We start from the raw sequence: 72,089 nt of genomic DNA on the forward strand, positions 1-72,089 counted from the left end.
GAAATAGAACCTCACCTGCCTCGTTTTCTGGTCACCGTTTCCCCAACAGGATAACAAACTGTCCTGATTTCTGATACTTTAGGGTCATTTCCGTGTTATTGAATTAATACAAATGGAATCACATATTAGGTCGTATTTTGTGTCTGGCGTCCTCTGATCAAAATGATGTCTGTGCGGTCCACCCATATTGCTGCACAGGTGTGGCCTCTCCATCCACACTGCTATAACACAGCCTTCCGTAGAGTAAAGGTACCTCGGTGGTTTATCCATGTTGCTACTGATGGGCAGTTGCCAGTTTTTCCGTATTACAGATACATGATTCTTCAGTTTTAGGCAGTTTTCAGTTTTTCCTTATTACAAATATGTGACTCTAAATAGTTCCGTATGTACCATTTGGTGCATGGATGTATACATTTCTATAGGATATAGATCCGGCAGTGGGATTGCTGGGTTGTAGGATATGCGCATGTCTGGTTCTGACAGATGCTGCCAGTTTTCCCAAGTGGTTGTACTGCTTCATGCCACCATGGGAGTTGCATTGCCAGTCTTTTCCATGTTAGCCATTCTGGCAGATGAATAGTGAGATTGTACTGTAATTTTGATGTGCATCTCTTTGATTCATGGGGTTGAGGGCTTTGCCGTATGTTTATACATGTCACACATGAAGTGTCTATTGTATTTTTGCTCATTTAAAAAAGTATCTTTTTTTCTAATAGCTTCCTGGCATGGAGACAGGGGCCTGTCCTTTCTTGATTAACCTGACTTTCTCCCTGGGGGTTCCGGCCTAGCAACTGCTGCTGAAGTTTTCAGTCCGTGTCACCTTCTGGGTGTCACATTTCTGAGGGACTCAGGACACATTTTCACCTGAATCTTTTTTCCCCTAACATTTTCTCTACCTGGCATCGGAGCCTCTATTGCATTTTTGTGTCTGGTTCAAATGCCTTTGACCTTGATCCACGGTATTTTCTCTCTTTTACAATTGATTCCGGGGTAGAACTAGCAGGGAAAACATCAAGCACTTGGAATTTAAAGTTTGAGATGTCATATTCTCCATAGTAATGCCATTGCTTTCTTTCTTTCTTTTTTTTTTTTTCTGAGACAGAGTCTCACTCTGTCCTGCAGGCTGGAGTGCAGTGGTACAATCTGGGCTCACTGCTACCTCCGCCTCCTGGATTCAAGCGAGTCTCCTGCCTCAGCCTCCCGAGTAGCTGGGATTACAGGTGCCTGCCACCACACCCGGCTATTTTTTTTTTTTTTTTTTTTAGTGGAGACGGGGTTTCACTCTGTTAACCAGGATGGTCTCGATCTCCTGACCTCGTGATCAGTCCACCTTGGCCTCCCAAAGTGCTGGGATTACAGGCATGAGCTACAGAACCTGGCCTTGCTTTCATTTACATAGGTTTATTTTTCTAGGTGAAGCACACCAAATTCTATAAAAGAACTATGGAAACCTCAAATGCTTTTCCTATAAAAAGTGCATTTTTGAAATGATAATATGTAATCATTTCAAATACATGAGAAATACAGTATTATGAGAAATACATTAGTTCTGGGGACTCTGGAGACGTTGAACCTAAATACTCCACAATTCAATTTCTCAAGCATTTTATGTATATTTGCATGGATTTTACACACACACACACACACACACACACACGATGGTACCACCAAGCCCCTACACTAGCCCTAGGCCTTCTGTCCCCAGGCTTCTTGTTATGCCAGATTATCTTGTTTTGGAATCACTGCTCACCTGCCATCCTTGCAGCCAACTGCATTCTTGGTTAAAAATGACTGCAAAATAATACACAGGGCAGCAGATGGTTGTTGCATACATACATTCAGAGCATATACGGCACTCACTTAGCTATGCCATTACATTATTTTCCTGAGTGACTGAGCTTAACCTTGGAGAAATCTCATAATTCTGAGGGGTAGAATATGAGGCCTTGACCCAGTCTCATGGTTTCACTCCATTTTTATTCAGATGAGCATTAGTCACTGCTTCATGGGCCTCAAAGAATGTAGTTTGCTTCCTCCTGGAAGATCTAGATAAAAGGGACAGTTAGGGGCAAAAATAAGAAAGTTACTATTTTCCTAATACTTGTCATGAATGAGGGGATGGTAGTCTTGCGGGACAGTGAAAAGATGGGATAAGATTAAATGAGACAAAAATAAGGTTAGAACGTTAGATACAGATGCAATGTCTTTCTTTGGCTCAAGAGTCAGAACTCAGTCATTTATTGATGAAGGGGCAGTGATGTTCCTATTTGGGATGAGGATAAGAAATGAAAATGAACATGTAAAAGTCATCAGAGGAAGGCATGATTTAGGTGTTGAGAAATACTCTACTAGATAGAAATCTTAGCTATCCTCTTGCCTATGTGGGGGCCAAATGTTGGTGGGGCGACACTACCTATGGTAGCCATGGGCCGAGTCAGTGTTTATTTTCTTTCTTATTTTAATTAGTCTTTCGAACCAATTCCAAACTGCAACCACCAGTTGGGCCTGCACTTGGCGGGTGTAGCAGGTTTTTCCTGCCTGAGGAGGCTGTTCTTGCCTTGTGGTTATGGCTAGGTCTTCAGGTCTTCAGACAGCTCTTCCCAAGTTGGTGATGGCCACTCAAGGTTGTCACACATAGTCAGCATCAGGGCTGTGGTTCCTGCCAGTCAGCATGGCTGGGGGAAGCTTGGTGATAGTGAGGTCAACCTTGTTCATGGCACTGACCATGGAAGAGACACAAGAGATTATTTTGGAAATTTGTTTTTTTTTTTTTTGAGATGGAGTCTTGCTCTGTTCCCCAGGCTAGAGTACAGTGGCACAGTCTCGGCTCACTGCAAGCTCTGCCTCCCAGGTTCACGCCATTCTCCTGCCTCAGCCTCCCAAGTAGCCCACCACCACGCCCGGCTAATTTTTTGTATTTTTAGTAGAAACAGAGTTTCACTATGTTAGCCAGGATGGTCTCGATCTCCTGACCTCGTGATCCGCCCGCCTCGGCCTCCCAAAGTGCTGGGATTACAGGCATGAGCCACCACGCCCGGCCAGAAAATGGTTTTCAGTTAGTTTAAGAACAAGATCTTATGTAGAACTCCTATATGGACGTACAAAAACTAAAATGCTCTTGTTGACGGTGAGAGTGCTCGCTTGAAGGCTATTCTGATCAGAATCTCCACATCTGGACACTAGGGACCCTCAGAAAACAATCTGAAACATACTCTTGGAGTCCAACTTTACTTGTAGAGATGGTTAAACTTGGGTCCTCTTGGATAAGAGAGCCGGCTCACCCAAAGCAGTGCTCCTGGCTCCAACATTTTCCACACCCGGCTGCCTAACGTCTGGGTATGGAAGTGCACCAGTGAAGCCCAGGTTGAGCGTTGAACTGGGACACCAAGGCAACAAAGGATGCCAGGAATGGCAGGGGAGAATGAAATGGGCATTCTCGTGGGAAAGCCAACATGTGAGCATGGGAAGGAACATTTACTGGACAGAGACTGCGGTTAGGGCAAAAGTGAAGTCTTGAGTCTGGGGAAGATTTAAAATGAAGCAGTTGAGACAGGCGAGGCAGTCAGCGTTGGGGGAGTCTTGTGAGTCTGGATGACTGCTTTTAATGTCTGTGATGTTAGAAGCTCAACCTGTAGAAGAGCCTACAGGTTGTGCTGTCAGGGGTCAGGGTGCCTTGAAGAACTAGGCAGATATCACCCCCTTGCATGTGTGATATGCGCATGCAGATGGCCAACTCCTTAGGATATGATTGGGGTCTTAGCATGAATGGACTCCATGAAACCCACGCCCACTATTGGAAAATGTGGCTAAAGTGTAGAGACCACTAAACATTGGCGAGCCATATTACGTATTCTTTTTTTTTTTTTTTGAGACGGAGTCTGGCTCTGTAGCCCAGGCTAGAGTGCAGTGGCCGGATCTCAGCTCACTGCAAGCTCCACCTCCTGGGTTCACGCCATTCTCCGGCCTCAGCCTCCCGAGTAGCTGGGACTACAGGCGCCCGCCACCTCGCCCGGCTAGTTTTTTGTATTTCTTAGTAGAGACGGGGTTTCACCGTGTTAGCCAGGATGGTCTCGATCTCCTGACCTCGTGATCCACCCGTCTCGGCCTCCCAAAGTGCTGGGATTACAGGCTTGAGCCACCGCGCCCGGCCTACGTATTCTTTTAAAGAAGAGTTTTGCATTGAGGAAAATCACGGCACCTTGAGAACAGCAATATCAACCTCGTTAGAAGGAACAGGGTAGCAGAGCTCATTATGCTTTTGTCAGTTTCTTAGGACACTGTGATGAGATTTTGCTGCATTCAGGCTGCGATGCTTATTGCTGTCCGCAGGAGCATTTGATCCTTACCCCCACGCTGTGACTCCGAGGCAGGGCGGACACTATTGTCCAGTTTTGTAAGTGAGACGACAGCATTTAGCAGTGGTCACAGAGCTACTCTTGTCAGGATCAGGACTGGAATCCAGGCTGCAGGGCTGATGCTCCGTCCATGCATCAGTGCTAACTTCTGGAGGAATCAGCGCCATGGCTACAATGCAGAGAGCAGAAGTAGAGAAGTCATCCAGGGAGGGATTCGAAAACTCAGCTCATAGTTGCACCCTCTCAGTTGAGTGGAGATGACTCATGACATTAGTACGGGAATCCTCTAACCATTCCCTATAGAGCTTGGCCTCTTAAAGAGTAACGTGTGCTTTGGGGTTAAGCTGTGCTCATCTGGAGCTCGTATTGAACTATGATTAATCACTCTTTCCACATTCACAACCTACAGGATCTGAACTTGACCCATTTTTAAAGCCGTTCACCCTGCATGGACTCCATGCATATTTGCACTGCACCAGCCTGCTGCCTCTCCTCGCACCTGTCACTATCATGTCACACCATCCATCAGTTGCCTCCCCCTAGGTGCCAGTCCCCATTCCCTGCCAACATGCTACTTCTTCTTCTTTTGTTTGTTTTTGTTTCTTGTTTTTTTGAGGCAGGGTCTCACTCTGTCGCCCAGGCTAGAGTGCAGTGCAGTGGTGCTATCACGGCTCACTGCAGTCTCGGCCTCCCCGGATCTCAGGGGATCCTCCCATCTCAGCCTCTCGAGTGGCTGGGACTACAGGTGCACGCCACCATGCCTGGCTAATTTTTGTATTTTTTGTAGAGACGGGGTTTCGCCGTGTTGCCCAGGCTGGTCTCAAACTCCTGCACTGAAGTGATCTGCCCATCTCAGCCTCCCAAAGTGCTGGGATTATAGGCATAGGCCACCACGGAGGTGCTACTTCCGACCTGAGAAGTGAGTTGAGCAACTGTTGGAAATCTGGCCCAAGGAGACTTGGAGTAAGAGTCCAAAGAGTTAGCTTTCTTCCTGATCTCGGTGGTGTTTCTGGTGTCACCGCTTCCGAATAAGTCACGTGCTGAGCTACGATTTGCTGGACACACACGTCTCAGAGAATACAGGTCACTCCAAAGCACTCTGTGGCTTACATTTTTAACTGTGGATTGTTCTTTGAAACTTCAAGGGTGTAAAGATACTTGATTCACTCTGATTTCAACTTTTATTTTAAGTTCTGGGGTACCTGTGCAGGATGCGCAGGTTTGTTACATAGGTAAACGTGTGCCATGGTGCTTTGCTGTACAGATCATCCCATCGCCTGGGTATTAAGCCCAGCATCCACTAGCTCTTCTTCCTGATGCTCTCCCTCCTGCCACCCTCCACCCCCGATCCGCCGAGAGGCTCCAGCGTGAGTTGTTCCCCCCACGGGTCTGTGTGTTCTCATCACTCAGAATCGGTGATGTGTCTTGGTAGTACTGTGTCTAGTCTTAGGACAGTGCTGTCTTCTGGGCTGTGGAAGGAGAGAAATTTTGCCCAGATTCGTGGTCATGTCACATGGAGCTTTGTCCCCATCAAGACTGTTTCTGTTCGCTTTCCCAGGGGCACAGTCTGTGTGTTTTATATGCCGGAACCTTGTTCAAGGGAGAAGATGACAAGAATTAGTGAGAACAAGTCTCCACAGACTACGTGCGTCTGTTCCTTTGAATCTTTTATCTAAAAGGTTTTCATGTGTTGATACCAACTATATTAAAGTATATTTTGGTTTAAAAGTGTTTTTGAAGGAAGAGATATGGAAAAGATAATTACTAGGATAGAATGGGTTCTAGATATAATCACAATATCTATGCTTAGAAGAACCAGAGGCTTTCTGTCCATCGGGGCTCAGGGCCAAATGTCACTTCCTAATGTCTGTAGTCTTTCACAAACCAGCAATTTTTCCAAAGAATAAGAGAACAAATATGAAAATAAGTTATGAGTCTTGCCCCTCAGTAGGTGTCATCTGAAGGGAACCATGTGTCATGGTGGTGAGTATGTGAAATTGTGTTATGCCCGTCGATTTAGTTTATGTAAGTTTGAAATTTTCCAAAATAGAAAATTAAAAAAGAAAAAAATCAGAAATGCATTGTTAAAGGGAGCAGAAACACCCTTGAAAAGTTTTTTTTGTTGTTGTCTTTTGTTTTTGTTTTTGTTTTTTTGAGATAGGGTCCTGCTCTGTTACCCAGACTGCAGTGCAGTGGCGTGATCTTGGCTCACCACAGCCTCTGCCTCCCAGGCTCAAATGATCCTCCCACCTCAGCCTGCTGACTAGCTGGGTCTACAGGCACGCACCACCACACCTAGTTAATTTTTGTGCATATATGTTTTTTGTAGAGACAGGGTTTCACCACATTGCCCAGGCTAGTTTTGAACTCCTGGGCTCAAGCATTCCGCTGGCCTCCACCTCCCAAAGTGTGAGATTACAGGTGTGAGCCACCGCACCCAGCCCATCCTTGAAAACTTGGAAGCTGTGGTAGGTAGGATAGAGAGGATGAAAGAAAAATGACACCTTGAATTGGGCTCCTGCTCTGAATGGAAATCATGGGGTCCCAGAGAGGAAACAACTGTCAGAGACATGGTTGACAAAATTTATGTAATGGGCTCTAGGGAAAGAGACAATCAAAGCATTTTGATCCCAGGGTCCCAGGCGGTAGCTTGTCAATTACGGAACCTTTGGAATAGAACATATGGGCAATCTAATAAGGTGTTAACTTTAATAATAATAATAAAAATGTTTCTGGGTCTGGTGGACAGAAATTAGGCTCAAGTTGCCACAGCTGAATTTTGTTTTTTGTTTTTGTTTTTGATGGAGTTTTGCTCTTCTTGCCCAGGCTGGAGTGCAATGGCGTGATCTCTGCTCACTGCAACCTCTACCTCCCCGGCTCAAGTGATTCTTCTGCCTCAGCCTCCTGAGTAGCTGGGACTACAGGCGGACACCACCACACCTGGCTAATTTTTGTATTTTCGGTAGAGATTGGGGTTTCACCATGTTGGCCAGGCTGGTCTCGAACTCCTGATCTCAGGTGATCTGCCCGCCTCAGCCTCCCAAAGTGCTGGGATTACAGGCGTGAGCCACTGCACCCGGCCTACAGCTGAGTTTCAAAGTCCCTCATCGGACCTGCTCCTGGTCCTGGGGCCTCTTGATTGAATAGAAGGCTGGGCCCCTTTGGGGAAATTCCCTACAATGTGGCCATACCTGCAAACTACATGTCTCCCTTCAAAAGTCTTCAGGGAGACTGCTGGCCCCTTACCAGCGTGCAGGGGCAATGCACACCCCTGCAGGACGTTTAGGCACTGGCTGTGGGGAAGTTCCCTTTCTCTGGGGTCCGGTTCTGACCTCAGCTGCGGCTCAGCAGGACAGTTTCATGCACCCCACAGCGTGGCACTCCACACTCTCTCCACCCTCCTGCCTCGGGGCTTGCTCCACAGCCATGAGGACTGAGGACTTAGCCTGCACCTGCACGCAGAAGCCTCCCAGAAGCAAGGTGGTGACGCCTTGGGAGCAAACATCAACCAATGGGGTGCAGGAGCCAATAGGCGAGTGTTGTGGCCTCTTGCCCTTCAGGGATGGACTTTAGGGGGAGCACACCCAGCTTGTCCACAGTGGACACCAGCTCTCCAGTGTCTTTTTTTTTGAGATGGAGTCTCGTTCTGTCGCCCAGGCTGGAGTGCAGTGATACGATCTTGGCTCACTGCAACCTCCACCTCCCAGGTTCAAGAGATTCTCCTGCATCGGTCTCCCAAGTAGCTGAGATTACAGGCACCTGCCACCACACCTGGCTAATTTTTGTATTTTTAGTAGAGACAGGATTTCACTATATTGGCCAGGCTGGTCCTGAACTCCTGACCTTGTGATCCGCCCACCTCAGCCTCCCAAAGTGCTGGGATTACAAGCATAAGCCACCGCACGTGGCCTTCTCCAGTGTCTTTTTATTGGCTTCTCCTTCCTCACACCCACTCTCTCTGCTTCCCTGCTCCTGCTTTCAGACATCACCTCCCAAACGAACTACTTATACCCAATGTTCTGTCTCATAATTTGCTGGGGGCAGGGTGACTCAAATAAGAAACTGTATCTGCGCTAACGTGGCTCTCTGGAGCCTCTGCCTACCACCACGCTGTGCCAGTCAGAGTGGGGATTGTGGAGGTCAGGAGATAAAATCTTGGCCCAAGTCCATCCTGCTGTGGGCCCAGTGAGCACACGGACTCAAACCGTGGCTGCCCCCACCCCGCTCCTGAATGCTTGGAATAGAGATGCTTAATCAGCTGCAGAATATCCACATCAGCTCCCTCATCTGTGAAGTAAAAATTGGTGTGGAAAAGAAGGGCTAAGTAAAATCCTGTGAAACTAGCACCCCTGTAATCCCAAGGGAATTTTGGAGATTAGAGTGCAAGGGGTCAGTTCCTAAGGTATCACTATTTAAATCATCTGCTTGGCTGGCATAAAAGATGAGTGAATGGGTCTTGGGTAATCAATGTGGATTATGGTGATAGCAGCTGTCGTCCCAGATGCCTTATTTTTGGTGGAGTAAATAAACATAAACCCTGGAACCTGGTATGCAGTAATCGAGTGGGCAAAAACAAACAACAAACAGAAACAACCCACTTTGACCTTCATTTTGTTATGTCATGGCTTTGTCAATTCTTCTGCCCTCCATATTATATTGTCTTGAAGGAACTTGACATCCCAAATAATACCAGATGGTCGTTACATTGATAATGCGATTCCAACTGCACCTGCTGAGGAGGAATTAGCAAATTCAACAGAAATCCCAAAAAAATATGCCTGCTAGAAGACGGGACATGAGCCCCAAGAGATGTTTCTGGAAGGACATCTAGTAGCATGGGGTATATTAGAATATCCTCTCTAAAGTGAAAGGATACCACCTTGAAGAAAGTGGTACAACGCTTGTCCTGGAACTGGGGCTACATTTCTCTAGCCCATTTTCCAGGTAACTGTTGCACCAGGCTCCTGTTAACTTAATAGGAATGGCACCAAGTTCAAGAGGCCAAAGATGAGACCCAGAGCCAGCAAATGAGAGTTGGGGTTAGTGAGGGGAACTTACATACAGGGTGGCCCATGGTTGCAGGCAGGGAGGAGAACTGCTACTGCCCACGGAAAGCGTGCAGTTTACAGGACATTTTCACAACACCCTCTGCGAACCCCCCAATAGCTGAGATGGTCTCAGTTAATTTAGAAAGTTTATTTTGCCAAGGTTGAGTATGCCTGCCCATGACACAGCCTCAGGAGGTCCTGATGACATGTGTCCAAGGTGGCCAGGGCACAGCTTGGTTTTATACATTTTAGGGAGATGTGAGACATCAATCAATATATGTAAGAAGTACAGTGGTTCTGTCCAGAAAAGCAGGGACAACCCGAAGCAGGGAGGGGGCTTCCCGGTCACAGGTAGGTGGGAGACAAGTGGTTGCATTCTTTTGAGTTTCTGATTGACCTCTCCAAAGGAGGCCATCATGCGTCCATCTCAGTGAGCAGAGGGATGACTTTGGATAGAGTAGGAGGCAGGTTTGCCCTGAGCAGTTCCCAGCTTGACTTTTCCCTTTAGCTTAGTGATTTTGGGGCCCCAAGACTTTCCCTTCACACCTCCTTCTAGCAACCTCTACCTGGAAACCTCCATTTAACCCAAAACAAAGGGGCTTGAACCCCTGCATTGCCTGCGTTCTGTGGGACAGGTCAGGTGCTCAGATAGTCCTCATAGCCAAGGAATGAATCTCCAGATTGTCCTCGCTCACCACTCTGGACACACATTCAGGTGTGTCTGCCATATGGGGTCATTCTTAGGGTCGGCTTAAGTTACATTATTGCTATCAGATGCATCTACCCTAAGTAACTAATAGGGCTGCCAGTTTTAAGGGAAGGAGAAAAAGAGAGCTCTTCAGTAAGTCCAAATTGCAGTGAAAGCAACCTAACTAATCATTGCAAACAGGTGGATCGATCAGAAGCCAGAATCATCAAGGTGGCACGCATGGAAGCATTCAATTATTAAACAGAAATAGCCTGGGAGACTAGGCACTGAGCACATCAGAATGCTAAGCAAATGCCATGGGCAGATGACTCAGGCCCCCCTGCTGCCTGCTCCTATCACCACAGCCTCTCCCCCCACTCACACCCATTGCCTCATGGCGTTTTCACTATTGATCAGTTAATAGAAAAAAGGTGCAGCCTCTTCACTGCAGGGTCTGTGGCATGTGTTGGCACCCACTGGCAGAGGACCGTTGCTGCCTTAAGGCCCCAATTAGGTGTGATTCTGAAACACAGGAATCAATGACCATCTTCCCATGGGACAAAATTTCCAGAAGTTAATCTCTTTGCTGGCTTTGCCTGAAAGAAAAGGTAGGTGGAGGTATGGACCCACAATAGCTCCAGGGGCCCGATTGCATGAGCAGGTAGCTCAAACCCCCTCATTGCCCATCACAGTTCCACCACAGCCACTGCCCTAGTTCCTGCTACGGCGTTGTTGGAGCTCCCATATGATCAGTGAAGGAGGAGGAAGGAGAAACCTGAGCTTGGTTGATGATTCACTTGGCTCATTTTATGGGTGCAAATGCATGACAGCTGTGTTACAGTCACATTCAGGGATGCCCTTGAAAGACTGCAGATAGAAGAACTTTCCCCAATGGTTGAAGCTATTTAAGTAGGACACCTGGCATATTGTAAGACATATAAGTTCAAATGCTGCCTTGACACCTTTGGGCCTCCAGGGCTCCAAGGTCTAACCCCTGAGGTCCTCTTCTCTCCCCAGATACTCACCATCTCCACCCCCCAGTGGGAAAGACTCCTACCCAGGTAGTTCTCCCAGCAGGTGGGCGGGCTGCATCCCACCTGGCCCTCAACATAATGGGTTCCACCTTCCAGCCAACTATTGTAATTATTCAAACAGGCTGTTCACATTCTCCTCCTGGAATGAGCCACCACAATACCCTCCTTATCAACCTGCCCACCCCCTATCACTACAAAGCCTTCTTCCCCCTCCCCCGACCAGTGCACTCTGCTCCCAAGTGCGGCCTCATGTGGCACAGGGACCTCCTCCCTGGGCTGTGAGTCTATGTGACTGAGAAACTGCCATTGATCATGTCTGTCCAGGGCCAGGTGTCACGTGTTCTGCCATCTTATACTGTTTAGGGTAGACTATCACTTTCTCATCAATGGGGTGAAGAAGAGGCAACCAAAATACCTAGCAATCCACTGAGTGTGGCCTGATGTGAGGATGCGTGGATTGGTGGTCTCTGGTCACGGGGCTGGAAAGAAAAGGACTCCACTTCTGGGTCCTCATTGTACCTGGGAACAGGCAGGTGCTGCTGTCTGGGGCAGGTATGATTCCCAAGAGTCCAGACCCCTCAGGAACTGAGGTTCAACGGACACCACCAGGTAACCTGCTAAGGTGAGAGCTGAGGGTGAGGGGAATTTAGAAAGCTTTAATAACAAATGGGTGATCCTGGGTATACTAATCCTCAACATGTGTGGGCATTCTGCTTTTGGTTGTATTCAGCCACTTGAGGAGATGGCTGTGGGTCTCTCTGGGAAAGGACTAGGGGAATTGTGATGGCGTATACGAGACATGATATTGCCGGGTCCTTCCCGCTAGGACCCGACCTCCTTTTTAGTCAGTGGGTTGTAGCTCTGGAAATTGGTCTCAGTCTGCAAGGGATTGTGGCTTTTAGGTTTTCCTGATTTGGGTGGTAGAAGTCAAAGCAGCACCCTGGCTGCTGGCCGGCTTATTTTGGCCTTGGGGATGCCATGCTCTCTTAATCCTCTCCCCATATCCCAGGGGGTCAAGCCCCCTTGGCCACAGCTCCTTGGCATTATGGTCACCGTGAGCTTCTAGCTTCTGGTGACCAAGTGCCTCTGCCTGGCCCCTGCCGCTTGACACGACATCATCTGCATGGGTATTTGTGAACTCACGGTGTGTGTGATCCGTGGATATTTGTGAACTCAGGGTGTGTGTGATCCGTGGATATTTGTAATCTCAGGGTGTGTGTGATCAGCCGCTTACCATTATTCCTGGCCTCCTAGGGGATCTACCACTGAGCTTTTCACTAGTTCTTTCTTGAAGACCTCTGTGAAGGGGGCTTCCTCTGGGCGCCCCAGGAATGTAATCCTCTGAATCTTCCAGCCTTACATAATCTATCTGTCCCAGAAGCCCACTTCCCTCAGCCTTTTATTCCTTCCTCTCCCATCTGCCAAGGCAGCTCAGGATCTCCACAACTAATTACCCATCGCTTTTCCCAGGCTGCTGATAGCCACACTGGTGGTGAATGCCAAACCCCACGGTGTCCTTCCTGGTTCCGTGTCCTGAGAGAGTGCCCCCAAATCTACAAGTTCTTTCTTTTTTAGGTTTATTTATGTATTTTATTTTTCTGCAGGTTACTGGGGTACAGGTGGTATTTGGTTACATGAGTATGTTCTTTAGTAGTGATTTGTGAGATTTTGGTGCACCCATTACCCAAGCAATATATGCTGCATCCTGTTTGTAGCCTTTTATCCCTTACCCCATCCCACTCTTCCCCCCAAGTCCCCGAAGTCCATTGTATCATTCTTATGCCTTTGTGTCCTGGTAGCTTAGCTCCCACATATTAGTGAGAACATACGATGTTTGGTTTTCCATTCCTGAGTTAATTCACTTAGAGTAATGGTCTCCAGGCCAGGCGCAGTGGCTCATGCCTGCAATCCCAGCACTTCGGGAGGCTGAGGTGGGTGGATCACCTGAGATCAGGAGTTTGAAACCAGCCTGGCCAACATGCTAAAACCCTGTCTCTACTAAAAATACAAAAAATAGCCAGGAGTGGTGGCAGGTGCCTGTAATCCCAACTATTTGGGAGGCTGAGGCAGAAGAATCGCTTGAACCCAGGAGGCGGAGGGTGCAGTGAGCCGAGATCGTGCCATTGCACTCCAGCCTGGGCAACAGGAGCAAAACTCCATCTCAAACAAACACACGAAAAAAGAATAGTCTCCAATCTCATCCAGGTCACTGAGAATGCCATTAATTCATTCCTTTTTATGGGTGAGTAGTAGTTTATCATGTATATATACACCACAGTTTCTTTATCCACTCATTGATTGATGTGCATTTGGGTCGGTTCCACGATTTTGCAATTGTGAATCGTGCTGCCATAAACATGTCCTGAGAGAGTGCTTCCAAATCTACAAGTTCTTCCTCATTCAGTTTTATATCTGCTCCAGCAGATGACATTTGTCAATCTCCCTCGAAATCTCGTCCCTGGGGTCCTCCCTTCATTCTTGCTGGGATCTTGTAGACACTCCTTGCAAATCCTTCAGTTATAGACATTTTCCCCCTTATCAGGCCTAGCCAGGTAATGCTACCCCTTAACCCTGGTTTTAGTCTTGAAGCCAGGAGAAGGGGAGGGAGCAGAGCCTGAGGGAGTGGCTGTCGCCTGGGGGTGGAGTGGGGTAGAGACACCTGCCACAGCTCCCAGGCTGGAGGAAGAGCTAGGGAAGGGGTGGGAGCAACTTATGCAAGTTCTGGGCTTCAGGGTGTCCTCAAGGACCATCATTCTTTTCTTTGCAAGAAACAGCTTATGTAAAAATGTATTTCTCTGTATGGCTTTCCCTCAACAGTATAGTCAGCCATTTGAGTACTGGGGCCATCCTCCAAAAAGCCAGATGGTTCTAGTAACTGAAGACAGATTTGACCTCACAAAATGCCAGACTCGTTCTCGCTTTCACCCCACTGCCAAAGACGAGGAAATGCCTATTATAAAAGTAGCTTTCTGAAAAGTGCCTGGTAAACTGCAGATGCAGCTTATTGGCCTGGTTAAAAAGAGGCAGGGGAAAAAGGGCCTTGGTTATTCCCCAGCCCTTTCCCCACACATTGCTGTTTTCTTTCACTTTAATTCAGATACCTGAGGAATGCTAGGGGCAAAAGCAAACCAAGAATAACTGTGGTTTGTGCACCTGGTCTATGAGTAAAAGACACTTGGCTATTAACAAGAAATGTTACATATCCCACTGTTAGACACTTCCCAAGATAATAATTTAATGTTATGAATATAATGACTCTTTGAAGATTCATGTTTAGCCTCTTACATCGTGGGACATTTCTAAGTTGAGACAAATAAGAAAGTAGAGACAAATAATTTCTATTCTAGAATAAGATACTTCAAGTAATCTCATCTCAATAATTTACTCAGTTTAGGCTAGTGAGTAACTTTATCCAATAAATAGGTACAGTCATGTGTCACTTAACAATAGGGGTATGTTCTGAGAAATGCATGGTTAAGTGATTTTGTTGTTGTGCAAACATCAGAGTGTATTTATACAAATCTATACGGGATAACCTATTATACCTTAGGCTGCATGGGATAGCCTATTGCTCCTATGCCGTGAAGGTGTACAGTGTTACTATTTACATCAGCATTACAGGTGAGTAATATGTTGTGCTATTATGACTCATTAGGTGATAGGACTTTTTTTTTTTTTTTAGCTCCATCATAATCTTATGGGACCATCATTGTGTATGTAGTCTATTGTTGACTAAAACGTCATTTTGTGGCACATGCATTTTGATTTTTTTCCTCAGAAGATGAACTCTCCTAGGCTATGTATTTTATGTTTAAGCATTTGAACTTGCTGAATACTGCAATAGATGTTCAGTGTGTTTACAATCGAGACCTCAACCGATCCTTCAGGGGCTTTGAGGAGTCGCTTATCGGAACTGTCCTAGATTGAGGCAAGGAAGCTGAGAATCTGTATCCCTGCATCAGTCAGTCACTGGTTTCAGGTCACCTGCTGGGATGGGACAACATTGGCAAGGCTGTTTTATGCAGCAGAGCTCAACTCCCAATGAAGGACGTAGCTATGAGCCATCAACAGCTGATACTCAGAATCTAGGGAAGGAAGAATCTGTGCAGAGGGAGGAACCTGGACAAAATACCATAGAGTCCACTGCAGTCCACTCCTTATACTCCCAAGCCCACTTGCTTCTCACAGTGAGTTCTTCCCATCCAGGGTTCTGGTTGGTGGGATAAAGCATGACCCTCACTGTTGCAGCTGGTATCAAGTCTGACAGATACTCATCATCTCCCTTCTCTACTACCTGCCTGTGTTTTCCTGCACCTGTGCTAGCATCTCTGTTGACTTTGATGTCAGAATCATCCATGAGGTAAGACCCTCATCCCTGAGGGATCTGACCCACTGGTTACCGAGATCTTTTCATGCCAGGACTGCCACATCTATGTATTTATATTCTGGAGAATGACATGTCCACACTAATCACTTGGCTTCCAAACACATCTGACAAGGTTTGGCTGTGTCTCCACCCAAATCTCACCTTGAATTGTAGCTCCCATAATCCCCACATGTTGTGGGAGGGACCCAGTGGGAAGTTATTTCATCATGGGGGAGGTTTCTCCTGTGCTGTTCCTGTGATAGTGAGTGAGTCTCGGAAGATTTGATGGTTTTATAAGCATCTGGCATTTCCCTGCTGGCACTTCTCTCTCCTGCTGCCTTGTGATGAAGGTGTGTTTGCTTTCCCTTCTGCCGTGATTATGCATTTCCTGAGGCCTCTCCAAACATGCGGAACTGTGAATCAGTTAAACCTATTTTCTTTATAAATTATCCAGTCTCGGGTATTTCTTCATAGCAACATGAGAATGGGCTAATGCAACATCCTTCTCTACTCCCTCCATAGCTGCACCCTGCCACCTGATGATCAGTTATCCCTGTCAGGTTGATGACTCTTATCTTTGCCTGCTAGTCTCTTGGCATGAGCAGCCTAAAGTGAACAAGTTACGTTGAACTATTGCTATGGCACCTGATGGGAGCTCTGTCTCTCTAGGAACCAGAACCTCTAGACCCACAGAGCCTAAAGTTGCATAGACAAGAAGGACAACATTGCCAGGTGGTCACTGATTGTGACGGGAAGCATGATGATGTGCTTCTATTTCGTGGTTTCTAGGCCTGTCCGTATAGTCTACCTTAAGGACAACTCCATAAAATGACACTGATTTATGGTATCACTATCTGTAGAGGGATGGTGTTGCAGAGTAGTGTCCCCTAGTAGTATCTCCCTAGCATACTTGAGAGGCCATCCCCCCACTCCATCGGGCTGGCAGTTTCTGGATAAAATCGTGTATTAATTTCCCAGGGTGGCTGTAACAATGTGCCACAAACTGTGGGCTTAAAACAACAGAAATCAATTTTCCAACAGTGTGGAGGCTGCAAATCTGAAATCAAGGTGCAGCAGATAGGGCTGTGCTCCCTGAGGGCTCCAGGGAAGGGTCCTTCCTGGCCTCTCTGGTTCCTGGTGTTGCTGGCAATCCTCGGTGTTCCTTGGCATGTGGCAGCATCACTTGGCTCTGTCTTCACATGACCTTTGCTCTCTGTGTCTGAATCTTCACATCTCCCTCTCCTTATGAGGTCACTGTCATTGGATTTAGGGTCCACATTAATCCAGTACGATCTTAACTTGATTACATTAGCCAAGACCCTATTTCCAGAGAAGGTCAGATTCACGGATACCAGGGGTGAGGACTTCAACACTTCTTTTTTCTCACTTGGGGAGAAGTGCAGCTCAACTTGCAACAAGTGGTCTGTGAAGGGACCCAAGGCCATGTGCTCATTGCTGTAAAGTGGGGTCACTGGTTCACAAGGATGCTGAATGCAATCCTGTATCAGAGGATGGAAACTTACAAAGGTCCTTGGAGAGTGACCTGGCTGAGACCCTGCAGGCAGGAGAGGCAGACCCATCCCTGCCAATGAATAGCCGCCCTTCAAGGTGACTGACGATCTCCTTAGGGGATATGCCAATTTGGGGGTTCAGCACTGGTCTCCATGACTGGCAGGTTGGATGTTAGGCAGCAGTAACTAGACCATGCTTGCTGAGAGACACCATGCTGCTTCAGCCGTGCATGGCTTCCCTCCCAGCCACCATGGTTACTCCACTCAACTATTGTGCTGAACTGGGGTGGACAAGTGACAGGCTGTCACCGATGGACTGAGCCATCCTATCTCCAGTGTTCTATTCTGCAGTAGATGCTCTCTGGAGGATGTTAAAAGTAATAAAAACATCTACACTTTGTCCTTATTCCCTTTGATTCATCTACAAGCCTCTTTCACAGACCTCCTTCCTTCCAGTCATTCACCTTCCAGACCTTTAGCCACTGCTCATGAGTCTGTATCCAGTCGTCCTTCAGGCTGTTCCCCTTTCCACATAAAATGGAAGATCAGGTGCAGCACCTAGAGCTCTGCCCCTTGGAAGGGTCTCCCCTGACTGCTGTCTCCCAAGGCCACCCAGAGGAGACACGAGACAGCAGCAGTCTTCTTTCTGACTTGCACCAACACAGCAGGCTGACCCACCTGTGAATCCCCCTCGGCCCTGCTGGTGCCCCATCAGCTGGACATGCAGCCAGGGCTTTGAGCTGAGGGGTAGATGCTTGTACAGTGATGACAGGCAGCAGGGTGGCCTGGGCCACCTCTTGTGGAGCTGGCTTGCACCCTCCAGCTCTGCTCTGCACCACTTCTCTTTCATGCTGTTTTGCTGCTGAGCCCACCCAATCTTGTGGGTGGGTCTGCAAAATCCCACATCTTGATGGTTATATTTTGCTCCAGCGTCACTTAATGTCTCATACTCAGATGCTCTATTTCTGCCAGAGCCCTGGCTTACACAAACTGCTTTTCCAACAGTGTAATGTTTCCTGTTGTAGATGGGATGACTTTCCTCCAGAACCCTCGGGGTCTATACTGTGACTCTTTTACTAGTGTTTATCATAAAATCCTCATGGAGTTTTTTTTCCCATTACAGGTACTCCTAGTAACATAAGCTTTGCAAATCAGAAAGCCCAAGCAGTAGGACTGCTTTCACTGCAGCCAGGACTTCTGCTAGAGACATTTCCTACTCTTAGCCCCAACCGAACCTGGCAGCCTTTCCACATCACCAGGATGTGAATCAGAGCAGCTGCCTCTGGCATTCAAAGTGCTGACCAAGCATTAGGTTTCCTTGCCAGTAGGGGGAGGTACCAGATGCAATATGTATATTTTTATAATGAAAGGAATACCCTGTCACACTCTGGGCCACTGAAGCCCTAACATCATCAATGACGTCGTGGGCGTCTGATTTTTCAAAGACAAAATTATTTCTCACATTTTGGAGCACACGTATTTTACCGAGGACTCTAACAAACTTGAGACTTCTTTTCTTGCTTGTCTTGTCTTATTAACATCCCACATCAACACGGTGGATCAGTGTGATGTTCTGATGACAGCAATTTTCAAACGCTGTGGTCTCAGGACCCTTTCATATTCTTTAAAATTGAGTACCCGAAAGAGCTTTTGTTTACATGGGTTATACACATTAATATTTACTGGAAAATAAACTGGAGACATTTTCAACATATTTATGTATTTATTTATTAAACATAAAATAATAAACCCATTACAAGTTTATATAAATGATACCTCATTATGAAAAATGATTATTTTCCACAAAATTTTTCTGAAAGACATTGTTTAACATTTTTGCAAATCTCTTCAAGACATCTGGAACAAATGTTTCTACGTTCCATCTGTTGGGATATGTTATTTTAGTTTAAGATTGTGAAGAACATCTACTTTCATACAGATATACAGCTGAAAATAGAGTATTTTAATACTCTTTTCAGATAATTATGGATATTTTTTCTATGATGCTGTATTAAAACCCAATGAGTGGTAGTACCTTAAAGGTTTGCTGTGATGTGGGATCTGAAATTGTATCTCGCATGTTTTGTATGCTGTTAGATTAAAATTCATTGGTCTTGGCCAGGCGTGGTGGCTTAGGCCTATAATTCCAACACTTTGGGAGGCTGACAGGGGTGGATCACTTGAGGTCAGGAGTTCGAGACCAGCCTGGCCAACACGGTAAAACCCCCATCTCTACTAAAATTACAAAAAAATTAGCGGGGAATCGCTTGAACCCAGAAGACGGAAGTTGCAGTGAGCCGAGATTGTGCCACTGCACTCCAGCCTGGACGACAGAGCGAGACTCTGTCTCAAAAAACAGAAGCAACAACAACAACAACAACAAGAAAATGAGCTCCTACTTAAATGAAATAGATTCATACCTTCCCATTATGGAAAATCTAAAATAAGTATTTTTGTATATGCCAATGACATTACTTGATTACAAACCATAGGTAACCTCAATAGACAACTGATTCTGCACTCGAATGATTGCTAGATGGCTGCAAACTACATTTTGTAAAGGAAAGGTTTTAGTAGATGTCCCATGATGTGTTTATATGTCTATAATTCCCTCTGCCCCCAGTGTAGCGCCTCGTTCAGTTATGTGGTTGTATCTTTTGCTAGTATCTTTTGTCGCATGGTATGTTAGCTTGCTAGGGCTGCCATAAAAAAGGTACCACAGACTGAGTGGCTCACACTAGAAATTTATTTGCTCCTAGTTCTGGCAGCTGGAAATCCAATCCTGATATCTTCTAATCTTCCAATTCTGTCATCTTCTAGTATCTCTCTCCTTGCCTTGTAGATGGCCACCTCCTCACTTTATTCTCACAGGGTCTGTCCTGTGCACACACATCCTTAGTGTCTCTTTGCATGTCTAAATTTCCTGTTTTCATAAGGATATCACTCAGATTGAATGAGACCCTATCCTATGGCCTCATTTTAACTTAATCATCCCTTTAAAGACCTTGTTTCTAAATATAGTCACACTGTGAGGTTCTCAGGGTTAGGACTTCCATATATAAATCTGGCAGGGGGTAAGGGAGGGGGAGGGAGAGACACAATTTAACCTATATCAGGTGACAACCCAGGAACTTATATTTCCCAATACTGCCATTTCAGAGGTACCATATGGCAGATGGGAGTTTTATACCTTTTCGGATTTTTTCCTTTTCAGTGTTTTTCAAGATAAAATTGGGGCTATGCTTTAAGATGAAGCTGAAATATTATGATTTTTTATTTGTGTAGTTTTAAGAGATCAACCAGACTTTCTGAACAAGGTTTATCCCCTCTTGAAATGCTCCATTGGATCTCCTCTTTGTGGAAATATTCTGTTCAGGCCCTAATTTTATGACACTCTATTTTTCACAAATTATCCTCAGTTATCCTTGGCTTTGTTCCTATTAACTGTTCTGCTGCTCACTTAAGCTATCAATCCAGACAGCTGTGGCCTGGGGAATCAGTAGGAAATACAATCACCAGCCCACAATGCCTTTCGAGATTTGTAGAGAGAGATCCATTGAGGCCTGCCTGTGGGCAACACAGCTCATCCATTCCTCCAGGTCACAGGCCCTGAGACTAGAAGCAGAACTTTTTTCAAATAAGAGGAATCATAGTTTACATCTCATTCCCATTAGTTCCATGGCCTCAAGAAGGTGATGTGCCCTAAACAAGCACAAGCTTGCTTCTTGATTGCGGCCATGCACAGTTGCACTGCACGCAGGTAGTCACCGTCAGCTGTTTTTAAGTGGTGTTTGAAATAGCCCTGTGAATAATCCTGTATTTAATGATGTTGTCCCATCTTCTGGGATCCAGTGGAGGACTTTCTATTTTCTCAGTGCATTCGCCTGATACTTGTTTTACTCTGCAAGAAACAAAATCTTATATCAACACATGTTGCTAATCTTTAAACAGCCAAAATGTTTCTGACTAAATTTGCTTGTAAATGCACAGGATTTCACGACACTCATTTTATATACTTAAAAACAAAGTTTATTAACACCTTACTTTTTTTCTGCCATTTCTATCACATCATTTTTAAAATTTCAGCTTTTTTTATATTGCTATATCATGTGCCTATGAAGTGCTTTAAATCATAATTTCTGGTTAGAAGCTTCTGATATTTTCTCAATTTCTGTGGTTGTTTTGTGTGCATATGTGAGGGGAGAACCTCTTTCTTTTGAGTGAGATGGAGCTCTTATAATAACTTATACTCCAATTTTTCCTTCTCAGGAAGCAAATTTAGTAGGGACCACTGGAGACTACCCAGCTGCCTTATGACTCTAAGAAGAGAAAACATTCTTCAGCCATTCATGTTGGAGCTAGGTGAAGCATTCTAGCTCCAACATGACAGCCATCTCTCGGAACAGCAGCAACTGCTATCTTGCTTCTCCTCCTTTAAGGAAAACAACCCTTAAGGGAAGCAACTGAGAACTGGGTAAGAAGAAAGCAATCGTGCTGAAATCTTCCGGAGAACAAAAGTTAGTGAAACTATCTTAGACCCCTAACTCGGAACTCTTGTAGGAAGAGCAAATACTTACGGAAAGCTGAGAAAGCAGTATCTAGGGCCTCCAGACCACCCCTAGAGGGACGTGTGTGGATGGCTAGGGGAACGTTTTGAGGAAAGTTCATTGGTCAACTTGTTCCACGTGGCGAACCCATTTCAGGCAAGAGCGGCAGCACCGTGGACAGCGCCAACCCTCCTGCGCCCGGGCGGGGAGAGGCGGCAGCACCGCGGACAGCACCACAAGTGGGGGCGCGCACTGGGAGCCTCCGGGCAAGGGGAGAGCGGCAGCACCGCGGACAGCCTCAAAGCCTTGCACTCCGAGCCAGGAGGCGGGGAGAGACGGCCTTATCAGCTGATGGCTTACGTAGGGCTAGATCTCCGCTTGGATAAGGCAGGTCTCGGTGGGCGCGCCAGCATTCGCTCTCCGGAGCCGCAGCCTCAGACGGGGTGGCGGGGGCAACTGGGACAGAAGGCAGGTCCCAGAAAGCAGGTCCCCCCAAAACTGGCTTCCCTAGCACGGAGTTAAGGCTGCAGCCGGCTGCCTAGAGAGAAGGGTGGGCAGGGAGGCAACGCGGTGAGAGCGACTGCTCTGACGCACCAGCCCCTCTCCTGCACCCACACGCGGCTGGCCGCCCAGCTTCTCCCCGATCTGGGAGATGCTTGGCTCTGGGCGGCCAGACAGCCTTTTCCACCAAGGCGAGGAGCCCTGGGCTCCTGACAGCTTAGGCGGGCCCTGGCTGCAACACACAGCCCCTCGCCTCTGCTTCCTTAGCCTCTGAGGGCTTCAGACCTGCCGCGCTTGCAACCACACCATCTCCAACGGATGCTCATTAGCAGGATACTGGGGCCAAATTCACAGGCACTTTCTAGAAACTCCACCACTGGCCAGAGTTTGCAAACATCCGGATTGGCTCTGGGCACAGCGGCCACCTTAAGTTCTCCTGAACACCCCTTCTGCAAGTACCCCAGGCCGGTCTCCTGACCCAGAGATGGATTTACCTGTGAACCTAACCTCCTTTTCCCTTTCCACCCCCTCCCCTTTGGAGACCAACCGCAGCCTCGGCAAAGACGATCTGCGCCCCAGCTCGCCCCTGCTCTCGGTCTTCGGAGTGCTTATTCTCACCTTGCTGGGCTTTCTGGTGGCGGCGACGTTCGCCTGGAACCTGCTGGTGCTGGCGACCATCCTCCGTGTACGCACCTTCCACCGCGTGCCCCACAACCTGGTGGCGTCCATGGCCATCTCGGACGTCCTGGTGGCTGCGCTGGTCATGCCGCTGAGCCTGGTGCACGAGCTGTCTGGGCGCCGCTGGCAGCTGGGTCGGCGGCTGTGCCAGCTGTGGATCGCGTGCGACGTGCTCTGCTGCACGGCCAGCATCTGGAACGTGACGGCCATAGCCCTGGACCGCTACTGGTCCATCACGCGCCACCTGGAATACACGCTCCGCACCCGCAAGTGCATCTCCAACGTCATGATCGCGCTCACCTGGGCGCTCTCCGCTGTCATCTCTCTGGCACCGCTGCTTTTTGGCTGGGGAGAGACGTACTCTGAGGGCAGCGAGGAGTGCCAGGTAAGCCGCGAGCCTTCCTACGCAGTGTTCTCCACCGTAGGCGCCTTCTACCTGCCGCTCTGTGTGGTGCTCTTCGTGTACTGGAAGATCTATAAGGCTGCCAAGTTCCGCGTGGGCTCCAGGAAGACCAATAGCGTCTCACCCATATCCGAAGCTGTGGAGGTGGGTATCTCAGCAATCCTTAAAAATATTCGACTTGCATCTGTACAGGCTATATCCCCAGGCCACCTGCCCCACCCCCCACACTTGTAGAAAATGGAACTTTTTGTGTTTGGGAGTTAGGGGAGTAAACTGGGAGACTGGAAGAAAGCATCATAGATATACTTTGCTCTGACATGTTCCCTCTCACAGAGCTAATCACATCATTTTCCTTCTCTAATGAGTTATTTGCTAAACATATAGAACACGAGGAGTTCGGACTGCCTCATTCTACAGGGTCCCCTTTGGCCCCCAAATTCTATGGATCTATAACACCCTTTAGAACATCTGGATAAGCTGGTATCTGGGGTACACTGATTCAGTATACTGGAAAAAACTAGCAGGTTCCCGCACTTAGAATGGGGGTGTTCCAGGAGGAGGGGAGGCAGGGATGGGAGCACGATTTGATAAGAAGACTGCCGTGTGTCAGGCGATGCAGATTAGCACTTCATCCTAGTCTATTCTTTTTCTTTGCAAATTACAGCAACCGATTTATTAAAAATATGGTATCACCTAGGTTACTGTCATTCTGTGGCAACCTCCCATCCTGACGTAAGACTGAAGATGTTGCCTGCGTTGGTCCCAGAGCCTGCATTTGTTATCTGCTTCCACTGCCTTGGGGTGCTACTTTCTGGGTCTATCCCCCACAGCCCTATTAGGTTGTAGGTGTGACTGAAGACTACTTGTCTTCCTTCCTGAACATGAGAAAAGCTGCAGAAGGAAATTAAAAATCCAGGAAAGAGAATTCCCCAGCTCTCTATGAGAGGTGTTTATTGCATGACAACCACTTTAGCAACAGCGAGGAGCTTTTCTCATCTTCTCCCACTCCTGTTTTTTTGTTGACTGTTAATAATCTGGCCCTATGACTCATGATTCTGAAGACTGCTCCCCTTCATTACCAAGGAAGATTCCTTGAATCTAATTCACACATTTAAGTTAGAGCAGAAGTCTACACAGTCCCCATTTTCTGTTGTTGGCTCTGAAACAAGCATATGGAGTGCATACTACAGGCTTAGTGCAAGAAGAAAGATAATGATAGAGATGTTGTCTTTGCCCATGAAGAGTTTGGTCTTGGGAGGGAAATAGACATGCACCCTGAGCTCTGTATGTGCTTTCTAGAGTCAGTAGCTAATTCTAACCATCCCCAGTCAGTCAAACTCAGAGGGACCAGAGGTGTAGCTGAGGAAAAAGGACATCATCTTAGAGGAAGGAAGAAAATGAGGGGTTAGAGGCTACCTGTTCTTTTACCTATAGCAGCACTTCTCAGCGAATGGTGATATTGCCCCCCAGGAAACATTTAGGCTGTCTGGAGGCATTTCGGATGATGAAGACTTGAGGATGGGGTGCTAATGGCATGTCGTGTAGAGAGGTCAGGGATGCTGCTAAATACTGTACAATGCACAGGACAGCACCTCAACAGAGAATTGTTCAGACCAAAATGTCAAGTGTACTGAATTTGGGAAACTCTGAACTATTCGATTTCTAAGCTGAACAGGGTGCTGATGGGTAAGAACACTGAAGCTTCCATCAGACCACCTGAAGCTATGTTCCGTGCATATGAGCGTCCACTCAAATTCCAGGCCAGGAACAAGGAGACTGGTCACCTCCAAGGGTCCTCCTTTTATGAATCCTCCTCTCCCCTGATGTTTATTCAGGCAAATATGATTTACAGTCAACCCCAAACACAGCTTCAGAAGGAGAAAGTTAATTACAATTCCATCCCAAGGCTTGTTGTAAAAGGATGAAGGCACTCTCATTTCTCTGCTTTGGTGATAGCAGAAGCAAAGCATTATAACATCTTTGTGCTTTTTATATAGATACACACACACATATGTGTGTGTATATATGTGTGTATATATATGTGTATATATGTATGTGTGTGTGTGTGTGTGTGTGTGTGTGTGTGTGTATTCTCTCCTCTCTCTACCTCTCCCAGATCAGTTTTGAAAATGGGTCCCTTGACTTAGCAAAAGGACTCTAAATAATCCACTACTCTAAATATAATATGTGACTGCCTCTGTCCTTACGTTATGTTGAAGGGTTAATTACAAACCAGGCCTCCTGATTGTTCTGTGATAGTGGGAGTGGGTGTCAAAGCTTCTAAATGAGTTCTACCACCAGCTAGCTGTTCCCTAGGGACACCACAACACTTCTATCATTTCTTTATCTGCTGGGTTTTATTCAAATACATGCCATGAAATCCTAACCTAAGTCAGACATTGAGCTGGGATCTGGCAACACAAGACAGATAAGCCTTGCCCTTGTCAAAGGACAAGAAAGCCACTGCTAGAGATCTGAAATAAAATGACAAAGAAAAATACCTTCCTTACTAGAGTGAGTAGGGGCTGTGCTGTCCAGGCAGTTTGCCTGAGCAGAGCAGAATGCTGACCTAAAACAGCGCTTTTGGGAGGTATGGAGCCTCAGGGGTTGGTGGATTGTTGAGATGTGGATAGATGGCATCCTCTGTAGGAGAAGCTGTTGCTGATTGGTTGCCGTCCAATGGGTATTTACTGAAGTGAGTCCATCTCTGGTGGCCTGACTTTCACAACAGAGGGGCTAACACCGATAATCTCCACAGGTACTGTAGACATCTGCGAGGTAGAGATAGTGTGAACTATTTTACCTTCTATTAATCTAACCCTAATTGCCCTCCTATCCTTATTCATTCTATATATAATAGAGAAAGTTAATAACCCTCTGACTCTCAAAATTATAGGCCACCAATGATACTGAAACTATGCATATATTTGATTCCTATATGATCCCTGCAGCAGACCTACACCTAGAAGAGCAACCTATATAAAAAGACTATACATGTAGACAAACAACAGCAAAAGCAAAGCAAGCATCATTAGGCTACGTAGATGAATAGCATGACACCATTTGCCAAACAGTACAGCTTCATGACAAGAGGTTTGAAGTCTTTTACACAGATCTAAGACAATTACCTAATGGTAGATCTCTTAATCAAAGATCTAGTTACTCAACACAAACACCTCAGCCTTACAACCTTATACAAGAACACACTTGGTTACAAATCCTAAGATAAGAAAATTTTAAAAGAATCTTGATTGAAATGAGTTGCCCTTGATCCAGGTTACTGAATTAAGCGGTGAGCTTAAAATAAGCAATGTTCTTTGACAGGTGCTATGCTGTCACCTTAATCCACCCAGAGCATGGCCCCCCCGTATTTTCATATTTGCATGCAAAGGAATGTTCATGATAACCTAGGAAGAATCAGTCTTAACTCTTATGCATTCTACTTCAATTAAATTTTCTAGTTGTGGAGTCTCTTGTCCACAGAGATTCTAGGACCATTAGAATTTCTATAGTAATTTTTAAAATTACATGCGGTGTAGGCATTCTCACATCTAGATCAGTTATAATCTCATCATGAACAAGGGCTGCAGCACATTTTATTTGGAAGCAGATCCTACCTATTGCAGGTATGTCATAGGTTAAAGAAGTATTATTTTGATAATGATCTGAAAATATCAGTTATAAGTTGGCATACAGGATTGTTAAAGACTGTTACTACTTGAATCATTTCATTAAATAAAGTTGATTTTCTCTCAAGCTTTTGAAAAATTTACTATATGCCAGAAATTTGTCAATTTGTCATTCATTATCTTGTTTCACTACCTGGTATCACCTATAACCAATAGGTTTTTTTTTTTTTTTTTTTTTAATGGAGTCTCACTCTGTTGCCTAGACTGGAGTGCAGGGGCCTGATCTCAGCTCACTGCAATCTCTGCTTCCCAGGTTCAAATAATTCTCCGGTCTCCGCCTCCTGAGTACAGGTGTGTGCCACCGTGCCTGGCTAATTTTTGTATTTTTAGTAGAAACAGGGTGTTGGCCAGGCTGGTCTCGAACTCCTGACCCCAGGTGATCTGCCCACCTTAGCCTCCCAAAGTGCTGGGATGACAGGCGTGAACCACTGCATCCAGCCACCAATAGCTTTATTGAATTTTTTGTTTGTTTTTAATTTTTAAAAACTTGCTACAAGTCAATTTGCTTTTCTGTTTTTCAGACAACTTTAAAAATGTACATGGAATGATCTCTTGTTCTATAATAGTGGGGTTACTGGTAGTTATACTGACACCCACATAAACAAAAACATTATATAGTTGTACATCTAGTTATAGAAAATTCTCCTTGAAAGTTTAAAAAAACAAAGAAATTGTTGAGTGAAAATACCTTCCTTGGAGTGGCTTTATTAGATAGATTGTATATCGTTGTCATTTTGCTTTTTAGCCAACACGAGATGTTCATTATTTCAAGGCTCCTTCTGCTAGCAATATACTAATATGTATAGGGATCCTTATCTCAGCTCTCAAATCTTTGAGAACAGAGGCCCTTTTGGATGCCTTATCTAGAAAGCCATATCTTGTATCGATTTCTAGCATTTACTTTCTAAGTCTATCTGGAAATGTCTAAAGCCATATCTTGTATTGATTTCTAGCATTTACTTTCTAAGTCTATCTGGAAATGTCTAGCTCTACATTGGATATTTTGCAAACTGGCAATTTCACATTTCAGTTTATTTTTTCGTATTAAATTCCCAAATTCAGGTTTAAGTCCATTTATAGAAAGACATGACAAGACTATACTTCAGCTGTTGGGTATACACAAATATGCTGCTTGAAGGTTTTCTGATGTCTCTTTTCTATCTTTATTCAGCCTCCCAAGTAGATGGGACTACAAGTGTGAGCCATCACACCTGGCTATTTTTAGTATTTTTTATAGAAATGGGGTCTCACCGTGTTGCCCATGATGGTCTCAAACTCCCATGCTCAAATAATCCTCTTGCCTTGGCCTCCCAAAGTGCTGGGATTGTAAGAGTGAGCCACCATGCCCAGATTTATTTAGTTTACATTGAATCTTTATTCAACCTCTCCTTAAAAGAAAGCCTTCTAAAATTACTTTACGTAATATATTTTCTATTTAAATTTTCACAACTGGGTTATATAACTCTTCTATTTTCTATGCTTCTTCTTTTAACCATTTTTTTCTTATCTGAGAGGATTTTAGTTAATTTAACTAATTAGTACACATCTGTAGTTCAAGAAAATAAAAATTTTGTTTGATAATCTAAAAAAATTATAAATTCTATAACAAAAGTTTAGAAAATTTTTCTTTCTTTTTCTTCTTTTCCTTTCTTTTCCTTCCTTCTTTTCTTTCCTTTCATTTTTGAGACAGGGTCTTGCTCTGTCACCCAGGCTAGAGTGCAGTCACACAACCATAGCTCACTGCAGCCTTGAAACCCTGGGCTCATGCAGTTCTCACACCTCAGTCTCCCGAGTAGCTGGGACCACAGGGATATGCCTATACACCTGGCTAATTTTTACAATTTGTGTGGAGATGGGGATCTCTCTATTGCACAGGCTGGTCTCAAACTCTTGACCTCAAATGATTTTCCCACCTTGGCTTCTCAAAGTGCTGGGATTACAGGCATGAGCCCCCATGCCTGGCCTAGAAAATTTCTTAATTATAGCTCTTAACTTAGCTTTAGATGAAGGTTTTAATTTAAATTCTATAAATCTGATTTTTCTTCTGGTAATTTTATAATGTGATTGTGTTTTTCCTGAGAAAATCCTGATTGGTTTAGGAAGTCAGATAAAGCTGAATAGAAAAATACAAGATAGAGATCTGCAAAGAGGGCAGGTTTGGGAAGGTTACAACATCTTTGAGACTATTTTAGAGTTAGGATTTTGTTTTAAGGCCTCAAAATACCAATTAAAGAGGCTGACTTTTAGCCATTTGATGTTTGTCTCCTAATTTTTCTAGAGCTTCTTCTAAATATCTTATTAATTTTTCATTCATCAGATGTTTTTCTTCAAGTAAAAAAAAGTTTGGCATTTGTGAAGAAAATTGCAAGAGTTAGGATCATAATGCAATTTTAAATAGGAAATAGAAATTCTTTAAAAAGAGGATTGAAATTTGGACATAAGCAAACCATGGCACGCGAGGAAGAGGCAACTGTAGTTGATCAACAGTTCGTGCTTGTGAATAGTGTCTCAGGATCCTGGACCAAACAAATGGAGAAGGGGACACATGATTGTCCACACAACTGTCATTAAGCTGGAAAACAATAGGGCAATGTGACATATTTTCACAAGTCGACAAGTCAGGAGTGCCCTCATAAAAGTTTTGTTGGGGACCCCAAGCAAAGTTTGATCAATTGCTTTTTCATAAATTGGTCACTGGCCTAATAATGGTCTTCAAATCATTAGCCCTCAGGTCCAGCTTGAATTAGATTGGAAACTTATCAAGCCAATGCCTTATAGAATAGTTCCTTCTGTATTCAACAGAAAGAGTTCCAGGACAAAACAAAAACCCATGCAACAAGACTTTGTACATGTAGACAACACACAAGCAAAGCAAGAGGCCGTAGGATAAGTAGATTAATGGCATGACAATATTTGCCAAATGATACACCTTCATGGAAAGAGGTTTAAAGCTTTACACATAGATCTAAGACAAGTACCTAATGGTAGATCTCTCGGTCAAAGATCGAGTTACATGATACAAACACCTCAACCTTGCAACCTTATCCAAGGACATAGTTGGTCACAAATCCTAGGATAACAAAATACATTGAGCAATAAAAGCCCAGTGAAACTAGGTGGAACTCAAATCCTTATTGAGACTGATGCACTTGACTGCAGACACAAAGGGCAACTGAGTTTGGGGCCCAGTGAATGCACTTGTGGCCCAAGGTTCCCATGGAGGGTCTTCAAAATGACCTCAGTGGAACCTCCAGAATTGTCCAGAGGTGATGCCAATACTGCTCAGAGTCTGGGATAGAAAGACAAAGCTGAATCTTTTGTTCAGAATAGCGAGAGGAAGCGATGCTTGTCAGCAATCTCCCACAGCAGGGCGGAGTGCCCGTCATCCATGATTCGGGGCGGTGTGGGGTTCAGAGACTGGAGGACACTCAGAGTAGCAGCAGGCTGACATCAGCTGCAGAATGGGGTTTACTCAGAATGAGGTTTTCTGCTGGAATGGGGTTTTCTGCTGGAATGGGGTTTTCTGTTGGAATGGGGTTTTCTGCTGGAATGGGGTTTTCTGTTGGAATGGGGTTTTCTGCTGGAATGGGGTTTTCTGTTGGAATGGGGTTTTCTGCTGGAATGGGGTTTACTCAATGGGGTTTTCTGTTGGAATGGGGTTTTCTGTTGGAATGGGGTTTTCTGCTGGAATGGGGTTTACTCAATGGGGTTTTCTGTTGGAATGGGGTTTTCTGTTGGAATGGGGTTTTCTGCTGGAATGGGGTTTACTCAATGGGGTTTTCTGTTGGAATGGGGTTTTCTGTTGGAATGGGGTTTTCTGCTGGAATGGGGTTTTCTGTTGGAATGGGGTTTTCTGTTGGAATGAGGTTTACTCAGAATGGGGTTTTCTGCTGGAATGGGGTTTTCTACTGGAATGGGGTTTACTCAGAATGGGGTTTTCTGTTGGAACGGGGTTTTCTGCTGGAACGGGGTTTTCTGTTGGAATGGGGTTTTCTGTTGGAATGGGGTTTTCTGTTGGAATGGGGTTTTCTGCTGGAATGGGGTTTTCTGTTGGAATGGGGTTTTCTGCTGGAATGGGGTTTTCTGCTGGAATGGGGTTTTCTGTTGGGTGATCAGTGTTCAGAGGTGTGTTTACTGGGGCGAGTCTGACCCTAACTGGCTGACTCAGGAGTGAGGGCTGACACAGAATAATTGGTTTACAAGTGTATATTCCAAAACTGCATTGTGCTTGATTGATTGAAGAGGTTTAAGCAAGAAAGCTGCTTGTTATCAGTTACAGAACAATCAGTCTTAAGTTTGTGGAGGTTTTTTATTCACACCCTCATGGAGACTTCCTTAATGTGTAAGGTCATTTTTAGCTTAAACATTTGTATTGTTCCATCGGGCTCCTGTGACCCATCTCTCATTCTGACAGTGGTGTGGTCTAACATGCAAATCACCTGAAACCACACTTCCAGGGTAAGAGTCTTTATCCCTTAATTTCAATGCCCATTATTGATGGTAATCCATTGATTATCTAGGACATTATTAGAGAGGCAAAGCAGAGTGTTTGGATGAAATAAAAGCACATACCAGATTTGTGATTAACCAGTAAATAATTATTTAGCATGCAATCATTTTGGAAGGATGAAAGCTCTAACACATATGTACCTGTCTCCAAAGAACTTGTTTGCTGGGGGAGATGAGGCTAAGTGTTCATTTAGAAAAAAATTTATATATGAATCTTAAATTGTGAAGTATGTACTTTATGTGCATTTCAGAGATTATTAGGAAAAATTAATTTGGCTTAACTGTTCACTTTTTAACCCTATTTGCTCTCTTTCTGTGAGTTTACTAATGACCAGGTTGAAAATAGAGTGTTATTGTCCAGACTCAATTAAGTGCTTTATTGCAATCATTGATTAGAAGAGAGCAAAGAGCTAAGGAGTCCATAAGTCCAAGAGCCATAGAGTAAGCAAACAAATCCACCATCTGAGGGCATTAGAAACCTGAAACTCCACAGACAACCAAGATCCTCCTAGCAGCTGGAGACTCTATTGTCCCTGGAGTACCATTTTAAATCAATGCCACTCTTTCTTCTGTCAAGTGAGTTGGTGTTGAATACAGCCCCAAAGATGGCCAGATGGCCCAGCAAAATAATCAACATTTCACAAGGTAATAGAAAAATATGCTTTTCTGAACAACTTGGAGTTCTATGACTAAACTATAAAAAAATTCTAAATCAAGCCCTAAGTGTCACTGATATCACCAGTGTGATCATCACCAGTGTGAACAGTATCTCCAGTGTGACCAGCATCTCCAGTGTAATCAGCCTACATGGTGTCTCCAGTGTGACCAGCATCCCCAGTGTGAACAGCATCCATGGTGTCACCAGTGTGACCAGCATCCACAGTGTGAACGGCATCCATGGTATCATCAGGGTAACCAGCATTCACAGTGTGAACAGAATCTTCAGTGTGACCAGCTCCCCAGTGTGAATAGCATCTCCAGTGTGACCAGCATCCCCAGTGTGAACAGCTTCTCTAGTATGATCAAAATCCATGATGTTTCCAGTATAGCCGGCATCTCCAGTGTTACCAGCATCCTTTATGTGACCAATGTGATCAGCCTCCACAGTGTGACCATGTCTCAAGTATGACCAGTGTTACCAGTGTCCCCATTGTCACTCATAAAAATGTGCCAAGGGGAAGGAGAATTTCCAGAGGGTTGAAAAGTCCAGCTACAATTCTTGTTTTATTGGCGTCTTGGGACAATATGGAAAACAGCTTCCCTGATATTATTATGGGGTTGAATTCTGTTAAGGAAATTGGTAGCTTTCCTTCTTTCCTTTATGCTGAAAAATTAAGCTAAATATGGTTTGGACTTCTATGAATGAATTCCCTCAAATGCATTTCCAGATGTGTATTGATAAATCAGTAACCAAAGGTAACTCTGGTTTCATCTAGAGGTACAGAAAGAGGGATTTTTTCAGTGCTTATTTTATACGTGTTTTTAAAGGTTGCACTATTACGGACCTTTGGTTTCATTATTTATTATCTTCTTTTAAATTTAATTTAGTGTACAGACTTGATATTATACTGTTTCGCAAATAAATGTCAGCAAGGCTATTCTACAAATTTGGTAATTTATTCATCAACTAACATTGCCTTATCCACAGTGTTCCTATTTCCACCTGTTATTCCATATGACAGTAAGTCAATTCCTTTTGAGTCCACTTTATAAATGCTGCCAAGAATTAGTTAAGTGGGTTAGATTAACCTGACAATTCTTTGCCTAAAAGATCATATGCTCTTTGAGAACAAGTTGTGTATATCTTTTTAAATGTACTAGAGTCACAGTATGCTGGCGAGGGGAAGAATACTATTTAATGTCAATGCAATCTCACCCACCAGAGAATGACTGAGTCAGAAACTGTCCCACATTTTGATTGGATCGATTAATTTGCTAATTCAGTAAATTTATGATTGCTTCATATTAAGGCTGCCTCATCAGTAGACACTCATTATGTCAGTTCTCCCAAGAGCTAAAAATAGGACCAGAAGGGAGGAGGAGCTTCCTTTCCCAGGAATTCCACTCCTTGACAGAAGGAAGTGAACTGGAGAGCCTGATTCTGTGGGAACCTGCCCTGTGGAGGCCTTGGGGGAACCCACGTGAGGCAAAAAGACTGGGGTCTCAGTTTTACATACATACAGGGGTAGAAGAAGAATAGACCCAGAGAGAGATGTCCTGGTTACTAGACTGCATCAAGCAGTAGAATATGCTATGGGGCACAGCTTTGTGCCAGAGGAGAAGTTCTAGAAAGTCCTAACATTATAGAGGGGACTTACATGAGCCTATAAGGTTATAAAGATGGTAGAAAACGTGGTCCTGAGCGAACAGGATTTTGCTAGGAACCTAGGACACTTTTGACGATGTGTGCACCTCTGCCACTAAGTTGTGCAGGCCAAGTTGCCTGTTCGTTTCTGCCAGTGCCTCTGTTGAACAGACAGCAACAGGGAGTCCATCTTCATGCTGTCAATTTCATCACATCTGGTCCTTTCATTTCTAAGATGTAAGCAAACACCCCAGCTCCGTTGCCTGGTTTCCATATCTGAGAGCAAGTGCCACAGGCTTTCAGGTTCCCACAGCTATCCATCGAAGACTTTCCCTCCAGTGGATGTGCGGAATCCAGGACTGTCAGTGTCTAGGCTCAGCCTGGAGGTAGACTGAGGTGGCTCCTCATAAAGCTCCTGCTTGTCTTTTCCAGGTGAAGGACTCTGCCCAACAGCCCCAGATGGTGTTCACGGTCCGCCATGCCACCGTCACCTTCCAGACAGAAGGGGACACGTGGCGAGAGCAGAAGGAGCAGCGTGCCGCCCTCATGGTGGGCATCCTCATTGGTGTGTTCGCACTCTGCTGGATCCCCTTCTTTCTCACGGAGCTCATCAGTCCTCTTTGCTCCTGTGACATCCCCGCCATCTGGAAAAGCATCTTCCTGTGGCTTGGCTACTCCAACTCCTTCTTTAACCCCCTGATCTATACGGCTTTCAACAAGAACTACAACAGCGCCTTCAAGAACTTCTTTTCTAGGCAACACTGAGGGAGAGGACCAGCATCGAAAGAAGTTTCTTCCCAGAATTCAACGGAATTCCCAGTTCATTCATTTCCCATCCCCACCCAACAGCCATGTGGACGAGATGAATCCTCACCATTCTCCAGGGTCATCTTCAGAACTGCACTGGCCTGTTTTCCACCTCCTCAGTAAGAATATGACTCCTCACAGAGTTTTGGTGACATGATGTATCTAACTCACCTACTGTCCCTTTCTTTGTGCTGACAGCCACGGTCTTTGCCCACAAAGTGTCCTTTCCTCCCCAAATTCACTTCGGCATGGTGGTCGACATTGTCCTAAAGAAGTCAAACAAGTCAGATAAGAAGGAGGAGGTAAAATGATATGGGCAGGTTGAGAATGGATAGAAAAGAATGAACAAGTCATGATGTAGACATCTGGGGATAGGAGACCATAGTTCCAGGCTTTCTGGAACAGCCCGCATTTCAAATATTCTCCTATATGGTCCTAGTACATATACCCTCATACTGATGGGATATGTCCCAATAGTTGACCACAAAACACCGTCTCCAAATATATTAAAGTACATAGTCCTATCCATGGAAGCAGGGAATATTAACTTTAAGGTTTTGTTTGTGGCAACCACACACACACACACACACACACACACACACACACAACTGTAAAAGAGGCAGGTGTTCTAACTGACTAGTTTATTCCAAAATCCAATCCCTTGACATGAAGCAGGCACTGAGGGTCAACTACTTCCTTTCATTTTGAAGCAACAGTTTATAAACAGTAAAAAAGTCTACCGGTTTCATAGAATCTGTCAAATTTGCTAATTTGCTACTGGTTTCACGTGTGTGGAATATGTTCAAGTGTTTCTAGGCAAAGACCTTTATCCTCAAATCATGAGATTAGAGTAAAACAACTGCTATAGAGTTGGGCATCTCATGACCAATGAGTATGAAGGCACACTCACCAAACACAGGCACTTTAAGGGCATCCTTGATAAATTTGCTAATTGCTATTTTTTGTTGATATGTGAATACCTGCTAGGAGGCCAAGGCTAGTGGGCAATGACAAAGATAGAACAATGGTAAAATGTAGCCCCAGTTCTCTACAAATTGACAGTATAATTTGTGAGGTGAGGCAGTTAAGTGATGATGCAGCATTTGGATGATCATGTAAAACCAGTGCCATTATACGAAACTTTAAAAACAATCCTAGGCAATAAAACTGCCTGTGGTCTGCTATGTCCCTGACTTTTTAAATGCATGAATTAAAGAATGATGTAATAATCTCTGATTTATTGTAATTCATGTAGTATGTTATATATAATAAATTATATCAATTAAGAGTTCAAACATAGGAAATTTGTGATAATTTATATGTGGTCTTGGCTTGAAGTTTAGTCTTGTCTTTATTGCAAAACTAGCTTTATCAAAAGAATGTGAGCAGATAAAGAAATGTTAGACACCTGTGAAGTCACCATTAATATGCTAAATGCAGATCTTTATGCATTCAAGCAGATTCGTTGAGAAATTTAGTGATAAGAATTGAAGAATTTATTTAGAAACATCCTTAGATTTTTCTTCTTTATATATCACTTGAAGTGCTAAACTCACAAGTATTTTAAAATACAGACTGTTCACTTACTTAAGTTACTTTTCCCCGTTATTACTCGAAATCAGAGAGAACAAGAAATGCTATTATATTCCAGTGTTTTAATAAGGGAAGTGCTTCAAAAGCTTTATTAAGTACTCCATGGCAGAGAAGAAAAATTCAGACAAGAGGAGTCTGGAGAGGTGACACTAGAATCAAGGGTAAAAGTTTAAGTCTATTCTACCTGAAAATCCATATGAAAACTTTTACTCCATAAATCGTGAGTGCCTTACTCTTTAAAAAAGTTCATAGTCTTCAGTAAAGCGAAGCTTGAGGAAGATGTGCCACATTTTTCTGGTGGCTTCAAATACTCCCCAACTCTCCCAGGATTCTGTATACCCCAGTTGGAGAACAATGTTATTATAATATTAATTTAATCTCCAGCTGAGGGTTTTATTAATGTTTTCATAAGATGAATAAGCCTTGTTATTCTTATCACTCAGTATGTATTTAACACCTCTCAGGTGTCACTTAAATTATACATTATATACAACACACTCTGCCTATGCTATCTAGAGCAAGAAACGTTCCATATAAGAGAAGGAAGAAGTGGCAATTAATGAATTATTTTGCTTCCATTTCAATAGCAGAAGTTGTTTATACCACGGTAAGAAATGTAGACATTCATTGACTTTGAGTCTCTATTATGCAAATCAAATATTTGTGAAACACTTTTGTTTATGCTTGACTGCTAATATTTTATCAGGTTAGAAATGTATATAAATCATAAACAGAAGTAATTGCTCAAAATACCTAATCCTGTTTCCGTGCCAGATTGCAACAACAACCTTTATTAGACGGTGCACCTAGAGAAGGCTGGAGGGTTTCCTGCAAGCCCTGTCTGTAGGGTGACTGAGGTGAACCAATCCAAAGCTCTCCTTTCAGCTCTTGTAGAATATGTCAAACAAAATGCACAGCTCTGCTCTCCTGCCTAAAGACAATGTACAAAGGAGATAATTCTCTCCTGATGAGTGATCTTGGACCTCTTGGGGTCACTATCAGTTTTATATTTTTATTGTATGGTAGTGAAAGACAAGCGGAAGATATCCCTGAGTCTGTATTGATATCAGACCATATTATAGGGATTAATTCTTGATAAAAAGCTTGTTATTTGTCTCTTCTTCCCAGGAGGAGCATTTTTGCTTCTATGTTGGTCTGTTGGATTCACAGTTCCCGGCTTATAGCCAAAGAGGCTGTAGGGACAACACTTTGCCATGTTTCTATTAAAGAGAAGATAAAGACTGAGTCCACAGCTCGAGTGCTGAGTGAAAGTGATTGCCAAACAGGGATTTGGTTAGCATCTGGGAAATGGGATCAGAGGAGGGGACAGGTGGGCTTCTCAAAGCCTCTGTCCCATATCAGGAAAGGAGAGATTCTGCACTGCTCATGGGCTGGGCCCTGATGGTTCACTGGGGCTGTCTGTGGTTTGCAGCTGTCTTCCCTGCTTTCGTGAGGCAACCCCGTCAGGACGTTGGCACCCACCGTCCCCACTGTGCCAGGGAGGGGCCAGCTTCAGGAGGATGGAGGTCCAGCCTGGCCACTGTTGGCTGATTAAATGGCTCTGTCAGGACTGCCAGCCCCAGGTAGTTCTTTTCTAGCAGTCTAGGGTGCTGTAGTCCAGCTGCACCTGGCCTTCCATCTTCCTCTTTCTCCTCCTGAAAGGGATTTGCCTTTCCATCAGGTGTATCTTTCAAACTCATTATCCCTTCTGTCATGGCCTGCCTTGCAATAGCTTGGGTCGGCTGCTAGCTGTGTTCACTGAGGTCTGGCTCAAGGCTCCGCAAGCAGGGGGAAGGAATCAAGGAAGATGCACCACAACCTGCAGCAAATTTAATCAGCTTCCCCACAACCAAGGAAATGACCGTCAACATTTATTAATCCCTGACCCCACACAGCGCACTGTGCTATGCCCTTCAAAGCCACCCCGATTTGGTCCTAACAATAACCCTTGGAGGTACTATGGAGATTTAACACAAAAGTCATTTGGGTCTTGTGAAAATTAAATTACTCATCCAAGATGAAACCGCTAGAAAATTAGAGCCAGGATCAGAACCCTAGAACCCGGCTCCAAACTCTGGCTCTTGGTCTCTGTACTTTAACACAGAAACAACTCCTAAAGGATAAGAAATGATTTGCAGGAGCCAGATGACTGCAGGGACTTAAAACAACCCCTTCCTGCCCTCTGGCATCCCCACCAAGTACAGCCCACATAGAGCTGCAAAAGCACCAGCTTTCACAGGACACCTTTTGAACAGTGCCCTTTTCCTTTTTGATATTTGGTGACTGGAGGTCAACCTCTGTGTGGCGCCAGTTCCCAGACCAAATCTGCCCCAGAGATCAGGAATAACCTAACCGTGATCTACACTGCACCAATCCCAGGTGACCTAACAAGCAGTTGAGCCATGGCAGATGGGAAGCAGGCGAGATGACATCTCTGCCCCCTGGTGCTAATAAGGGGAGGGGCTGAGATTAATGTACAGTTGCAGGATGCATAACCATGAGGATGCATCATTAGGCAATTTCAATATCGTGCAAATGTCACAGAGTGCACTTACACACACCTGGAGGGCACAGCCTGCTATACACGTAGGCTGTACGGTGTAGCCTCGTACTCCTTGGCTGCACACCTGTGAGGCCTGTTACTGTACTGAATACTGTAGGCAATTGTAACACGATGGTAATGGGTTTGTGTATCTAAACATATCTAAGTGTAGAAAAGGTACAGTAAAAAATGACTGAGAATGGTGCACCTGTACAGGGCACTTGCCGTGAATGGAGCTTGCTGCAGTGGAAGTAGCCCCAGGTGGATCAGTGAGGGAGTGAGTGTGAGGGCCCAGGACATTCCTGTGCACTACTGTAGACTTTGTAAACGCTGTTCACTTAGGCAACTTCTTCTTTCTTGTCTTTGTTCTTTCTTTCTTTTTTTTTTTCGAGACAGAGTCTTGCTCTGTTGCCCAGGCTGGAGTGCAATGGTGCTATCTTGGCTCACTGCAACCTCCGCCTCCCAGGTTCAAGCAATTCTCCTGCCTCAGCCTCCCGAGTCGCTGGGACTACAGGCGCCCGCCACCACACCTGGCTAATTTTTTGTGTTTTCAGTAGAGACGGGGTTTCACTGTGTTAGCCAGGATGGTCTCGATCTCCTGAGCTCGTGATCTGCCCGCCTCGGCCTCCCAAAGTGCTGGGATTACAGGTGTGAGCCACTGCATCCGGCCTTTTTTTAATTTGTTTTTTTGACACAGAGTTTTTGCTCTTGTCGCCCAAGCTGGAGTGCAGTGGCGCGATCTCAGCTCTCTGCAACTTCTGCCTTCTAGGTTCAAGTGATTCTCCCGCCTCAGCCTCCCAAATAGCTAGGATTACAGGCACTCACCACCACACCCGGCTAATTTTCGTATTTTTAGTAGAGATGGGGTTTCACCATGTTGGCCAAGTTGGTCTTGAACTCCTGACCTCAGGCATTCCACCCATCTCAGCCTCCTAAAATGCTGGGATTACGGGCGTGAGCCACCATGCCTGGCCTACCCTAAACTTCTAAAAAATATTTTTCTTTCTTTAACAGTAAATTAACCTTAGCTTACGGTAACTTTTCTAACTTTATATCCTTTTTAATTTAAAAAGCTTTTTGACTTCTTTGTATAACACTTAGCTTAAAACACAAGCATTATACAGCTATACAAAAGTATTTTCTTTCTTTGTATCCTTATTCTATAAGCTTTTTTCCTATTTTATTTTTTTACATTTTAAACTTTTTGTCAAAAATGAAGACACGAATACACACATTAGCCCCGGCCCACACAGGGTCAGGATCATCAATGTCGCTGTCTTGCGCCTCCACACCTTGTCCCACGGGAAGGTCTTCAGGGCCATAACATTCATGCAGCTGTCATCTCCTATGAGAACAGGGCCTTCTTTTGGACACCTGAAGGACCTGCCTGAGGCTTTTCTTGAAGATATGTCACTCTTTTCAGACAGATGTCCGTGGTGGATTGCTTGGTTTGTTTCTTTTTTTTCAGCCTAGATTTGTGTGAGTAAAATGCATTGTACTATGACTTTACCATGGCTACAACATCACTAGGGGGTGGGAGGTTTCAGCTCCGTTATAATCTTATGGTACCACTGCGGTATATGCAGTCTGTCCTTGACCAGAAGAGTCGTTATTCGCAGCACATGATGATACATACCGTGAACGCGTACATGGCAAGTGTGCTGTGCTGCCCTTCCCATGATCTATAAAACAATGGGCTTGAGATTCTCCCTGGTGCCATCTTTAAATTATCTTTCACTATGCAAACATGCTGTTGGGGAGAAGGATCATGCCCTGCTTTGCAAGGCTGGAGCTGAGCCCCTGCAGACACATGTCTGCTTTCCCAGCTCCTCCCTGTCAGGCTGTGCCATGGGGACCTGGAGAGAGGCTGCAATACTGGCTGTCACTGCAGCAAGTGAGCACTCAGCAGTAGCAGGTGGTTCTAGCTTGCCTTTTATTTTTTTTTGAGATGGAGTCTCACTCTGTCACCCAGGCTTGAGTGCAGTGGCGCAATCTCAGCTCACTGCAACCTCTGCCTCCCAGGTTCAAGTGATTCTCACGCCCCAGCCTCCCGAGTAGCTGGGACTACAGGCACGGGCCACCATGCCTGGCTAATTTTTGCATTTTTAGTAGAGATGGGGTTTCACTATGTTGGCCAGGCTGGTCTTGAACTCCTGACCTCAGGTGATCTGAGGTCTTGGCCTCCCAAAGTGCTGGGATTATAGGCGTGAGCAACCGCACCTGGCCTCTAGTTTGCGTTTATCCTTGTCTGGACTTCTTCGAAGATGCCGGCACCAACCTGGGGGGCCTTAGACCCAGCTCAGCAGAGCGCCCATCCCCAAGCTCTTGGGGCAGATGAGCCTCTCCCCTCTATGGGTCTCACTCCCAGCTCCTGGAGATAGGCACCAGCCCCTTCTTGGAGGCTTCAGCAACACCTTGACTGGGCCTCTCCCCTGAACGTCTAGATTTCAGAACTCTCAAAGCCTCCTCTTTTCCCTCTGGCCTGGTGGTGGCAGCTGCCTCCCTCAGGACTGTCTCTGAGATAACGCCGCTATGCCTCACTTTCCCCTCTTCAGTTCTCTAATCGCTGACTCACAGATCTGTGTATTAAATCCCTCTGTTAACATTAACTAAATCTACTTCCTGGCTAGACTCTGGACACCCAAAGGGGACACAGCCGCCATGCCCCACGCTCAGATTGCACCTGCACAGCTCCCAGAAGCCCCTCCTGTCCGAGGGTGCCACAGCCCTGATGGGGATGAGACCCTTTGTGGACGGCCAGCCATGTCTGGCTGCCATAGGGTCTGCCCCAGCAACCACCATGTTCTGTTTGCCACACCATTCGCTGTGGAGAGCGGCACCACTTCATCTACGGTCCTGTGACCAAGAGAGGAGCCATCTCATCCCAGAGCTGGAAGAGGGTTTGGAGGTTGATCCTACTCAAGAATTCCCCCAGTGGAGGGGCATGGGGTCCATGGTGGTGCTATTGTTTCTACACGGCCTGCAGGTTTTTCTGCCCCTTCTCTCCTCTCTTATATATTAGGATTTCACCTTTTTTTCGTTATTCAGTTTATCAACTGACTACCTTACCTGTGAGTAAACAGTTTGCCAGCAGAAATAATAAACGCATGTAAAATAACAAATTAACTGCCTTTGAGGTTTTTTGGTAGAGTAGATTCAGTTGAGATTAATGGCGTCGGGCTCTGCAGCCAGATGTAGGTGGAAGTTTTTCCCTCTGGCTGTGGTTCAGGGGGTGCGAAGGATGGCCGGCCACTACCCAAGGTTTCCTCAGGGACTACTGCGGTATTTTTTTCCCTCTCCAATTTCAAGGTTCGTTTTGTTTTGCTTTTTGGCAGCCATTGGAGCTTCTCTACGGTGGATTCCAGTGGCAATCAGAAATGACAATGTGGAAGAACGACGTAAACAACTGACCTAATGCCCCAAGAGGAAGAGTGACATGGCTGTTTAGATAACAAGTGCCCAGATTCACTCCAAGGACAGGGAAGGCTGCGGTACCACACTGGCATTTAAGGAGTGCTCAGGGTCTTCAAGTTGATGATTTCTCTTCATATCATTTTCCCAGCATGGACAACACTTCTGCTCTTTATAAGTCAGAAAGAACCCTGTATGCAGAGGGAGACCTGGGCTGCGGGGGTTTGTGCCTGGGCCCTGATGCTTGTGATGCTTCTCAGTATAGAAATACTCTCTGAAGATGAGGGGAAGCAATTTTTTTTTTTTTTTTTAAGACAGACTCTTTCTCTGTCGCCCGGGTTGGAGTGCAGTGGCACCATCTCGGCTCACTGCAAACTCCACCTCCTGGGTTCATGCCATTCTCCTGCCTCAGCCTCCCAAGCAACTGGGACTACAGGCACCTGCCACCACGCCCGGCTAATTTTTTGTATTTTTAGTAGAGACGGGGTTTCACCATGTTAGCCAAGATGGTCTCGATCTGACTTCGTGATCTGCCCGCCTCAGCCTCCCAAAGTGCTGGGATTACAGGCATGAGCCACTGCACCCAGCCGAAAGGAAGCAATTTTTAAGTGACCAACAGTTAATTACCCTAGTAATTAACTGGGAATGGGTGGGAGCTGGAATTAACTAGAATTAACATTCCTAGTAATTAACTAGGAATGGGTAGGAGCTGGAATTTGGGGACAGAATTTGACATTTGGCAAGCCCTATAGTTGTGAAAATTTAAATCAAGAAATCTGTCTTGGTTCTTGTGCTCAGAACCTTAAATGGAAATACTTCAAATTAAAATAGTAAAAATTTTGACAACAAAAAATGTCTTCCTGGGGGTCATCTTGGGTATTTAGAATGACATCTACATGTGGTGAGAATAGGTTGAAGGGGAATGGGGCTTTGCATGAGAAGAAAAGGATGAGGGCCAGGCGCGGTGGCTCACACCTGTAATCCCAGCACTTTTGGAGGCCAAGGTGGGCGGATCACGAGGTCAGGAGATGGAGGCCATCCTGGCTAACACAGTGAAACTCAGTCTCTACTAAAAATACAAAAAATTAGCTGGGCATGGTGGCGGGTGCCTGTAGTCCCAGCTACTTGGGAGGCTGAGGCAGAAGAATGGCGTGAACCTGGGAGGCGGAGCTTGCAGTGAGCCGAAATTGTGCCACTGCACTCCAGCCTAGGAGATAGCGAGACTCCATCTCAAAAAAAAAAAAAAAAAAAAAAGAGGAAGGGATTTTGAGCTGAGGAGAAACTTGGTAGCAAATTGAAGTGAGTCTGTAACTTGCCAGCCATTGAGTGCACCATCTTGGAAGTGGGTCTTCCAGCCTCAGTCAAACCTTCAGATGACTATAACCCCAGCTGGTGTCAGGACTACACTTGACTACATGGAAGATCCCGAGGCAGAACCCAACTAAGCCACTCCCAAATTTCTAAACTACAGAAACTATGAGATAACAAAGGATTATTGTTGTTTTAATCTAAAACAAACTAAATATGGAACTTGAATCTAATACTGAAAAGAAAGGATAAATTCAACAGAAAAGAAAGGATATAGAATTCCATTTTGCTATACTCTGTTTCATGCAAACTAGATACGAATTTACACAAACTGGGTTAATTTAATACACAAATATAATTCATCAAACTATAAGGCATCGCTTTAGGATTAAGGTAGCAGATTTAAAACAGACTTCTGTTTATAAAAACTCAATTCATGTATCTGGAGAGCACTCGGAACTCTATTTGCTGAGAGTTTTAGCCAATACATGTGATGGATGGGAGGGCAAGGCGGGAGGAAGACTCAGCCCTTGGCTGCCCAGCCTGGATCAGGCTGCTGCCTGGAGCACAGACACACAAAGCATTAGTGGCCACATGGAAACAGACTGCTTCTCTCATTCCTTTCTGCTCCACTCTTTGGTGCCACTCCTGCTCCCCTGTTTGGTGCCACTAACCTGGATATCTCTCTCCGGTTAACAGGAAGAGAGAGAGTGTGTGCGTGTGCGTGTGTGTGTGTGTACATGCATATACACACACACATACACATATGTATGTATGCATACAGAAGATTTCCATCAAGCATTCAGCCGTAATAACAAAGCTGCAAACAAATCAGCCAGGTGTCATCATCAAAATGAGGCCTAAGTGGCACAGCCCCGCGTGTCTCAGCCTATGGCATAGCGGGAGTTTCCTGACTCAGGAGTGGAAGGTACAATTCATTACAAGGCCTTTACACGTAACCTAATGTGACGAACCCTGCCCACGGCTGCCGAGACCCCGGAAAGCCACCTAATTTGAGGCCTCCTCCCCCACAACTGATTTAGTGAGTCATATTTTGTGCACAGAGCTATTACCTCAGGCTGTATCCCAAAGGTTCCTGTTACCAGGAAGGAAGAATATCAAGCCCTCTGTGCGCAGGTGGACAAACTTTGAGACTGTGGCATTTACAGAAACAGCTGCTCCAGTGATCCCATCTCCACCTTCAGCTCAGCTGGAAACTGGACTTCAACAGCTGCTCCAGTGATCCCATGTGCACCTTCAGCCAGTTGGAAACCGGACTTGGGGGGTTAGAAGGGAAGACAGTCGGTGCCCCATTGGATTGTTACCTTCCCAACATGGGACAAGTCAGAGTTTCTACGTAGCTGAAAGAGGAGGTGGTCTGATTTACAAAGACAGACGAGCCCCCAGCTTCCTGTTTGGCCATCGACAGGCTTCCTGTCACCTCACTGAGGGTGCCTCTGTCCTGTCCCGGCACCGTTAAGGTGCAATGGGACCTTGGTCTAGGAGTGAAGGCGATGAGATGAAGGTGGTGGGGGGATGGAGTTAAATAAAAGGGGCTGTCTCTCACTTTGTTTTCTTCATCCTTCCCACTCCTTAAGAGGGTTGGATTTTTTCCCCTTGATAAAGTTATTCCTACAATCGGCCTGCAGGGAAAGGAAGATAGACAAAACAAGCAAACACAGTGTAAAATGACTCCCCTGGCCTGGCAACAATGATAACCCACACCATTGGCACCAGTATGTTCTCTTACTATTTTACAACAAAAGGGATTGCCTTTTGATGTAACCAAATATGGCATTTTAGAATCTTTTTGACAGGATTCAGTTTGTCTTGCTGAGCTTAATTTTTTTTATTATTTTTTATGTATTCTAGGTCCAAGTTAATGTTTAAATGAGGCTGAGAAGGGGGAAGGGCTAGAGGAATAACTCTGGCTGTGCCCTGTGATGCTTCGCAAGTGCAGCTGGAGGAAAGTGCCTGTCAGTGCAACCAAAACCACTTTTGATAGAACAAGAAGAACAGCCCAGCTCTTTGATCCGTTTAAATAGGACCAACAGGTGCATATGAGAGAACTGGGTCAATGGGTTCTCAGTGTCACAGAAAATATGCTAAAAAAACAAAAACCAGCTTGGAGATCACTGTGTGTGTGTGTGTGTGTGTGTGTGTGTGTGTGTGTACCCTAGACTCTGTGAGTTTAAAATGAACCAAAAAGTAGGGCCGGGCACTGTGGCTTACGCCTGTAATCCCAGCACTTTGGGAGGCTGAGATAGGCGGGTCACTTGAGGTCATGAGTTCGAGACCAGCCTGGCCAACATAGCGAAACCCTGTCTCTACTAAAAATATAAAAATTAGGTGGGCGTGGTGGCAGGCGCCTGTAATCCCAGCTACTCAGGAGGCTGAGGCAGGAGAATTGCTTGAACCTGGAAGGCAGAGGTCACAGTGAGCTGAGATCGTACCTCTGCACTCCAGCCTGGGAGACAGAGTGAGACTCCGTCTCAAAAAAATATGTGTATAAATAAATAAATAAAATGAACCAAAAGGTAGAATACACAGGAGGTCTCATTACAGCACAGTAGCTTCAGCCTCTGTCACACTACGTCATCAGCTTATGTTCATTAACATTGTAATGTTCTCTCCTTTTCTGGATTTCTGTATTCCCCTCCACTCGGCTGTTTGTCTATTCATGCACCACTATCTGTGACACTTAAAAAATTACCAACAGAGGCTTTAGAGTTTGTTATGATACTTAGTAGGCCTTTGTATTAGTCATATGTTATGGTTTGAATGTTTGGGTCCCACCAAAATTCAAGTGTACAAAGTTAATAACCCAGGCAATATTGCTAGGAAGTGGGGTCTTTGGGCGATAAGGTCATGAGGGTGCAGCTCTCATGAGTGGAATTTGTGTCCTGTTAATACAGGCTTCAGTGGACTGCCAGGCCCTTTTGCTTTTCCATCTCTTCTACTATCATGTTTGTCTCTTTTGCCCCTTTGCCTTCTGCCATGTGAGAACAGAGCATTCAAGGCACCATCTTGGAAGCCAAGAGCAGGTCTCACCAGACACTGAATTTGCTGGCACCTTGATCTCGGACTTCTCAGCCTCTATAACTGTGAGAAATAAGCTTCTATTCCTTGTAAATTACTCAGTCTGAGATTTTGTTACAGCAGCAGAAATGGATAAGACTTCAGCGTTCTCCAAAGAAACAAAACCAAAATTGTACATATCATAGTACATATTTGTCTTAATATATCTATAGCCATGGCTATATTATCTACCTATGTATGTATGTATCTATCAATGAGATTTATTATAAGAGATTGACTTAAACAATTAGAGAGATTAAGAGGTTCAGTTGGTAGACTAGAGAACTTAGAAAGCTGATAGGGTTGTAAGTTCCATCTTAGTCTGAGACCGAAGTCATGAGAAGACCCATGTCCCAGCTTGAAGACAGTCAGGCAGAGGTGGGAACTCTCCTTTATTCCACCTTTTTGTTCTACTGAGGCCCTCAACAGGCTGGCTGAGGCCCACTCACACTGGGGAGGGTGACCTGCTACATGTATCTACACATTTAAATGTTAATTTCATCTGAAAACATCTTCACAGACACATCCAGAATAATGCCTAACCTGATATGTAGGCATCCTGTGGTCCAGTCAGGTTGGCACATAAAATTAAACATCTCCATATCATATTATTATTCTCATGTTCTTCACGGCATGGCTTTTCTAATATTGTTAAATAATATTTTCCAATTAAACATCATCAACTTGTCTAGCTCCAGATACAACATTGTTGGCATTTTTATTGGATTATATTAAATGCCTCAATGCCTAAATCAAACTGTAATCTTTTGGATCATCTTATCCAAGAAGTAGGGCTGTCTTTTATTACGTTTTAATACCCTCATTCTTTATCACTCCCTAACCCAGCTTATCTTGTCTCAGCTGCCTGTGAAAAACGAATCAAGGGTCTCAAATGTGCAGTCAGGCTACTCCTATGTCTTGTGGTTTAGGAGAACAGAGAGTTCTAACCGCAGCGTTCAGATCAAATCCTCCAGCAAGCATTTATTTCCAAGAACAAAGCCTTGTTAATGAACATAGGTTTCCACTCATACTGGGTTCTCTTACCTTAAATCTTTCCTGGTAGGAGCAGAAGAAGAAATGGAATCTAAGACCGAATGAATCCCCAACTGGGTGCCACCCTGGCCAGCCTTGCTTAGAAAAGCCGGAGAGCCAATGAAGTCCCCTATCATGGGCAGCTGTCAATATAGGACCTATTTCTAGAGGAAGTTTTCTCCTTTCACCTGCAGTCCCAGCTACTCCGGAGGCTGAGGGAGGAGGATTGCTTGAGCCCAGGAGATGGAGGCTGCAGCGAGTTGTGATGTCACTACTGCACTCCAGCCTGGGTGACAGAGTGACACCCTGTCTCTTTTCCCTCAGAGATTGGTTTGCTATACCCAGAACTTTCCTGACGGGGTTAGTGTCATTGAGATTTTCCCTTACAGCTTTAGGGAGCATTATATAATTGTACACTGGTTCAGGCTTTCCCAGGACCACAACAGTATAAGATGGACTCCAGGCTCTCCGCAAGGCTTCTTGCTCCAAAAGCCCACTGTAGAAATTGTTGTTTCACCCTAAAAAGTCAGAGACGCAAATTCTCTGTAGCTGGAAGATAATGAATTTCTGTGCCCTGTTTGTGGTAGTTTATCACAGCAGCCGCAGGAAATTAATAGAGGTAGCGGGTGCCCTTCTGTTAAATCCTGCATCCTTTCATATCGTCAAAAGGCGAACAGTCATTGTTTTGTGAATTGGGGAAGGTGTTAGCTCTGTCATCCTGAGGTTCGCTGCTCTTTGCATTAGGGAACTGTGGTGTTCTGAGCAGTGTTCCTCCACCGAGCGGTTTGGAGAGGGCTGAGGCTCCTGAGGCCTCAGTGCTGTCTGGCTGCTACTATGTGCAAGCATGCAGTCCCCACGCTCCTACCCCAAATCCAGGGACTTTCTTCTCCCATCCCCCACTGCTTTTAATGATGTGAGTAGTTATGGTTCTGTGGGAATACGAGAGCTATCTGAAGTATTGTGACTTCAAATAACTTCAGTTCAATTACAAGACCATGGTGACCACATTCTGAAAGATGAGTCTAAGATCCCGGGAGCACATTCATATGTTGTTATTATGCCACCTGGTGATCTTGAAACTTCTACCGATGTGGGGGTGGGGTTGAGATCAGTGCCGATTTGGCAACATTTACTACATTGAACCAGGTAGGCTTCCTACATAGCAAGTTTGCACATGGACTATAGGCACAGAATGAAACGTAACCCAAAACATGGTATCTAGTTCCGTGGGTGGTATTTGGAGCCATCAGAGTGCTTCCCCTGGAGCACAGCATCCTGGCCTGGGGTTGCTCCTGTCTTGGCCACCTTTTCAGTGTGCTCACCAGGGAGCCAGGGGTTGGGTATCTTCCTTCTCCATCCTGAGAGTCAGAGGCTGCCATCTTGCCTCGTGGTGGTGACACAACCTCTCCCCCAACCTGCAGGCCACCTGCAGGAGCCTCCTCTACAGGCCCCTGTTCCTCCACTATCCTCTTTGCCACTCCTGCGCCAGTTTTATCTTGTACTTTACTGCCTGTTGGGCACAATGTGCCATGGTCCCTGAGCACACCTGCACAAGTTTGCTGACCATGCCAGGAATGCAAGACCCTTCCTCCTCTTTGACAGAGCAGGAGCACTGCCATCTTGGACAAACACCACCATTCTAAGTCCCCCTTGATTAAAAAACTGCCTACATCTAGCTTCCAAACATCAGCCTAATGGCTAATATCAGCATAACCAGAAACATTCCAACCCTGAGATAAACCCCTCTCTGGCCAGAAACATGCCAACCAGAGACATTTCAACCCCGCAATAGACTATCCCTCGTATATAAATATTCAGAACCTATTATAAGCTCCCATCTTCTAAAACCCTTAAATATCCTTAGTCTGTAAGAGACAATGGTCCTGACCGAGATTGGCCAGAAGTCCCTCTCGGGTTTATTCTCTGAAACAAACCTGTCTTTGACTGTTGAGCCACTTCTAGTTTTTCTTTCCTCTTTCTTGAACTCTTATGCTCTTTACTTGGGCCATTTCTCAAGGTAGCGTGTGCAGTGAACATCCTTGAGAGAAAAGGTAACACTGGCCCCGGACAAGGAGCAGGCTTGCTTCCACTTGCCACAAAGGCAGTTGATTCTCCAAGCTCAATAATCCTCTCCTCTAACCCAACCTCTTGCATGGGCATCATCCACCCAAGCTCACCTGTTGCTCCCGTGGAACGTTAAAACAATCTATTACCCATTTTATTGACCTTTTTGGCTGAATGCATATAAATTATACATTTGAATCCACATTAATCTGTAAATTAATGTGACTTTTAAAGTTTTCTAGATAATGCAAATTTAAAATACCATAGTATACATTAGATACAACTTTATGGATGGGACACATGCAAATTATTTATTTTGTCATGCTGCTCATGTTCGTTTTTACAGAGCAGCAAGGACTTTACAATTCCGGAGTCTCAATAGAATATACAAGACTAAGTAAGCAAATGTCTCTCAACAGCAAATACTACACCTGCTTTAAGACACACCCTAACATATACATTTAAATAATCTTGACTGTAAAATGTTTATGTAAATTAGCTACATTAGTGGCTGTCTTGGTTTGTGCTGCTATAACAAAATACCACAGACTGGTTAATTTATAAAGAATAGAAATCTATTTTTCACAGTCTGGAGTCTGGGAAATTCAAGATCAAGGCGCCAGTGGGTTTACTGTCTGCTCTCTGCTTCCAAGATGGTGCCTTCTGAGACGAACGTTGCATAAGGCCTCTCTTACGAGGGCCTTAATCTTATTTACAAGGAAGAAGCCCTCATGGCCTAATCCCTTCACAAAGAATCCCCTCTTAATACCATCACACTGGCAACACCTGAGTTTACAGGAAGACACATTCAACCATAGCAATAGTTCAAAGACGATTATAGAAAACCTAAAACGCATTTAAGACAATATCTCTCTACTATTAGACAAGCCCTGTTGTACAACATAAGCCAGTGTGATTTATATTAAATACCACAAAACACTGAGAATTATCATCAGTCTACTAATGGGACATATAAGAGCTGCCAGATATTCACTCTTTAAGCTAGTACGTTTACGTTAGGAATGTATTAGAACAGCCAGAAAAAGACAGAAACAGAAAATTCTGGCTATTACTTTTGCCATATACCACACTGATTTCTTCTTTAAAAAAAAAAAAGTAAAAAAAGTCCTTTGTCTGTGACACACAAGTCTCATGTCTTCTACCAGCATCCAGAGACAGTCCCTGGCTGGCTTCCTGGGGTATAAGACCCTTTCTGGTTGCTGATAGCTTAGGCAGTGAGCTTGGGAGGTGAGGATATCGTGCATACAGTGAGGATACAGACGTGACTTTCTGAAGAGAGGGGACAAGGGCCATTGTGACATGGGTTAGGGGATGTGAGAAGACTCCCCGGGATCTGGTGACAAATGATGGACTAGGTTGGGGCTGAAGGGGGTCCTCCACTGCCTGCCTATTAAAGACTGAGACTGAGCAGTGGGAACTAGGATTGTGATAAGCTGCCCAAATGGTGCTCGGGGGTTGTTGTCTCTTCTGGAGGGAGGAGAAAGAGATGCTATTGTGTCCGTGAACAGTAAGCCTCAAGGTCCCAAGCAAAGGACATGTGACTGTGAAGTCAGAAGGTCCCCACCCCGAGCTCATGGACTTGCCAGACGCTGGGTTTGCACGGGGAGAGACATGCGAGATGGGGCAATGCCCACCCTAGAGTGAGAAGCCAAAGAAAAGCAGCCTCCCCCACTCACCACAGCAGCCCCACCGGCTGGCATCTTCTCTCCCTGAGCTCCGGGTCCCCTGTGACTGTTGACACATCCCAAGTGTGCATGTTAAACTCCTCTGCCTGTGTTCCCACAGGAGGAAATGGGCCTGGCCAAAACCCTCTGTAGGAAGGGAAGCTAAAGGGATCTGTGAGTGTACCTTTTGGGCCAATTTGAAGTGCCACTCTTGTTGCTTCTAGACCCAAATCTAGAAATTGAGATGGTAAGGCCAAGGTAGGAGGATTGCTTGAGCCCAAGAGTTCCAGACCAGGCTGGGCAATGTGACAAAACCCTGTCTATAAAAAAAACTCAAAACCCAAAAAACCCACAAAAATTAGGTGGGTGTGGTGGTGTATGCCTATAGTCCCAGCTCCTCGGAAGGCTAGAGTCAGAGGATTGCTTGAGCCCGGGAGGTCAAGGCTACGGTGAGCTGTGATGGTGCCACTGCACACCAGCCTGGGCAACAGAGCGAGACCTTGTCTCAAGGAAGAAGAAGAAGAAAAAGAAGGAGGAGGAGGAGAAGGAGGAAGAGGAAATAATTAATGTGGTACATGCTTGAACATCCCAATCCCTACAGTGCCAGAGGGGATCCTCCCAGCTGGGGAGGAGCTCCAGGTGGAAGGCTGCAAGTGGGACAAGCTGCGCTGCCACTTGCCCCTGGGGGCTGGGGCACACATTAGGATCCAGCAGAAGCCTCCCTGCCCTCTCATGTCCATACTTCCCACTGTATAGATGCTGCCCTGCAGGTCAAGAGACAGAAGCTCCCTCTAAAAGAACCCAGTTGTGATGTTATCATACTTCTATCAACAGGGGTGGCTGATACTTACACACACATGAAGTTTCCCAGGACTGTGTGTGCATATCCACTGCTTTTGAGCCTTCTAGCCCTTAAGAAAAACTTCTGTGCCTCTCACACCCACCTCCAAAAAGGAAGCCCAGTGCTCTGTAGGGGGATTCTTTGAACTGGAGACAGAAATATACCCTCTTGGGCATTCTACTTGGTTCTTTATATTGTCTAACTCATAAACCAGCACCTCTAAGTGGGGTCCAATCCAGTGAGTGGCATAGGAAGCTGTCCAGGGAGCTGTGGCACTCCTGCATACCTTTGGGTCTGCACAACTCTAATGTCCTCTTTAGTGAGATACGAGTTGCGTGACTGCTGGTCTTGCTGATCGAATTCTCTGGGGAAGGGAGGCAGTCTCCACTCAGAGGCACACGTTGACACTTTGGATTCATTGATTTCCTGACATAGCTACTAAGTGCACCCCTCTTTAAAAGGGGGGCAGCCATTAGCCTTCTACTGAGCTCTTATGAAAGCTGAACATCTGATGCACGAATCCTTGTTTCTCTCGAGCTAATGTACCCATTATGCCAATGTTGATGGGTGGGTCAACTTGGACTTGGTCTCTGGCAAGGGCATTGCCCAGCAGTCCTTGCTGGTCATAAGGGGAGGGTATGTTTGAAGACACAACCAGCATGCCCCTAGCGTCACCTCAGTTTTGCATGAAGGGATGGCAGCTGCCCCTTTGAAAGTGTGCAGTGTTGGGTCAATATGGCTCAGCCATTGTCCCCCCCAGCTGACCTAGTCAGCAAATAGAGGCTACCCAGGGATAGCCATGACCTTGGAGGCTGAGGACCTTGCAGCTGGGAAGACCCTGGGATTCCTGACAGTGCAGGCTGCCTGCTGCCTGCATCCCTTGCAGTGGGCAGTCAGTCCTCTCTTGAAGCAGGTTCTGCGGCTGCATCTACCACAGCGAGGGGTTGGGCTGCTATGGAACCTGGGTGCTGACTGAGGCATCAAACGCCCATTAGGAATAGGTAAATATGAGACCCTTATGAAAGCTCTCTGCTCAGCTGAGTTCCTGATGGAAGCCCTATCTGGAGGGCCCCTGTGTAATTCCACTTCTGCTGCCCATGCAGGACGTGTTCTTGGTTCTCTCTACGTGACAAATCACGTTTCCTATAGGGCCTACCCTACTGTAGCTTCATAAACATTGATGGCAAAGGAAGTAGAATTCATGCAAAAAATCCTTTTATGTGTTTTTAAAAGGAAAACAAATCATTACATGAGAAATCTGGAGTTCTACTGTGAATCAGGAATCATGAAAGCTGCCACTTCACTAAACAATGCTTTTGACTGCAAGTATCAACGTGCAAACTTTCACTTAAAAAGTGGGGAAAATACAGGATCTCTGAATGCAAATTTGAGAGGTAAAGTGGGCCTCAGACATGAGAATCATGGTTCAGTTTGTTCCATCCATGAACACAGAGTACAGTCAGTCCCCTCGTTGAGAAAAAAGCATGGATCAGAAATATGACTCCCTCTCTGAAGGAGAGAACCACCTTCTAGTCGAGGGGAAGCAAGGAAGGAAGCCGCCCAGCCTTACAGTTATCCAGAGCTTGTGTTTATGCTAACACAAGAGGCTAACTCCACAACCTAGTGAACAAAATAAAACTTTGGCAGGCCCACCACTCAGTCTGCAGCAGAGAGCTCGAGACATATGTGATGTGTCTTGGATCTAGTCCATCCCACGGACAGTTTTTCTGGTATCCTCCATATGACAAAAATACTTGAGTGCTGTGTTAGCTTCCTATGGCTGCCATAACAAATTGCAATCAACTTGGTGGCTTTAAAACACACCTGGATTACCTGACAGTTCTGGAGGCCAACACAGGCCCCATTAGATTAAAATGGAGGTTTCTGTAGGACGTGTTCTTGGTTTTCTCCTGATGCAGGCAGCAGGCAGCCTGCACTGTCAGGAATCCCAGGGTCTTCCCAGCTGCAAGGTCCTCAGCCTCCAAGGTCATGGCTATCCCTGGATAGCCTCTATTTGCTGGCTAGGTCAGCTGGGGGGGACAATGGCTGAGCCATATTGACTCAAAGACTGCATGCCTTTCTGGAGGCTCTAGGGGAGAATCTGTCCCCATGACATTTTTAGGGTCTAGAGGCTGCCCACATTCCTTGACTGGTGCCCTTCCTCCGTCTTCCAAGCCAGTAGCGCTGCCTCCCTCTGCCTTTGTCCACAGTCACACCCTGTGTAGCTCTCATCTCCTCCCTCGTCCACTGTTTGTTTGTTTGTTTGTTTCTGAGACAGAATCTCACTCTGTTGCCCCAGCTGGAGTGCAGTGACACAATCATGGCTCACTGTAGTCTTGACTTCCCAGGCTCAGGCAATCCTCCTACCTCAGCCTCCCCAGTAGCTGGGACTAGAGGCATGCACCACCATGCTCAGCTAATTTTTGTATTTTTTTGTAGACATGGGTTTCACCATATTGCCCAGGCTGGTCTCGAACTCCTGAGCTCAAGCAATTCACCTGCCTCGGCCTCCCAACTCCTGAACTCAAGCAATTCACCTGCCTCGGCCTCCCAAAGTGCTAGGATGACAGCATAAGTCACTGTGTCCTGCCCCACTTGTAAGGATCCATGTATTACGTTGGGCCCATCCAGATAACCCACGATTGTCTCCCTATGTGCATATTGGCAACCTCCATTCCCCTTCACCTGTAACACAATCCCGAATTCTGGAGATTAGGTCCTGGACATCTTTGGGAGGCCATGATTCTGCCTGCCTCATTTTACCCATTCAAATGTCATCTTCAGTCATGAGGACATCAAGGTTTGTAAGACATGTTTTCAGTCATTGTGAAAAGTCACAGCCCAAGCTCAGATTCTCCAAGAGTGCTGGCTTCCAGTCCAGATGTGATTGAACAGGACACAAATTTACCAAGCCTTCCGCATCCCCTCCACCTCCATGCCTTCTTCAAGCTAAACCTTTCCATTCTCTGAGGCTGAGTCGCAGCAGCCTCTGGGGTTTTGAAGCAGTGGGAGTTCTGCTGTCTTCCCCACACTGGAGTTAGGAAGCCTGTGTTCTTCACGAAGCCTGGCATGCCCAGAGAGCTTTGTTCTTTCACACGTTCTCCGCCTCTGCTGAATCCGACACTGCTTCCCTTTGAGGTGCCAAGGGGGCTGCAGCATCGCTGGAGTCCCCTCAACAGCGACTTGAAGAAGAAAAGAAGGACAATCTCTTTCAGAAGTGAGAAAACTCTCCCCAGTTCTCTTCCCACCGCTCAGCCGACTTCCCCTGACTGGCCGGATGGGGTCACATGGCCATTACTAAGCCAATCACCGTCAAAGAAATGTGATTGCTATGCTCGGCTTGATAATTGTCTCAGACCCTGAGACAAGGGCTTGGCTGCCATATGCTTTTTTTTTTTTTTTTTTTTTGGATGCAGAGTCTTGGTCTGCTGCCCAGGCTGGAGTGCAGTGGTGCAATCTCGACTCACTGCAACCTCCACCTCCCAGGTTCAAGTGATTCTCCTGCCTCAGCCTCCCAAGTAGCTGGGACTACAGGCATGTGCCACCAAGCCCAGCCAATTTTTTGTATTTTTAGTAGAGACAGGGTTTTGCCATGTTGGACAGACTGGTTTTGAACTCCTGACCTCAGGAGATCCGCCTGCCTCAATCTCTCAAAGTGCTGGGATTACAGGCGTGAGCCACAGCACCTGGCCTCTATATGTTTTTGGGAAGCGATCCCAGGAAGGAAGATTGAGGGAGGGAGGCAGACCTATTGCAGGGTGCACTCAGGAGCACGTTGCCCATGTGAGCAGCTGGGTGTCTCCCTGGGGACCCTCTGAGGAACTGTGTAGAATATGGCTCAGAACCGACCTGCCAAGGCACATGGAATACGAGCTATTTATCCATAACTCTGTACCCTTAAGGGCATTTAATCCTTATCACTTCCAGGGCAGGCTAAGCAAACTGTCCCCCACCCCACCTCACCCCAGTGTGATAAAAATAGGCAGAGCCACAGACAGAGGCAAGACGTAGACAGGGAAGCTGCTAGTGTGCATGTGGGCTGTCCGCTATAGCATGGGGTGGACTCAAGGTGGCTGAGAGGACGTGGGGCAGGGCACCAACCTCACTGACACCAGGACCTCCCCCACCACAGCATGGGTAGAGAGGACAGCTTAGCCTCAGGACAAACAAACCCACCTAGGATTGGTGTCTCCTCCTGGCACTGCTTCCGGGAAGCACTTCAGAGTTTCAAAGTTGTGTTGGTAAGCGTCCATGCAGTGAGAACATGGGACTTAACATGTGGCTTAATGGGCACATAGACCAGTCAGCCTGAAGGCTGACTGATTGAACTTGGAAATCAACAAGGTAATTCACTGCGGGAGGAAATGCTGGCCAGAGCGTTCCCAGCAACTGTGTGTGATGGGCAGGGCCAGAGGCCCCCCACCCACGAAGGCGTGGTCATGCAGTGTTACAGGGACCCTCCTCCCCTTGGCTCATAATCACTCTGCCCTGACAGCAGCTGGGCGCTGGGCCCAGGTTTATCCCTCGGGGGGAAGAAGACCAGGTAGGTGGAGACTTCACTCCTCTGGGGCTGCTCCAAAGAATGGTGACTCTGACCTTGGAGGACACATGAAGACTTGGGGCTGGAGGAAAACTTCCCAAAAAGGCTTGGATTGGCAATAGGAGCCTGACTTCTGCTTGTTTATACAAATAGAAATAAAAGCCATTTTTAAAACATCCTCTGAAGTTTCACCCAAATTCAACTATTAGTGGACTTGAAGAGGGCAGGAGGTAAAGCATGTGTGTAGGAATTCCACTCACAGCCCCCAGCCCAGAGTTTTCCTGAAGTCCAGGCTGAGTCGAATGTGAAGGGACAATCGACTAAGGGGCTCTCCGTTCACAGGGAAGCCAGCTTCTCTTCCTGGGGTGATTTCAGTGTGTCCTTACTAGGCTGAAGACCAATATCCCAGGTGAGCTGCTTTCAAACTCATTGAACCACGAGACCCAAGGACTAAGCTCTGATTTTTTTATCTTGCCCAAATTCTAACGGGTCTGGGGAGTCATGCGCTACAAACCGTACGTTCTCATCAGATGGGTTTTATTTAATCGTGTGTATCGTGACTTACTTTCCAATCTGACTCTGGCATAACAAAGGAAAAAAATCAAAACGTTTTGCCACAAAACATGTTTCTCTGCCATATCTTAAAATTGCCCTGCAAAGTCTCTTGTGGGAAAAATCCACATTCTATAGAGAATCCCCTCCCCCCTTTGTTTTCCCTCCTTTCTTTCCAGATCCTGGAGATAATCAACTAAGAGACAGGTACCCTTTTAGGTTCAATAAGAAACATTTTACAACCTGCTGTCTCTGAAGTCTGCTATCTGAAAGATTCGTCTGCACAATACAACTTGGTCTCCACAATCCTTTATCTTAACCTGAACATTCCTTTCCATGGATCCCAGGTCTTCAGATAAACTCAACCAATTGTCAACCAGAAAATAATTAAATTTACCTATAGCTTGGAAGCTCCCCACTGCTTTGAGTTGGCCTGCCTTTCTGAACCAAACCAATGTATTTCTTTTCTTTTCTTTCCTTTTTTTGCCAAATGTCCCACATTTATTTACATATGAAATATGTTTCATATAGTTATGATGGATGGAGTGTATAACACCCGACAGCAGCAAGACCTTTCGAGGAACCGAACGTTGACTACAGTATATCATGCAAGTCTCTCTATATACACAAAATAATTCCTTTTCTTAAAAAAAAAGTACAAAACATGTTCAGGGATAAATACAAAATATAAAATGCAAAATAAAACACAAAACAAAACCAAAAAATAGAACTCTCTCAGAGGACTGTAAAAGGAAGGGACCGAAGAGTACCTCTGCTGCATTTTAATAAAGCAGAACTACGGACGTTAAATATACTTCTTGAAATGGCTGAACTAAACCCGGGTGGCTCAGTGCTTAAGGGAACCGCCAATTGCAACACACAGGCAGCTGAACCGGTAAGTCGGTGGTTGACGTTGTGCCTCCCAAAAAACCAGTACCAGAATGTCAGGCCTCTGAGCCCAAGCTAAGCCATCATATCCCCTGTGACCTGCATGTACACATCCAGACGACCTGAAGCAACTGAAGATCCACAAAAGAAGTGAAAATAGCCTTAACTGATGACATTCCACTATCGTGATTTGTTCCTGCCCCACCCTAACTGATACGATATATTCTCCCCCGCCTTTAAGAAGGTACTTTGTAATATTCTCCCCCCGCCCTTGAGAAGGTACTTGGTTCGCCTATCCCAAACCTGTAAGAACTAATGATAATCCCACCACCCTTTGCTGACTCTCTTTTCGGACTCAGCCCGCCTGCACCCAGGTGAAACCAACAGCCTTGTTGCTCACACAAAGTCTGTTTGCTGGTCTCCTCACACGGACGCGCGTGACACAACGTTTGGCAGCAGCACAACGAACAGGAAACGCCAACTCTTTTGACAGCAAAGGGTTAAGTCAACTGATTGTATTTTTTCTGTCAAGAGCCAGAGAAATACTTGATGTTCTTAGTTGTGTTTCTGTAATAGTTAATAAATGACATGACAAAAACCTGACTATATAAATCTATTGGTCTAACTACGTATTTGTAACTTTCATAGTAGTCCAGCCATTTTGTTACTTTCCCGCCTTGCGCTCTTAAAGCCAGCCTTGCAGATCTGCCCAGAAAACCAGCCTCATGTTTTTTTCCTTTAGAATAGCCTTCCCCATTCCTCAAAATGGAATTGAGGAAATCAGCATTCCTTAGTAGATTCCTGGCTTCAGTTTTTATCCACAACTGGAGCGACCTGCAAGGATGCTTTAAACACCCTTTGGCGTGACCTGAAGGCAAAGCTGCACCCACACTGGAGTGCCGTTGTCTCAAACTCACTCCCTCAGTGCAGGTATATCCAGGAAGTGCTAAGACACTTAAAAGTTCCTAGTGTTTCTGAGACCCACAATTACTTACGATTTATGTAGTGAATTCTAAAAATTGAAAACACTAAAAAAGCATTATTTTAGCCTGTCTTTAGTTAACCCATTCAAAATCCAAACATACAAAATGGTTTATTTGAATTCAGAACTGCCCCTGTTACTAAGAACTCTGTTTTAAAGAAACAGTACCAAAAGAAAGATTCTAACCCAAAACAACTAAAATCGTTTTCCACTAAATACTGACACAAACGTGTAGCAAAGAGTATAAAAAGTTATTCATTTAAATATATACAAACTCTTTGAAACTCAAATACTGTTTTAATTAATACTTATTGAGGATATATATGATGAGGTGAAGAAGGAAGGTATGTTGAAAGAGAATATATTGCAACAGCCTACACAGTACTGTTAACTCTATTATACTGCAAACTTTTTGTAACAAAAATGTCTTTTTTATTCCAATGTGGACAGGGATTTTCCTCATGGAGCGTCTGTGACTGTTTCTCGGCTGAGCTCATCCTTTTGGATTGATGAATCCAAAAAATACTCACATGCGTGTGTTCACATGTGAGTATTTGAGGCAGCTTCAGTTTCAAAAGTTTTTGTGCACACTTTGCATTTCTGTCTGACACGGCGCCATTGGGGGATTCATCCTCGTGGCTGGGTTTGTTCTCCTGTTGGTTATTGTCCCCAGTCCCATTTTGCTTGGACACTGGCTGAGGTTCCTTTAACCTGTGTACGATGAAGAGATGCCTGGACAGAGAGACGTGAGACGTGTAGTAGAGGCCACACTCCGGCACTGGTAGGAAGAACCATCCGATTTGTGCTGAGGGATGTGTTCGTGGAACTGCAGCAGGTTTTCAGTGGTGAAGCCACACACGACACACCTGTGAACCTGCAAAACATTGATTTTCAGCTTTTTCAGTGGTTGAGTGATTGCTCCTCGGGGAGGCCTGAACTCCAGAACTGGTTCTTCCAACTTCCGCTTGGGACTGGGGACCTTGGTGTCTTCTTTTATTTCTGCTTCCTCCTCATTGGTGGCGTGTCATTTCTTTCAGGGCAGGGTCCTTAATGCCGTGCACCAGCTGGACGTGTTTCTCTAGCATCAATCATTTGGTAAAGGTATTTCTGGAGTCTGGGCAGTGTGAGCAGGCGTACACTTCCCTGATGACTCTGTGTTTGATCCGGTTGTGCCGGCGCAGGCTGTGGGATGAGCTGAAAGGCTTGTCACACTGGCGGCAGGGGTGTTTCTTCACTTGCTTCCCGTGCTCCTTCCTCGCATGGGATATGTACACATCTCTCTGCCTGAACAGGCGGTCACACTCCCAACACGTCCACCCAGGCCTGGACACTTTCTTGGTTTCCATTGATTTTTTTTCACAGGAGACGGAGATTTCTTTTCCAATTTCTCTTTCCCATACATGGATTTGGTGTCCTCTTTGTTCTGATTTGCTGAATTTTGAGTTGCAGGCTTAATGCTCAAAGGCAAGTTTATACCCAAGTTTGGAGGCCCTTCAATACTTTTCAATGTTCCGTGCGCAGACTTGATATGGTCCATCGTAAGTTGCCTCTGTGCATATAAAAGAGAACAGTCTGGACACTTGAAAACAGACACCTTCTTGTTTTCAATGTGTTGGTCAAAGTGGTGATACAGCAAGGTTTGCAGGGTGAACACGGTGTCGCACATGGAACACTTACATATTATTTTTGGTTCTTCTATCTTGATGCCAAGATGCTGTGTGTAGGTGTGGGAATGTGTGCTTGGGGCAGACTTAAACGCCATTGGACAAATAGGACACTTATCGAAGACTTCACAGTGAGAACCTTGAATGTGAGACTTCAGAGCAGCCCCATCAGAGTACACAACATTGCAATGCACACATCGAAAACCAACGCTTCTCGTGTAGTGCAGACAGTTCTTGGTGACGTGGGTCTGGAAGTGCACAGACCTGCTGATGGCCCCGCACTCAGGGCAAGTGTAGGGAGATTTGTGCTGATGGATTCTCTGGTGTGATGCGTAACTGCACTGGTTAGGAAGCAGCATCTGGCAGATGGTGCGAGTCTTTTGTCCACTCGTATCCGCAGCCTGCTGGAAATGTGTAGCCAGTGACGTCTCGTCCGGGAAGACTTCATTACACTCCAAACGTTTTAGACTATGTCACACAGTTTGGAGGGGTCTTCATCTAGGGGCATGGCTGCGATGATGGGAGTGCTTGAAGGAGCCAATATGACTATCCCAGTTATGCCAGACTGAATTTTTTGCGACAGTGTGTGTGCCGGCTCCCACATGGCTCTGAAGAGTGGAAGTTGAAGTGGAAGTATTGCTTGATGGAGAAACTGTCATTTGATCTGCTGGGACTGGCTTTAAAATTAAGTGAGAGCATTGCATTACCACCCCTTTCTCCTTATGCCCACGGGCATAGGAAAGGAGGCTGCATTTGTTGTAAAAAATGAGGTTCTTTGTACAATGGTTGCACGTTACTTTGATGCACACGATCCATCTGTCACAGCTCTGGGTCAGACTCTTTTCTTTTCTTTTCTTTTCTTTTTTTTGAGACAGAGTCTTGCCTTGTCACCCAGGCTGGAGTGCAGTGGCGGGATCTCGGCTCACTGCAAGCTCCGCCTCCTGGGTTCATGCCATTCTCCTGCCTCAGCCTCCCGAGTAGCTGGGACTACAGGAGCCTGCCATCACGCCCGGCTAATTTTTTGTGTGTGTATATATATATATATATATTTTAGTAGAGACGGGTTTCACCATGTTAACCAGGATGATCTCAATCTCCTGACCTCATGATCCACCTGCCTTGGTCTCCCAAAGTGCTGGTGCACAGGAGTCCCCACACTCCAAGCACTTGTACCCATGCATCGGTAACGTGATCCCTGCATTGGCAGGAGGACTGAGGTTTGGGATGTAAACAGGGACTGGACTGACACTGCTTGGCACCTTGTTGAAAGCTTCCACCACAGAATTCTGCAAGGACGACACCACCTGGACTTGAGACATCTTTTGGGGAGGGGTTTTCGAGGTTGCTGCATTGATTATTACCTGTTTTATTTGTTGCTGAGGTTTGGTTAGCACTAGGCAGAGTTCAGAGGTGGCCTGGGCACCCTGAGGCAAAAGGTTAAGGTTGGCAAGGTGCACAGTCTTTGGCAGGAGTTTGGCATTGGCCAGGCTGGATGCTGGCACCACGACAATTTGCTGCTGGATGGCATTGTTGGCTTTAATGATGGCACTGATGGCACTCTGGACAGAGGCAGCAGATATGAGTGTGGCTTTCACCGTGGTGGTGTTAGTAAGCTTCAAATTAATGACTTGGGATCCTGCTGTCTTCACAGAAGACACTGGGAGGAAAGTAGTAGCCACAGGCTTGATTGTGACCTGTTTTGGGGGTGAGCTCTGCAGGGGAAACTGCATTGGTCATGACCACGGACTGAGGAGGTGCCTTGGGGAGAGAGGAAAGGATGGCGGCTGATGCTGGAGATGACAGAAGGGATGTCACAGAGGCCATCACAGATGCTGTCTGCTCAGAAGGTTTCTTCCTAGAGTCAAGATCCACTTCTGGCAATAACCTGGTCACTGTTCTCTTGATTTCTCCAGAAGATGTCTTAATGGTTTTTATGCGGACTTTGGGGATTGCTGGTGTGGACCCTGCGGGAGAGGACGGGGATCCCTTGCTGCTGTTCTCCCTTAAGATGCTTCTGGAACTATTCGGTTGCTTTGGGGATGGTTTTTTGGTCCCGTCGATCAGATTCTGGGATTCAGGAGACTTGTCGGCGGCTCTCGGACTGTCGTTTACTTCTTTTGGTAACAGGGAGGATTCCCTCGAATTGGCCACTGGTTCTTTGCAGGAGTCTGAAGCCGCCTTTTTAGCACTGAGAGCCGCGATAGCAGCAATACAGGATGAGAGCTTGGAGGATGACTTTGTCTTTGTGGTGCAATGCCGTGGAGGCCGGTGTCCTTCTTCTCTGAGCTCGGCTTCCCAGCCAGGACTCTGTTTTCCAGCACCTTGTCAGAGTTTTCCTTCAACTTACCCTCTGCTTTTCTGACTTTAAAAGGTTCATAAACACTCAGGTTTATAGAATTGGCTTTGGCTTCTCTCTTAACAATTTTGTTTTTCTCTATATTGCCTGATGTAGAGAGTCCAGTTTTGCTGGAGTTTTCCCCTCCAAGTGCCTTCAGCTTATCGCAGTCCTGCTGGGGAGCCGACCCTGTCAACACGTTCGGCCTGAAGCTTGATCGCACATCCTCCTTGTCAGGGGGTTCATCCACCTCCATCTTCTCATCGTCATCAAACTCTTCAGTACTGGAGATCGGGCTAAACTGGCTGAACGTCATGTCTTTCAGAGTCACCTGGGAGGCAGGCATGTCTCCTTTCAAGGACTTCACTCCATCTTTACTGTAACTGTCAAGAGAGGAAGCTGTGAGAAACCCATTATGTCGGCCATTGCTGGTGGTTGTAACCGTCTCTCTCCCGCCCTCCGAGGAGTCGATGTTCCAAATATTCTTGAAGATCATGCTGACATCCACGTTGGAAAATGATGGTGTGTGGGAGTCATCCTCTCCGTGAGCGTTCTGCCTCATGTGGCTGTCGTGGTCGTGTCCATTCTCAATAGCTGCTTTAGGATCAGCCATATCTGGGATGTCAAATGCTGCCAGGGGGTCATCAAAGTCTGGGGTCTTCCTATCCCCCATGGTCATGAATTTGAGGAGATGTTCTTGTGAACCTTGACCTTTTGAAAAGAGCTTAGATTACTGTCACACGGCTGCATTCTCAGCAAACGGGAAAGGGTTAAAAGCAGCCCCAGTCAGCAGGCCTTTTGGCCTTCATAATAGTCAGAAGCATCCCCAACACCCTTTAGTAGCTTCTAAAAAGAAAAAGCACAAAACAGAACATACCCCCTTCCCGGGGTTGGCCTTTGCGGCAGTCAAGCCTGGGCGTTTGGGCCACAGCTGGGATGACCTTTGTTCAGTGTAGCGCTGCCCACAGCTGCTGCTGTGGCTACTGCTGCTGTCGACGGAGCGGCGGCGGCGGCGGCGGCGGAGGGGGCTTCCATGTGACAGGCCTGTCATCTGCGACCCCACTGCCGGGGTCTGTGTGTGCGTGTGCGGTGGAGCGGCCTCGCCGCTGCCTCCCAAACCAATGCATTTCTTAAATGTATTTGACCGATGTCTCCTGCCTCCCTAAAATCTATAAAACCAAGCTGTACCCCGACCGCCTCGGGCACATGTTCTCAGGACCTCCTGGGGGCTGTGTCACGGGCCATGGTCACTCATATTTGGCTCAGAATAAATCTCTTCAAATACTTTACAGAGTTTGACCCTTTTTGGTGACAGAGCCTTTCTTCAGTGCATGCGTTCTCTAGAGGATGTCGGGGCAGAGCCCAGCGACAGGTGTGGGGCTCAGAGGCTGAGCTGCCTTTTCCTCCCTCTGCTGGGTAACAAGGAGCCCTAAAGCATGCTGGTTCATGTGAGTGACTGCCTCATGAATATTGAATTTATTCTCTCCTCCATGTGGCCACAATCCCCACGGGGACTTTTCTGAGGTGAGGAGGCCCTGAGAGCTGCGTATCTCCTCTTGATCTACAGCACAACACAGCTTTCTATAGAAATGCTTCGGGAAGGGAAGAACTGGGCTCAACTGGTATCTTCTCCATGGTGTAAACTGTCTACTTCAAAAAATAATAAACATATTTCCCTCCCCACTTCCACCCCAGCTGTGCCCCTGCACACTAATAGAAGTTCACAACAAAGTTGTTAGTTCCCTTCTTGGTCTTTGGAAGATTTTGAGGCAGCCTCTCAGAAAACAAGACAATAAAATAATTGTTGTAATAAAACCTGTATGCGCTTCAGGAGACTTAACAGAATGTCTGGCAGAAATAATTGCTTTTCTGAAAATATAATTATTTTTTCAGCTCACCGCCATGGTTACTTCTCTTCCCAAGTTCCAAGAAGCCTGGTAACTCCTCCCCACACTAAGAAGTACAAAGGAAATAAGGTCAGGGGCATCCAAGCAGACCCTGTGAACAGCAAGAGCCCATGCTATGCTGAGGGGGCTGTTACTGCTATTGCTGGTCATGTAGAGGTGTTGTGTTCAGGCCGCACCCACGTGGGGGTGCCTAACTCCAGTAAACTCATTTTGGTCTAAAAGAACCATAATTTTATATTCCTCATGACCATGGGAAGCCAGTGTTCACTCCTGGTATGGAAAAATCAGCTGACTCCTACTGCTTGGGTTAGTCGGTTGGTTTCTGCTTGGGAGCTAAATGCCTTTTATTTTCTGAGTTCCCTCCTGCAGGTACGAGGACAACAACCAATGTAGCGGCAGGTCCTGTTTATGCCCCGGGCACCCAAGCTGAGATAATGTTCTCCAAAAACTGAGAACATTCTTGCTGGCTGAGGCCCTAATTAGAGATTAGGACATGCCTTACAGACCTGTTGTTCTAACAAATAGCTTGCCGGCAGCCTAGTTCACAGGGTTTGCAGAGCTAAAGGAGCTCTTAATGAATCAGAGAATTTAATGCATTGAATCTTTGTTTGTAAAATGATGGGCTTGTTGTTTTTGAACTAATCACATCTGCACAGGGGTCTTTAAGACAATAAAAGCTGACAGTTTAAAGAAGTAAAAGGAAAGAAACAGATCTACTGATACTCAACAACAAACTGAAAACTGTTTTGTGTTAGAGGTCATTAGAGCTGGCTCCAAGGAAAGAGAATAAAAATTTACCCAAATACAGCTTTTCCTTCATCTTATCTGTGTCTATATCCTCTAGTCTGTGTGAACATTGATTTCAAACATTTCTCGTAAGGTGCAAACCCCACTGTTAGGAACTGTGCTCCCCTCAGAATTCATACATTGACACCCTGACCCCCATGTGATGGTAGTTGGAGAGGGGTCTTTGGGAGTGATTAGGGTTAGAAGAAGTCATCATATGATTGAGTTATGATTAGCGTCCTTATAAGAAGAGACACCGGAGAGCTTGCTAGAGCCGGTTGACTGTGACCTGAGGAACCAAGGATGCCCAGTGTCCCTGGGGGCAACAGATGCCACAGTGGGGAGTGTGCTGCAGGAAGGCAGGGGCAACCAGCTTCGTATGGAGCCCTTTCTTGGGCTTGCGTGACCCTGCTGTGCAGCTTGCCTCCGCTGTTGAATGCTCCAACACTCACCTTGTGACAGGTCGTCCACGAGAAAGCAACCTGGGGAGCCTCTAACCTCGGGAAAACCCCGCGCTTATTTTATTATAACGTCAAAATCCAATGTTTATGCACTAGGTTTTTGAGCTCTCAAATCTCCAGTGCAATAAATCCCATCACAGAGGCTTTGAGTCCCCCGCAGGTTGATTCTGTGACTAATTTCCCAATTGTTTCTTTGAGCAGGAGACCGCCCTGCAGGGATCAGTCTGGGCACGGCTCTCCTGCGGTCTGTACTGATGGCTCCCGAGGCTGTGTCTGAGCGGAGAAGGAAAAACTTGAAGTGTCGGCAGAACGCTGGAGACTCTGTCACCTGCTGCTCCACACTGACTGGAGTGAGGTGGTTCGACAAGGAGAGATCTGTGGGCACAGACCTTCTTCTGGCGGGACAGGGGAGGGAGAGACAAAAAGGAAATTAGCCACAAGCCATGGTAATATAAGAATACTCATCACAGCATTTGTTTCAAACAATAGGAAAAAGGTAGAAGTGACTTTAATATTAACCACTAGAGAATTAGGTGAACTGTCACAGAATAATACGTATAATGAAATGCCATGAAGTCATCGTTGTGTGTATGTGCATGTGTGTGTGCACCCGTGTGTGCATGCGTTTGTGTGCATGCGTGTGCACATGTGCATGTGAGTGCGTGTGTGTGCGTGGTGTGTGCATGCACGTGTGTGCATGCGTGCGTGTGCATGTGTGTGCGTGTATGTGCGTGCGTGTGCATGTGTGTGCGTGTGTGTGCGTGCGTGTGTGCGTGCATGTGTGCACCTATGTGTATACATTGTAAGAAATGAGGACTACAATTTGTTTGTACTAAAAGCAATTCATAAAACAAGAATTTAGAACGTGAGATCACTTTTGCTTTTCAGTACATATTTATACATGCAGGCTCTCCAGTCCTAGATTACAATGCAAGACATGAAGGTGCCAAAGCATGTCTCTCTGTGTTAAGATTCCAGGTGACTTTATCTGTTCACTTTAATATTGTCTGCCACTCCTACAGTGAATATAACATAATCAGAAACAAAATCCTGAAAGTTCTTTGAGCTGAAGACGAAGCTAACTTGTATGAGGCTAAAAGCTTCTTTATGTATTTCAAACAGACTAATTTAGCAACGATGTTTGGCCCCAAAGCGACAAAAGAAGTCTACTGTTCCTTTTAGGCGTTTGGCTGGAAAAGCAATGCTTTTCCTGTTGATTTCCCCCTGTGATTTATTAAAGTAATAAAGGCTTGTTATGGAAAATTCCAACAAAGTGTGTTTTATTATCTTTCACAGGGTGAGCCCAGCAAGACACGTGGCTCCCCATCTGTCCGGTTATAGGGTTCAGGGACTTCCAGGGTGAGGGGGAGGGGGACTTTCTCTGTTCCTTCTCTTTGCCTGTGTAGCCCTTGTTGATGGGTGGACACCACCGTGTGTGATGAATTATTAATAGAAGAAGCTGTGAGACCATAAATATTCAAGGGGATACATCTGGTTTCCCTGATGCTTCATGTAAGGCAGAAAAAGTACATTTTTACCGAGTAGAACAACTTGTCAACCCCAAATCTCTTGCTTGCCTGAACCCAAGCACTACAAGGAGAAAAAAAGAATCTTCTGACACTGCACATAAAAGTCCAGCTGGGACACACTGCGTGTGAGGAATCTGCAGGGTTCAGCCTGGAAGAGACCATGTGAGCTGACAATGTCGCCATGTTTCCTTAGCAGATGTGAGACTGTCTGCTGGGACTTAGGGGAGGGGAATACAGCATTTCAGAACATCATTTGAAGACTTAGAAGAGGACAAAGGAGATAGAAGCACCTCTAAGGGAGTTTGCAGGTGGAGGAGAGCAGCAGGTGTAGAGTGGAGGGCTTGGGACCCACCAGGACTTTGGCAACACCAGTTCCTCCCATGTTTTCTACCCCGGGAAGATTAAAACCTATGCAGATGTCAATGTCTCCATCTCCAGGGCGTATTTCTGCTTCCAACACTCATCTTCAGAAGCAGATAATCAAAGAAACAGAGTGAGTAGGAAAGTGCACTTAGAGCGGAAGAGAAGCGCTTCCGGCTGCACCTGCTTCAGGAATTCTCTGGTGCTGCTCACAGAACGCGCGCAATTCTGTTTCTCGGCATGGGACCCTCCAGCAGGACTCCCACAGAAGGAGTGTTTCTTAAACCAGCCTTTCCAAGGCGTGTTCCATAAAACCACAACTTCCAAGAATGCTGACAGATATTATGTGAACAGAAAGAGGTGCAGAGTAAAAAGACCTTTGCACATCTCTGAGAAGACCTACAAAAGCTTACCTTGTAAGTCTTGAAGGACCGCGAATAAGACCCTAATGGAATGCCCCCAGGGGACCTTGGAATGCCTGGAGACTTTTTTTACTGTCAAAATTGAGGGCAGTGACTGGAAGGGAAGGTGGGGGTGCTTCACTGACATCTAGCGGTTGGAAGCCAGGGAAACCAAAGACCATCATACAGTGCACAGGACAGCCCCCACAGCAAAGAACCATCCGGCCCTATAGGTCAGCAGTGCAGAGGCTGAGAAACCCTGGCCTAAGTGTATTGAAGACAAAACCTCCATCCCACCCCAGAGCCTCCCTGCTCAGGCATCTCAATGGTGTCCCGCAATGCACAGGTAGGGAAACGCTGCCTTTGCACTCAGCTCTGAAGGGGATGAGAACATGCCAGGCTAGTGTGAAGTGTGTAAAGGGTCTGCATGGGTAATTCTCCTTCTCCCAAGACCACTGGGGAATCACCTTCTCCCCAGCAGACTTCTCTGTGGGATCCTCCTCCACGCTTCCGAAACGTCATCAAGCTTCTATGGTAGCACCATCTCTGCGGACCGTGAGCTTTCTCAAAGACACAGATCCTGCCCTCTCCATCTCACCAGCATGCAGTGCAGAGTTCACCTCCAAACATGTGAATGAGGCTCTGAGCCCTGAAGGATTTGGAGAAGGCCTAGCAACGAACTCCAGGGAAACCTAACAAATGGTTAAGCAGGTATTAAGTGCTGCAGAACACAAGATCTCATAACTCAATGCCCAATATCCTCAAAACAAAACACAACCAACTGGGAGGTGAGGGACTGTGCTTGAAGAAGAGGAGGAGTTCTGTGTGTGGAAGAGACTGGAAGAAGAGAATGTTCACAGTAGGTAGCTAGTTGGGTGTGAGTGGGGCAGGAGAAGGCTCCCCTCCACACACCAGGGGTGTTGGGCCACCATCAAGTGAGGGTCTGGCAGTTGTTAACCATCTTTCTAAACTGATAACTGGTTGCAGCCAGTGCCAGGAAAAGGCAGTCTACTAACAGATAGAAAACACCTGGAACTCATCAGCAACCTCCTGATAAGGTCTCAGGAGTCGGGTGAGTGGGGAGAAGTAACACAAGACCCTGGAAGTATGCCCGTGTCTAAAACCCCAAGTCAAAAGGTCAAGCCATGCACTTGTTTCTCAGGTCACCTGCCTGGCCCTCTTCCAAGTGTACTTTCCTTCCTGCTCTAAAGCTACTTTTTTTTTTGAGATGGAGTCTCTCCCTGTCATCCAGGCTGGAGTGCAACAGTGTGATCTCAGCTTACTGCAAACTCTGCCTCCCCAGTCCAAGCGATTGTCTTGCCTCATCCTCCTGAGTAGCTGGGATTACAGGTGCACACCACCATGCCTGGTTAATTTTCGTATTTTTAGTAGAGACAGGGTTTCACCATGTTGGCCAGGTTGGTCTCGAACTCTTGACCTTGTGATCTGCCTGCCTCAGCCTCCCAAAGTGCTGGGATTACAGGTGTAATCTGCACCTGGCCCTCTAAAGCTTTTTAATTAACTTTCTCTCCTGCTCTAAACCTTGCCTCGGTTGGTCTCTCCTTCTGCCTTCTGCCTCCTCAGTCGAACTCCTTCTTCTGAGGAGGCAATAATTGAGGTCACTGCAGACCTGTATGGATGTTGTGAGACTGATGTTCACACCAGCGTGAGGGAGGGGTGAGGCATCCTGATTAGGAGAGAAAGACGACCTGAGACAGAGGTGAGCCCGCAAATCAGCACCTGTACGCAAAAGACGCACTTCTCAGGGGAGTCTCAGGGGACATGATTGGGGGAAAAGACAGCAGACAACAAATGTTTAGCTCTAGTTGCTTGCAAACATTATTTTCACCCAATACTTTTTAAAACACAAATGTTCTTGACTTAAGAAAACAAAAAAGGGGTTAATAGAACTTTGCTGTACAAGACCAAACCTGTCCTATGGGCTGTCCTGAATTAATATAAACAGTAGATCAGAGTGTCCTGATTCTTTAATTCTATCCCGGGTTATTTTGAAGCCAATTAAGCACAGAAATATGAAATTATGCTAAGATTCTAAAGAAGCAACTGTTTCCCCAACATTTTTCTCCAGGAATTCCAAATGTCTCTGGGGGGCATTCCCACAGGGTGGGTTTATGCTTAATAATTCAGTTGAAAATGAAGCCTTTATTTTAAATCTTTTTGATCTATCTTCCTTTTTAAGCTTTTTAATCTGTTCTCGGTCAACTGGTTTTGAAGGCAGAGAAACAAGTTTAAACCGGAATTCATGTGCAGTTAATGATCTCTGTACTGCTCACCGGGTGATGTTTCACATACTTTTAAAGTCCAGGGGAAAAACATGCTAATGAATATTATTATAAGTTACCAAAAGCTGAAAGTTCTTTTCTAGAACTAGATGTTTAAGGGGAGCTGCCAAACTGCCCCGCTGATTTCTCCCTGTGGCTTATTAATGACAGAAAACCAAATGACCAACTGTTACGTTTTGATCAACTCACTAAGTCATATGGTACAAGCCTATTATGCCTAATACTTTTCTTTCCTTCCTTCCTTTTTTGTTTCTTGTGGTGCGTAGGGTAGCGAATCTCACTGTGTTCTGGATAGAACTCTGGGTGGTCATCAGTGAAGTGTGAGGAAGAAATGGTGGCAACGAGGGTCTCACACACAAGATTGGAGGTGGAGGCCCCACGTGGAGGCCCCCCAGCGCCCAAGAAGGGCAGACATCAAGTCCCTATAACTGGCTGTCTCTGGGGCAACCAGGCCAGGGAGTCCACTGCAGCCCCGGGAGAGGCGGGGAAATGGCTGGGGAGCCATCTCCCTCAAGTCAAGTGCACTGTCCCAGAAAAGTGCAGACGTGGAAGAACAGATCACTCCCAGCTGTCAGGCAGGGGCTTTTGACTCTTAATCGGGGACAAACTGTCAAAAATGTTCACCCAGGATTCGGAGGTTGGTATGAGGACCGAGGGCATTGGCTGCAGGTGCACTCTGGGTGTGGCTTTTCCCCTTTCTCTAAATGATGCTGTGGGTGATGTTCTTGACAGCAGCACCCTGCCCTCCTAACTAGAGAGCCTCACCCCTGAAAGAGAGACTGAAGTTCATCTTGTTAATATACACACAGGGTGCATGGGAGTGTTATACCTTTTCTAATGATTACACATAAGAATTTAAAGACTTTTTTCCTCCAGAACTCTTAGATGTTATTAATTAGATCTCATTCTGCTTATTGAAAGTCTGGATGGAGACCCATATTCACTTTAAGAGAACTGACTACCTGGGGATGTTGTATGCCTTTTAAAAATGTGAATCGGCCGGGTGCGGTGGCTCACGCCTGTAATCCCAGCACTTTGGGAGGCCGAGATGGGCGGATCACAAGGTCAGGAGATCAAGACCATCCTGGCTAACATGGTGAAACCCCGTCTCTACTAAAAAATACAAAAAAATTAGCCGGGCGTGGTGGCGGGTGCCTGTAGTCCCAGTTATTCGGGAGGCTGAGGCAGGAGAATGGCATGAACTCGGGAGGCGGAGCTTGCAGTGAGCCGAGATCGGGCCACTGCACCCCAGCCTGGGCGACTGAGCAAGACTCGGTCTCAAAAAAAAAAAAAAAAAAAGAAAAAGAAAAAGTGAATCAAAATACCTTTAAATGGTCATGTGCTTCCCACGTGGCCCTGAAGTCACTGTGCGTTACGCGATGACAG

General features: G+C 45.9%; 1 protein-coding gene and 1 pseudogene across 1 annotated transcript; one reads left to right on the forward strand and one right to left on the reverse strand.

Annotated features, from left to right (window-relative positions):
• The first annotated feature begins 21,705 nt into the window (after positions 1–21,705).
• Positions 21,706–37,290, forward strand: HTR5A (5-hydroxytryptamine receptor 5A). The gene is made up of 2 exons (XM_025379910.1): positions 21,706–23,275; positions 34,067–37,290. The coding sequence occupies exons 1-2, from the start codon at positions 22,535–22,537 to the stop codon at positions 34,397–34,399; spliced, it is 1,074 nt and encodes a 357-aa protein (XP_025235695.1). The 5' UTR covers positions 21,706–22,534; the 3' UTR covers positions 34,400–37,290.
• Positions 37,291–59,331: 22,041 nt separating this feature from the next.
• Positions 59,332–63,635, reverse strand: LOC112621746 (annotated as a pseudogene).
• Between the last annotated feature and the right edge of the window lie 8,454 nt (positions 63,636–72,089).

The sequence above is a fragment of the Theropithecus gelada genome, chromosome 3 (assembly GCF_003255815.1).
Source record: "Theropithecus gelada isolate Dixy chromosome 3, Tgel_1.0, whole genome shotgun sequence".
Classification (NCBI taxonomy): domain Eukaryota; kingdom Metazoa; phylum Chordata; class Mammalia; order Primates; family Cercopithecidae; genus Theropithecus; species Theropithecus gelada.

Excerpts from the sequence above, each read along its gene's own strand:
- HTR5A (XM_025379910.1), top strand. The coding sequence starts at position 22,535 with ATGGATTTACCTGTGAACCTAACCTCCTTTTCCCTTTCCACCCCCTCC. Across the intron at positions 23,276-34,066 it reads CCATATCCGAAGCTGTGGAG|GTGAAGGACTCTGCCCAACA; the intron begins GTGGGTATCTCA and ends TGTCTTTTCCAG.